The sequence below is a fragment of the Mauremys reevesii genome, linkage group 14 (assembly GCF_016161935.1).
Source record: "Mauremys reevesii isolate NIE-2019 linkage group 14, ASM1616193v1, whole genome shotgun sequence".
Lineage (NCBI taxonomy): Eukaryota > Metazoa > Chordata > Testudines > Geoemydidae > Mauremys > Mauremys reevesii.
The window spans coordinates 17,832,571-17,904,253 of NC_052636.1; the positions used below are offsets into that span (position 1 = coordinate 17,832,571).

General features: G+C 50.6%; 1 non-coding gene across 1 annotated transcript; it reads left to right on the forward strand.

Moving 5' to 3' along the window:
- Positions 1 to 36,341: 36,341 nt before the first annotated feature.
- Positions 36,342 to 36,414, forward strand: TRNAV-AAC. Its single transcript has one exon. It is a non-coding gene; the product is annotated as a tRNA-Val (tRNA).
- Positions 36,415 to 71,683: the final 35,269 nt, after the last annotated feature.

The following is a 71,683-nucleotide window of genomic DNA, read 5'->3' on the forward strand; positions in this document are numbered from 1 at the left end:
TGGGAGCTAGAGAGGACAGAGGCCCAGCTCCAGAACTGCTCCCCCTGCCCACAGCCCCCAAGCTGTGCTAGAGTTGCCCTGACTTTCCAATCTGCAGATCAGTCCGGGTGTCCCCAGCCCATGCACCCACCACATACAAACTTTGTCACAACAAACATCCCAGGATTGGGAAAGACCATCTGGGGCTGGCTGCAGTCTCCCGTTGCTGCTGTGAGGGGAATGGGGTGGTCCCTCATAGAGGATACAAACATACCCAGGGGCAGAAGGGAAATTTAGTTTCTTTCAGGGGTTTGAAATGTTTGGTTTAGAGTCCTGAGCTCTGTCTTCCTGTTTGTCTCCTCCTGCCACTTTCAGATCTCTTGGAGAGACAAGGTGGGGGAGGTAATTTTTTTAGAACCAATTAAAAATACCTCTTTGCTATCCTGGGACCAACATGGGTACAACAACTTTCCCTCTGTACCCCCTCCCCATCTCACCTCCCCCTTAGCTGAGACTGTCCCATGTGATAGGAAAATAAGGGTTCAGTCCTGTCACTGGATTGGGTCTTGCCAGCACTAACGGGAGTGAAAGCCTGTGTGCATTAATGACAGCAGCAGCTCTGGGACTCGACACATAGGGAGAAGAGATGGGAGTGAGCAGGTTGTGTTTGTGCCAGGTGTGAGTTACTCATGTGGGAATTCTGCACCGCTGCGTACGCACAGAATTCACGTCCAGCGCAGAATTTCTTTTTTTTGGCTTGAAGAAGATACTGCCTTTCACCCACCAGAGGCCCCTGTGGCACCAGAACAGGCAGCAGCCAGCTGGATTCATCTTGGTGGTAATTTGTTCCCCGAGCTATACCCCAAATGGGAGGAGAGTTAGTGGGTGCAACTGGGGAGAGCCCTGAGACATGGCTGCCACTGGGGGTGGGGACAGGGGACAGGTTGGTCATTCTCTCCTCGCAAGAGGGTGTGGAAAGGGCACAGGAGGAGCAACTGTCCCCTATGGAGACTGCCTAGCCCCAGGTTATCCAGTCCCAGACGCTTCTTCCCCCGCCATACCCCAAACCTCTTCACCCCTCCAACCATCAGTTGCCAGGCTTCCCTCGCTGCGAGCCCTTCCTGCCTGCAGAGACCCTCTGAGCCAGTCGTGTGTCAGGGCTCAGCCCTCTGGCTGTGTCCTCAGGGCACTTTCTTCCTCTCTCGGGGCACCGTGCCACAGGCGCCCCACAAAGCTACATTACTCAGGCTTTGGCTTCAGCCCCGGGTGGTGGGGCTCAGGGCCCTGGACTTCAGCCCCATGCGCTGGGACTGCAGCTTTCCGCCCTGGGCTTCAGTGAGTCTAATGCTGCCCTTGCTTGGCCCCTGCCCTGAAACCTGCTAGCGGCCCCCAGCGGGCCCAGGATCCCTAGTTGAGAACCACTGCCTTACCCCACGAATCACAGCAATGTTCAGGTTACTGCCAGTCATAGAATCCTAGAATATCAGGGTTGGAAGGAACCTCAGGAGGTATCTAGTCCAACCCCCTGCTCAAAGCAGGACTGTTGCCGGCCCAGATGGCCCGAGGGAGGCAACAGCGGGGTTCGTTGCCCGGTGTGCGTCGCACTAATTAACACACCAGGATGGAGAAGCAAACCAAGTTTATTTGAGCCCAAATAAGGTGCAAGGGAGAAATAGCAATCTCAAATCCTACACACCCACACGCAGGCGGGGTCCCAGCATTTATACCCCCTTGTTTTTCTTTATCTGTACTTTTCCACTGTGTGGGGGCTACTTTCTCCTGCATATAACTTTAATTACAGCATCTGCTTTCCGCCTATCTTATCTAGTATTGGCTGCATTTAGTACCAACTGGCCTTGCAGCTGCTAGCAGTCAGCACATAGCACAAGAGGTTACAAAAGTTTAGTAAGGCTAACAGCAGCACTTCACATAGAGGTACTTTGGTTCACATAGGCCCAGAGCCATTCTCCTGAGTTATCTATGCCTAGTGACACCAACAGGACCAATCCTCAACTAAATCATCCCAGCCAGGGCTTTATCAAGCCTGACCTCATGCCAAAGGACCAGTCACTTACTGAGGTCAATTGAATCTTAGATCTCACAGCAAAGACAACACTTGTAGCCAGTCCTGTCATAACCTGTATTAAGACTTATTTAAAAGGAAAGGAGAGTTGTTTACAAAGTTAAAGCAGGTAATCCTATAGATGCAGACGAGTTGCAGTCTTAGATTTCAAAGGTTATAGACGCTTCTATAATAAGCAAGCTCTGCATATTCTTTAGGACTAACCCCGGCTAAGCAGCTGGGGATCTCGTGCTTATGCCTAGAAACTTTGCCCCCCCAGAGTCCAAGCAACATACAGATCATCAGTTCCTTCTGTGTGGGGGTTTTCATCCCCTTCCTGCCATGTGCTCTGAGCTGGAAACTCAGCTACTGGGAAGTCAAGAGCACAACAACAGTCTTTTGTCATCTTTAACGTCCCATAATAGTCTATCTGGTGTGGATAGACCTTTCCTGCCAGGCAGGGTGTAATGCATTCGGTTGCCAATCAGCACTTCACTTAGGTAAAGTCTCTCTCCTGTCTGGTGATTTACAGAGCCACAGAGGCTCCCAATGCAACTAGTCAGATGTTAACCCAGGCAGCAACTCACAAGCATTCAATAAAGTGTAAACACATTCTTATAATCCTAATACCTAATACTAACACAGGTGAGTCAGACTGATTCCAGCAATGCGTTTGTCCCTGTTCAGTGAAGACATGGGGGCTTTTGCAAGAGCTAACACCTCATCTGGCAGTGTCACAGGCAGGCTGGGCAGGGATGGTGTCCCTAGCCTCTGTTTGCCAGAAGCTGGGAATGGGTGACGGGGTGGATCACTTGATGATTCCCTGTTTTGGTCATTCCCTCTGAAGCACCTGGCATTGGCCACTGAGCTAGATGGACCATTGGTCTGACGCAGTGGGCAGCTCTTATGTTCACAGTCTGTATGAGGAGTATCTACTCATTGGGACTCGCTGGGGAGCCACAGAAAGGAGCAAGATGTGCTGAGGCAAGAAGGCCCAGTCTCAGCGCCCCCGGGGTCACGCTTCCCAAAGGCTAAAACTAGGCCCAGCCCATGAAGGGGGCACTGCCAGGAGAGACTGGATAAAGGCTGGAGCATCGAACAACTTAGTTACCCTGAGAGAGCTGCCTTGGGGACAGTGACAGGGAGAATCCCCCAAAGTGACTCCTTTGATTGTGCTCTTCTCTGGCCTTTGGTTCTTAGAATTATAGAACTGGAAGGGACCTCGAGAGGTCATCTAGGCCAGTCCCCTGCACTCAAGGCAGGACTCAGTATTATCTAGACAATCCCTGACAGGTGTTTGTCCAGCCTGCTCTTAAATATCCCCAGTGATGGAGATTCCACAACCTCCCGAGACAATTTATTCCAGTGCTTAACCACTCTGACAGTTTGGAAGTTTTTTTCCTAATCTCCATCCTAAACCGCCCTTGCTGTAATTTAAGTCCATTGCTTCTTGTCCTATCCTCAGAGGTTAAGAAGAACAATTTTTCTCTGGCATGTTTGTAACAACCTTTTATGTACTTGAAAACTGTGATCATCCCCTCTGAGTCTTCCCCAGTTTTTTTCAATCTTCCCTCATAGGTCTTGTTTTCTAGACCTTTAATCAGTTTTGTTGCTCTTCTCTGGACTGTCTCCAATTTGTCCACATCTTTCCTGAAATGTGACACCCAGAACTGGACACACTACTCCAGTTGAGGCCTAATCAATGCGGAGTAGAGCAGAAGAATTTCTTCTTGTGTCTTGTTTACAATACTCCTGCTAATACATCCCAAAATGATACTTGCTTTTTTTGCAACATTGTTGACTCATATTTAACTTGTGATCCACTAGGACCCCCAGATCCCTTTCCACAGCGCTCCTTCCTAGGCAGTTATTTCCCATTTTGTATGTGTGCAACTGACTGTTCCTACCTAAATGAAGTACTTTGGATTTGTCCTTATTGAATTTCATCCTATTTACTTCAGACCATTTCTCCAGTTTGTCCAGATGATTTTGAATTTCAGTTCTATCCTCCAAAGTACTTGCAACCCCTCCCAGTTTGGTATCACCCGTAAACTTGATAAGTGTAAGACAGCGATTCTACTGCTGGGAGGGTTTCACCATGTCTCAGAGGGTTATACCCTGGTGGGACGCGGCTAGGCCTGTACTGGGATACGGTCACTCTGTGCTTCACAGTGTGGCAGAACCTAGAATGTCCATTAGCAGGGGAAAATGCTGGGGAATCAGCTTGTGGAATGGACAAAGCCCCGTCTGAATTCTTACACCTTGCCCTTTTCACCCCAGCAGGCTACAGAATAACGTCCATGGTTTGCTCCAGATCATCCCGTCCTCTCTGGGGGAAGGAAATGGCTGCAATGGAGCTGGCTCAGGTAAGGGATTCTCAGGGAGCTGGTGGTGGGTTCTGCTTGGAGGGAGAAAGGGAGGGGACAGAATGTGACAAACCTGCCGAGTCTTGTGTACTCTAGGGTGTGATGGGTTGTCACCCCGGGGTGCAGTCTGGGGGGCTTCTGGGAACCGCTGTGCCCTCTAACCCTCAAGCTGGGCTGGCCCTTCTCACACGGCTTTGCTGGAGATTCAGCCTTGTTATCACCCAGTAGGACAGCAGGTGGCACAATGCATCCAACTAAGCTACTTGAGTGCTTTACCTGAGCCACTCAAGGACAGATAGAAGAGAACAGCCAATTTCCCAGCGATATGTGTTAGCAAACAGATCAAAGCAGATTACTTAGCAAGTAACCAAAAACTCAAACCAAGCTTAACATATTGGATGGATAGAATTTGAATTAGCAGTTTCTCACCCTGACTGATGATACAAGCAGTCCCAAAGTTTCCATACACAAGATAGAAATCCCTTTGCCCTGGGACCAGCACATCCCCCAGTTCAGTCTTTGTTCCTCAGGTGCTTCCAGGAGTTCTCTTGTGTGGAGAATGAGACCAAGAGATGATGACACCCCCCCCACCTTATGTAGCTTTTCCATATGGCAGGAACCATTTGTTCCAAACTCAGTTCCCAGTCCAGTTTATGGAAAAATACAGGTACCAAAATGAAGTTAATTGTCATGTGGTCTGGTCACATGCCCTAGAGTGCCCTGCTGAGTCATAGTAGCCATGACTCATAGGCTGGCTGAAACATTCACAGGAACGCTAAGCGATTCCACAGTCCATTGTCTTTGTTGATGAGCCATCAGCACTGTCTGGCTTCTTCATTGTTCTACCTGAAAGGCTTGTTGTGGGTGTTACCCAGAGTAAGCACATTTGAAAGACAGATACAGAGTCAATATCCATAACTTCAGATACAAACATGATCCATGCACAAAAGTAGGATAATCATATTCAGCAAATCATAAACTTTTCCAGTGACACTGCACGACTCATCTTGTACAAAATGCCTCATAATTATGTCCTAATCATATTATAATTCTGCCACTATGTTGAATATGGGGGTGTAGTGTGAGATAGGGCCTAATTTTAAGGCACAGGAGTTGGGAATGGAACTTCCCGTCTTTGTGGAACAGGAAATAACCCTCCAGTCAGGGCTGGGAAACTTTCCCAGACTCCCGGTGCTGAAACCTGAACCTACTGACACTGCATTAGTTCCCCCACCCCCAATCTTTGTGGCAACTACAAACTTTATCAGTGATGATTTTATATTTTCTTCTAGGTCATTGATAAGAATGTTAAATAGCACAGGGCTAAGATCCAATCCTTCCGGGAAACCGCTAGAAAGAAATCCATTCCACCATGGTTCCCTATTTACAATCCCAGTTTTTAATCTATTTAATGTATGCCGTGTGTATTTTGTACCTTTCTAGTCAAAATATTGTGCTGAACCAACTGATATGCCTACGTATATTACATCAGTACTGTTAGCTGCAACCAAACTTTTGATCTCATCCAATAAGGATATCCAGTTAGTTTGATAGGATCTATTGTGTCTACACCTTTTTAATTGGTACTAATCATATTACCCTCCTTTAATTCTTTATTAATGAAATCCAGTATCGGCTGCTCCATTCTCTTGCCCAGTATCGATTTCAGACTAACACTCTTGTAATTAGCTGCATCATCTCTTTTATAGTTTTTAAATATTGGCACAGCATTAGCTTTATTCCAGTCTTCTGGAATTTCCCAAGTGTTCCAAGTCCTAATTAAAATCAACATTAACAGTCCACCATGCTCCTCCAGCAGGTCTTTCAGAACTCTAGTTATCTGGACTCACTGATTTAAACACATCTAACCTTTAATAGCTGCTGTTTAATGTCCTCGTGAGTTATTGTTGGAATGGAAAGACTGTCAGCGTCAACATCTTATGATATGAGTTACATCATCTGTTTTCTCCAAATCCAGGAGAGAAATATTTATTGAATAGTTTTACCTCTTCTGCATGATTGTTGATAATTCTGCCATTTCCATCTAGTAATGTACCACTACCACTGTTAGGATTAATTTTGTACTTCTTAAAACTTCCTTCTTATTTTCATTGGTTGATCATTGATTTCTGATAACTTCCCTTAACAATTTTCTACAATTCTGACCGTCTAACTTATAGTCTTTACTATTGACTTCCCCTTTCTTCCATATATTTTATTTAAAGAGTGTTGGGATTCCTACCAGGGAGCTACCAGCAGGGTCCAGAGACAGCTCCATCTCCTGTATTAAGCTCTGGCTAGTAGCTATATGATAAATGTGAAGACTCTGCCTCCGTCTGTCAACTGGGAGACACAAAGGTTCTCTCTTTCTACCCTCTGATGCCACCTGGCTGCTCTAAGCAAGGTGGGGTGGGACTCTGTTCACATGTGCCTCCCGGAGCTTCCATTTACCTGGTGCTGCTGTTCCGTGAATAGTGGGGTTGTGAGTGGGGCAGCAGGTACTGAGTGTTGGACTCTTTCTCTTTCAGGGGCCGGTGACCTTCGAGGAGGTGGCTGTGCATTTCACCAGGGAGGAATGGGCTCTGCTGGACCCTGTTCAGAGAGCCCTCTACTGGGATGTCATGCAGGAGAACTATGAGACGGTGACCTCGCTGGGTAAGCAGTCCTGTCCCCTGGGTTATTAGAAGCTGTGGGGTCTCTGAAGAACCTGAGTAGTAATAACTTTATACCTTTATTCTTCATACAAGTTTTGACAAGTTTCCTTGCCCCCCCTTTTTTTTGCCTTATCTCCCACCCACTAGTATCATTTTTGGACATGTGCCTTTTTGGTGCCGTCAGTCATTTTAAAATTGCATTGAATGTATCCTTTTGGCTACATTAGCAACTACATTAGTAACTGCAGCTTTCATGCCTTTTCCTCATTTTAATAGGAAAATATGCCTCCTGTAAATTCTAAATTAAATAAATAGGTGTGTGATTCATTCATGGCTTGTGTGGCAGTCAGATGAGCTCCTCTTTTGATAGGAGAGCACATAATGTTGCCATTCAGGTGAAGGGAGAACAGAGCTGTGGTAGAGGAGCAGAAGGGGGGGAGTACATAATTCTAGGGTGCCAGGACATGGGGTGTGTGTGTGCAGGGTTAGAGCTAAGAATCAGCAGAGAGGGAGGAGGTTGTGAGAGACGCGGAGGTAAAACAATATGCTCCCATGGTGCTGGGTGGTGGTGACGGCTGAGAGTAATGGGAAGACGGGTCGGGGCGTGGGGGGGAAGGGCACCCTGGATGTGGGCTGGGTGGGTCAGTGGGCAGGAGGAGAGGTTTGGGGATCTAGAGCTGTGGGGGATCCCAGACCTTTAACCCTGAATCCCTACCCAAACCTCAGGTAAATCCCAGGCTTCAGCATAACCACTCTCACAAAGCCTCAGCTTAATATAAGGCCCTGAACTGTAGCGCTTAGGCTATGTTTACACTACGCGGTCTGTCGACCTGCGCTGCGCAACTCAGCTACATGAATGACATAGCTTGAGTGGACGTAGCTTAGGTCGAGTTACAGCAGTGTGTGCACTGAGGGGGTACAGGAGACCTTCAGGGTAGAGTCTGGAGCAGAGAACTGGAGAGCGACTTGCAGTCGCTCTGCAGTTGATTTGGCAGGTCTTTACTAGACCCGATAAATCAACCACGGCTAGATCGATCTCAGAGTGTCAATCCCGGCTGTAGTGTCGACCTGCCCTTAATAACCCATTTATCTGTGTTCACCTCCTTGCCCCTCCACGCATGGTCCAAGCTAATAAGCGATTCTCTGATCATGACATGTTACGTCTAGCGAGTATGAAATTGCCCACAAGACGTGAGACTGGGTCATAGATCGTAAAATCAGGTCGGGGTCAAGAAGAGTGAGAGTTTGGAGAGAGTCTTGTCCCCCCTCTCCCCATCTGCAGCAGCCACAAGCTGTCTTCCTCCAGGCTCCTTGGATCTCTGAGCCTGTCCCTCCTGAGGTTGCGTGGCCCAGTTCTTGTTTCTGACCTTCTCCTTTTCGGGAAGAATTAGAGGCTGTTGCTCCTGAATGTTAGTGTGTAATTCCCCAGCCTTCTCCTCCCACTGGGGGAGTTTAATTCTCCCTCCCATTACCCCTGAGTCACTAGATTTCCTAATTCCCCAAAATGTGCTTTTGCGATGTCACAGTTCTGGGGTAGCGAAGCCTTTGACCTGCCTCCATGGTCTGCTCACGGAATGGCCCGTCAGGTATCAGGCCTCCAGCCAGCCCCTCTCTATGGGCAGGGACCCACCTGCCTCTCCTGTTTGACCAGGGTGTGAGGATTGCAGCTTGTCCTCCACTGTGTTCACTGGACTAACGGCCAGTTCCTGTGCTTTGCTTTCTCTCCAGGGGCTGTGAGCAGTGTGTGTGTGTCTGAGACAGAGGTGGGACTTTTGATGATACTTGTATGATGCCAATACACACCTCAGTTTCCTGCTGTGATTGGTATTGCTATGATTCTAAAGAGCAGGAGACGTGAGGTGTTTTGTCACGTAGATGTCATGGGGTGATATGAATGGGTCATTAAGGACTGGCTGGGAGTAACCTACATCAATGGAATACCCGACAGAGACAAGGGAATGATTGTCACCCAGGGGGCCTGGGGTCTTCGGTGGCGTATCCCCCTTACCCACTCTGACACCGCAGAGCCTTGCCTGTGTCCCCGTTCCCTGTTCCTGTTCCCCCTCCTGTTTGACTCAGTTTATATAGTAATATGCTCAGCTGTACCTTTGCTTAACCAATCATTGTACTGAAATTTAACTAACCAATCCTAACACATTGAAACATAATTCTCTAACCAATTGTATCCCACCACCCTCATTAACTTACACCTAGCAAAATTAATTATACAGCAGATAGAAACAATTAGAGAACCAGACTGATTAACATTGTAAAAGTGGTGGCCATAAAGATAAAACAATACAGAAATGAGGGTTTCACAACCACAACCATTGAGAAGTGATTTCTTGCCAGACAGGCTGCTGTCAAACTAAGTTTTCATTAACCATCTTAAGATCTGTTTCTTTATCTGGTGGTGATGGGCACTATCAGGACAGGATCATCTTCCTAACAGCCCAGTAGCACCTTATTTCAGTGTGACTGGTTTGGGATGTGAGGATGTGACACTTCGCTTCCCAGCTGATGGCTGTCCCTGCTGCTTAGCCAAAGGCCTTAGCCTAAGAACAAGGCCTCAGATGATCCTAGTGCGAGAAGGCCCAGACACAGGCAGACTGAGATTTTGATTCTTTGTTTTTATACCCCTGTGTAGCAGGCTGGTCCCTTTCTCCTGCCCTGAAGGATTAAAAACAGCCCTGGGAGGGGGCTGTGGCTGGAGAAAGCAGCCTTTAGGCTGAGGTGATTGGGGGAAGTGGCTGCAGCTGGGGCCATGCCCCAGACAGACTCAGCTGGCCCTAGAAAGACAGACAAGCCAGGGGCAGACAAGAGTCTCCCTCTGCCTGTAGAGGAAGAAGGGCCTGGCTGCAGGGAGCTGGACACAGGGTACCTGAGTGGAGCAGGGCTGGGGAAAGGCAGAGAAGCTGGGGAGCTCCTGCCTGGAAAGCCCCAGGCTGCGGCCTAGCACAAAGCCAACAGGTACTGGGGGTTGCAGAGGCAGCCTAGGGGTAGGCAAAGGCAGCAGGTCCAAACCCCTTTGCCTGTGGTGAGTGGCTGACACTGCAGCCTGCCCCAGTGAACGGGGGCTAGATGGAGACTAGGCAGTAACTGAGGCAAAGTGGGGATAGTGGCTTGGGGGTTCCCCTGGGAGGGGAGACCCAGATTGGTCGGGTTCTGCCAGTGGATAGCACCCCAAATAAAGGGACACCGGGTCCAGGGAGGGGCAGGGGGGCCAGAGGACAGGTGGATCACCGGCCTGCAGAAGGCGCTCCAGAGCTAGAATGAGCTAATTCCCAGGAGTCACCAGCAGAAGGCACCGCAGGGGTGAGTCTGCTCATCTACACCCTGTAACTAGCTAAGTGATAAAAATACACCTAACAGTGGGTTCTACCCCTTCCCCCATTCTGTGTCTGTCTTGCGTATTTAGATTGTAAATTCTTCAGGGCATGGCCCAGCTACTGTTCTGGGTTTGTACTTGTACTAGCACAATGGGGACCCACTGTTAGTTGGTCCTTAGGCACTAAGGTAATGAATATGATTTATTATAATAACTCTCCTGCCTCTTGGAGCCAAGGAAGCTGGCCTTGGGATGTTACTGCTTAAAAATGAGCTGGGGGTTAAAACCATAGAATATTCTTTGTGACAAGTATCCCACAAATTCCACTGACCTCCCTTGTTTTCTTTGCCTGCAGTAAGGTTTCCAAATTCCAAACCTGATGTGATCTTGCAGCTGGAACGAGGGGAAGAGCCGTGGGTCCCAGACCTCCAGGGCTCTGAGAAAGAAGTGCTTCCAAGAGCTGCCTGCCCAGGTGAAGAATTGGTTAAACCAACTCAACAACTGTGTGGGAATGCAGGAAACATTTGGGATGCCCTACAAAGACCCTATGAGCTCTCCAAGTTCAGGATTGTTCCCTGCAGATGTGGAATCATTATGGCAGATGTCACTCATGGCTTCCCTCCTATTCTGACTGACAACTGGCAGCAGGTCCCTCCTGATCTCTCTTCCCCTGAGTTGTTTACGAAGTTAAAGCAGGTAATCCTATAGATGCAGACGAGTTGCAGTCTTAGATTTCAAAGGCAATAGAAGCTTCTGTAATAAGCAAGCTCTATATCTTCCTTAGGACTAACCCCGGCTAATCAGCTGGGGATCTCTTCCTGATGCGTAAAAACTTTGCCCCCCAGAGTCCAAGCAGCATACAGATAATCAGTTCCTTCTGTGTGGGGTTTTCATCCCCTTCCTGCCATGTGCTCTGAGCTGCCAGCTCAGCTAATGGGAAATCAAGAGCACAACAACAGCCTTGTGTCTTCTTTAACGTCCCATAATAGTCTCTCTGGTGTGGATGGACCTTTCCTGCCAGGCAGGGTGTAATGCATTCTGTTGCCAATCAACACTTCACCTAGGTAAAGTCTCTCTCCTGTCTGGTGATTTACAGAGCCACAGAGACTCACAATGGAGCTAGTCAGATGTTAACTCAGGCAGCAACTCACAAGCATTTAACGAAGTCTAAACATGTTCTTATAATCCTAATACCTGTTTTAACAATACTAACACAGGTGAGTCAGACTCATTCCACTGTGCGTTTGTCCATGTTCAGTTAAGACATAGAGGCTTGTGTAAGAGCTAACACCTCATCTGCCAGTGTCACAGGCAGGCTGGGCAGGGATGGTGTCTCTAGCCTCTGTTTGCCAGAAGCTGGGAATGGTTGACGGGATGGATCACTTGATGGTTACCTGTTCTGTTCTTTCCCTCTGAAGCACCTGGCATTAGCCACTGAGCCAGATGGACCATTGCTCTGATGCAGTGGGCCCTTCTTATGTTCACAGTCTCTATCAGGAGTATCTACTCATTTGGACTCACTGGGGAGCCACAGAAAGAAACAAGATGTGCTGAGGCAAGAAGGCCCCGTCTCAGAGCCCCTGGGGTCACGCTTCCCAAAGGCTAAAACTAGGCCCAGCCCATGAAAGGGGCACTCCCAGGAGAGACTCTACAAAGGCTAAAGCTTCAAACAACTTAGTTAACCTGAAAGAGCTGCCTTGGGGACAGTGACAGGGAGAATCTCCCAGAGTGACTCCTTTGATTCTGCTCTTCACTGGCCTTTGGTTCATAGAATCATAGAACTGGAAGGGACTTTGGAAGGTCACCTAGGCCAGTCCCCTGCACTCAAGGCAGGACTCAGTATTATCTAGACCATCCCTGAGGTGTTTGTCCAGCCTCCTCTTAAAAATCCCCAATGATGGAGATTCCACAACTTCCCTACGCTATTTGTTCTGGAGTTTAACCACTCTGACAGGAAGTTTCTTCCTAATCTCCATCCTAAATTGCCCTTGCTGCAATTTAAGGCCATTACTACTTCTCCTATCCTCAGAGGTTAAGAACAATTTTTTCTTCCACATCCCTGTAACAACCTTTTATGTACTTGAAAACTATTATAATGTCCTCTCTACTCCAGACTAAACAAACCCAATTTTTTCAATCTATCCTCATAGGTCATGTTTTCTAGACCTTTAATCATTTTTGTTGTTCTTCTCTGGACTTTCTCCAATTTGTCCACATCTTTCCTCATATGTGGCACCCACAAATGGACACAGTTCTCCAGTTGTGGCCTAATCCGCACAAAGTGGAGTGGAAGAATTACTGCTTGTGTCTTGCTTACAGTACTCCCTCAAATACATTCCAGAATGATGTTTGCCCGTTTGCACTGTTGACTTATACTTAGCTTGTGATCCACTATGGCCCCCAGCTCCCTTTCCGCAGTGCTCCTTCCTGGGCAGGAATTTCCCATTTTGTACGTGTGCACCTGATTGTTCTTTCCTAAATGAAGCACTTTGCATTTGTCCTAATTGAATTTCATCCTATTTACTTCAGGCCTTTTCTCCAGATCATTTTGAATTTTAATCATAGAATATCAGGGTTGGAAGGGACCATAGGAGGTATCTAGTCCAATCCCCTGCTCAAAGCAGGACAAATCCCCAGGCAGATTTTTTCCCCAAATCCCTAAATGGCCCCCTCAAGGATTGAACTCACAGCCTTGGGTTTAGCAGGCCGATGCTCAAACCACTGAGCTCTCCCTCCCTGGTCTATCCTCTAAAGCACTTGAAACCCCTCCCAGCTTGGTATTGTCTGCAAACTTGGTAAGTATAACAGAGGATGTTACTGGGAGGGTTTCACCGTGTCTCAGAGGGTTACACCATGGTGGGAGGGGGCTAGGCCTGTACTGGAATAAGGTCACTCTGTGCTTCACAGTGTGGCAGAACCTAGAGTGTCCATTAACAGGGAAAAATCCGGGGGGAATCAGCATGTGGAATGGACAAAAGCCCCCTCTGCATTCTCTCACATTGCCCTTCTCGTCCTGGCAGGCTACAGATTAACGTCCACGTTTTGCTCCAGATCATTTCATCCTCCCAAAGGGAAGGAAATGGCTGCAATGGAGCTGGCTCAGGTAAGGGATTATCAGGGAGCTGGTGGTGGGTTCTGCTTGGAGGAGAGGAGCAGTAAATGCATAGGAGGATAGGAGCTGCTGGAGGTGGTGGGAGGCAGGAAATATCTCAGGTGGAGAAAGGGAGGGGACAGGATGTGACAAATCTGCTGAAACTTATGTAATTTAGGGTGTGATGGGTTGTCACCCCGGGGTGCAGTCTGGGATGGTTCTGGGAACCGCTGCGCCCTCTAACCCTCAAGCTGGGCTGGGCCTTCTCACACTGCTTTGCTGGAGATTCAGCCAGCCTCTCCAGGGCCTGTTATCACCCAACACGACAGCAGGTGGCGCCATGCATCCAACTAAGCTGCCTGAGTGCTTTACCTAAGCCGCTCAAGGACAGATAGACAACAACAGCCAATTTCCCAGCTCCCCACCTTGCACACCTGCTGTAGTATAAATTTAGAATTATACCATCTTATAGTGCACAGGGATCTGGATAATGTAAGCTCATTAATATAGTTCGCCTTCCCCTCGATATGGGAAAGATGTGCACAACAAGCCTCTGCTAACCAAGCTCAGCTTTTTCCCAAACACTTCATTCAAAATGCACTGATTAAGATAAAGCATAAAACAAGTTTATTAATGGCAGAAAGGTAGATTTTAAGTAATTATTGTTAGAACAAAAAAGGAGCCGGTTGATCCAGAGGCGGATATGAATACAGGCTTCTTTATTGTGTTACTTGTGTTCCCCTTGACCCAACTATCGAGTAAGAACTGGATTAGTTACATCACATGCCTTTTATCTAAGTTTGTATGTAAACACCTACATCCGTTACAACACCTCAAAACCCCTCATTAAGTAGTAAACACTCATACAATTAGTATACCCACCCCTGTCCACTGTCACAGTATTACACATATCATAGAGGCATTTTTACCTTGAAAATACCGTTCTTTGCAATAACGTGTTGCCACAAATTTCCCTAAACAGCAGTTCTCGGGGTATGGAGGAAGGGTCAATGAGCAGTTCTCGGGGAGGGAGGAAGGGGCCATAAGCCAGGGCTTGTTTATGTAGCTGGGAAAGGAAGGGAGGGGGAGATAACATTTCTTTTACTTTCTTTCACACAAAGGACATTTATTCCAGGAACTACATTTCTTATGCAGCTGCATCAATGTCAATTATTACAAGCAACAGAGAGAGGAAAAATATGGCAACTTATTTGTTAAGCAAAGAATTCCTGCCTGCTTATGCCTTTGTCCCCAATGCATGTCAGCACATTAGCAGCTTCCCAGCTGTTTTACTGAACCCTAACGTATCCCAACAATTCTAAGTGTTAGCAAACAGATCAAAGCCGATTACTTAGCAGATAACCAAAAACTCAAACTAAGCCTAACATACTAGATGGATAGAATTTGAATTAGCAATTTCTCACCCTGACTGATGCTACAAGCAGTCCCCCAAGTTTCCATACACAAGCTAGAAATCCCTTTACCCTGGGACCAGCACTTCCCCCAGTTCAGTCTTTGTTCCTCAGGTGTTTCCAGGAGTTCTCTTGTGCGGGGAATGAGGCCAAGAGATGATGTCACACGCCACCTTATGTAGCTTTTCCATATGGCGGGAACCATTTGTTCCAAACTCAGTTCCCAGTCCAGTTTGTGGAAAAATACAGGTACCAAAATGGAGTTCATTGTCATGTGGTCTAGTCACATGTCCTAGCGTGTCCTGCTGAGTCATAGTAGCCATGACTCATAGGCTGGCTGAAACATTCACAGGAAGGCTAAGCTCTTCCACGGTCCATTGTCTTTGTTGATGAGCCATCAGCTCTGTCTGGCTTCTTCATTGTTGTACCTGAAAGGCTCGTTGTGGGTGTTACCCAGAGTAAGCACATTTGAAATACAGCTACAGAGTCAATATCCATAACTTCAAATACAAACATGATCCATGCACACAAATAGGATAATAATATTCAGCACATGACGCATCTTGCACAAAATGCATCATAATTATGTCCTAATCATATTATAACCATACCACTATGCTGAATATGGGGTGTAGTGTCAGATAGGGCCTAATTTCAAGGCATGGAATTTGGGAATGGAACTTCTCCTCTTTGTGGAACAGGAAATAACCCTCCCAGACTCCCAGTGCTGTAGCCTGAATCTACTGCCACTTCATTAGTTACCACCACCCGCAATCTTTGTGATACTGCAAACTTTATCCGTGATGATTTTATATTCTGTTCTAGGTCATTGATAAGAATGTTAAATAGCACACGGGCAAAAAGCAATCCTTGTGGGAACCCGCTAGAAATAAATCCACTTGACCATGGTTCCCCATTTACAATCCCAGTTTTTAATCTATTTAATGTATGCTGTGTTTATTTTGTATCATTCTAGTTTTTTAGTCAAAATATTGTGCTGAATCAAGTCATATGCCTTACAGAAGTCTAGATATATTACATCAATACTATTAGCTGCAACCAAACTTTTGATCTCATCTAATAAGGATATCCAGTTAGTTTGATAGGATCTATTTTCTCTAAACCTTTGTTAATAGGTGCTAATTATATTGCCTTCCTTTAATTCTTTATTAACGAAATCCAGTATCGACTGCTCCATTATTTTGCTCAGTATTGATATCAGACTGACTCTCTTGTAATTAGCTGGGTCATCTCTTTTACACTTTTTAGTATTGGCACAGCATTAGCTTAATTCCAGTCTTCTGGAATTTCCCAGTGTTCCAAGTCCTAATTACAATCAACATTAATAGTCCACCACGCTCCTCCACCAGGTCTTTAAAAACTCTTGGATACAAGTTATCTGGACCTGCTTATTTAAACATGTCTAACTGTAATAGCTGCTGTTTAATGTCCTTGTGAGTTCTTGTTGGAATGGAAGGAGTGTCGTCGTCAACATCTTATGATACGAGTACAGCATCTGTTTTTCTCCAAATCCAGGAGAGAAAACTTATTGAACACTTTTACCTCTTCTGCATTATTTTTGATAATTCTGCCATTTCCGTCTAGTAATTTATCACTACCATTGTTAGGATTAATATACTTTTCAAAACTTCCTTCTTATTTTCATTGATTGGTCATTGATTTCTGATAGCTTCCTGTGACGTGGCAGTTCTGGCAGGACCCAACTGAGAGTGCCAATTCAGGACCACTTGCTCAAACAGGGCAGTCACAGCCCTAGGTTGGGGTTTTTCCACCTCTAAGGCAAACCAAACCAGCCAGACAAAAGGACTTCGGTTTCACCCACTGGCTAACCACAAGTCACACGAGCAATTTCCTTAGACATTCCAGTCTCCCAGTATCACCACCAGTGCCACACGTCCCGGGGAGGAATGGTTATGAAAACCAACACCCCAATAAAAGAAAAAGGTTCTTTCGATTAAAAAGAATCAAGCCCCAGACCCAGGTCAATATACACATCAGATCTTACCCACAAATCACGCTGTTGCCAATCCTTTAGAATCTAAAATCTAAAGATTTATTCATAAAAGGAAAAAGGTAGAGGTGAGAGCTAGAATTGGTTAAATTGAATCAATTACATACAGTAATGGCAAAGTTCTTAGTTCAGGCTTGTAGCAGTGATGGCATAAACTGCAGGTTCAAATCAAGTCTCTGGAGAACATCCCCCGCTGGGATGGGTCATCAGTCCCTTGTGTAGAGCTTCAGCATGTAGCAAAGTCCCTCCAGAGGTAGAAGCAGGATTGAAGAAAAGATGGAGATGAGGCATCAGCCTTATATAGGCTTTTCCAGGTGTAAGAACCTCTTTGTCCTTACTGTGGAAAATTACAGCAAAATGGAGTCTGGGGTCACATGGGCCAGTCCTGCATACTTTGCTGAGTCACAAGGCGTGTCTGCCTTCTCTCCATGGGTCAATTGTGTAGCTGATGGTCCTTAATGGGCCATCAAGCAGGCTAGGCAGAGCTAACACCAGCTTGTCTGTGATGTCTCCCAGAAGCACAGCACCAGCTTGAAATACAGACAGGATAGAGCCAATACTCATAACTTCAACTACAAAATGATACATACATACAGACAGCATAATCATAACCAGCAACCCATAACCTGGTCTTAGACACCTCATATGATCCCCTTTACATCAGATTTGTTGCCACTACAGGACCTTGGTTGCAACCCATGTTCTATATGGTCCCAATTTATATCAATAATGTCACACTTCCCTTACCAATTTTCTACAATTCTGACCTTCTAACTCAGGGTGAGCAACCTTTCAGAAGTCTTCATTTATTCACTCTAATTTAAGGTTTTGAGTGCCAGTAATACATTTTAAGATTTTTAGAAGATCTTTCTCTGTCTATAATATATAACTAAACTATTGTTGTATGTAAAGTAAATAAGGCTTTTAAAATGTTTAAGAAACTTCATTTAAAATTAAATTAAAATGCAGAGCCCCCTGGACTGGTGGCCAGGACCCGGGCATTGTGAGTGCCACTGAAAATCAGCTTGCGTGCTGTCTTCAGCACCCATGCCATAGGTTGCCTACCCCTGTTCTAACTAATATTCTTTACTACTGACTTCCCTTTCCAAATAAAATATAAGAAAGAAGTGTTTCCTACCAGGGAGCCATTAGTAGGGTCCAGAGCCAGCCCCATCTCCTATATCAAGCTCTGGCTATTAGCTATGTGATAAATGTGATGACCCTGCCTCCGTCTGTCAGCTGGGAGACACAAAGGTTCTCTCTTTCCACCCTCTGATGCCGCCTGTCTGTTCTAGGCAAGGTTGGGTGGGACTCTGTTAACATGTGCCTCCCGGGCTTCCATTTACCTGGTGCTGCTGTTCCGTGAATAGTGGGGTTATGAGTGGGGCAGCAGGTACTGAGTGTTGGACACTTGCTCTTTCAGGGGCCGGTGACCTTCGAGGATGTGGCTCTGTATTTCACCAAGGGGGAATGGGCTCTGCTGGACCCTGTTCAGAGAGCCCTCTACAGGGATGTCATGCAGGAGAACTATGAGACGGTGACCTCACTGGGTAAGGAGTCCTGTCCCCTGGGTTATTAGAAGCTGTGGGGTCTCTGAAGAACCTGAGTAGTAATAACTTTATACCTTTATTCGTCATACAAGTTTTGACAAGTTTCCTTGCCCCCCCTTTTTTTGCCTTATCTCCCACCCACTAGTATCATTTTTGGACATGTGCCTTTTTGGTGCTGTCAGTCATTTTAAAATTGCATTGAATGTATCCTTATTGAATACATTCATAACTACATTAATCACTGTAGCTTTCATGCCTTTTCCTCATTTTAAGAGGAAAATATGCTGCCTGTAGAATTCTAAATTGAGTAAATAGGTGTCTGACTCATGCATGGCTTGTGTGACAGTCAGATGAGCTCTTTTAGGAGAGCGTGTAATGTTGCCGTTCAGGATCCCATGGCTGAAGGGATAAGCGAGCCGTGGGAGGGACGGAGACGGGGTAGTAGATATGCCAGGACATGGGGCGGGTGTGTGCAGGGTTAGAGCTAAGAAGCAGCAGGGAGGTAGGAGGTTGTGAGAGACGAGGAGAAAATACAAGAAGCTCCCAAGGCGCCGGGAGGTGGTGCGGCTGAGAGTAATGGGAAGAAGCGGAGGAGTGTGGGGAAGGGCACCCAGGAAGTGGGGTGGGTGGGTCAGTGGGAGGGAGGAGAGGTTTGGGGTCTGGAGCTGGGGGGGATCCCAGACCTTTAACCCCAAATCCCTACCAAAGCCTTGTTGCTTTAGAGCCTCCACTCCAGTTTTATTTCTGTTCAGTTTCACTTTATTATACATATTTTTCCCCAAATATTATTATTTTAACTCTTGACCTCCCTCTCCCACTCATTACCCCCCTCCTCACATAACCTCCCCATCTCCTATGCACAGCGACCCGGCCACCGATCCTGAGTCCTTGCTGCATCCTCCTCCCAGAGCAGGGCCCCTACCCAGGCACAAATGGGCACTTCGTCGATGATGTCACAGGGTGGTATAGTCTGTACAATTTTTACACCTATAAGATTACATATTCAAGCCCTTCACACCAGTCGGGCTTATCTCTATACGCCGATACAGTCTGTTCCCTTCCCAGCTCTGATGCAGAGCCTGGCCTGTGTCCCTGTTCCCGTTCTCCCCCTAACCAACATTCAACAGTCATGGGGCCTCATCTGGAGCACTGTGTCCAGTTTTGGGCCCAACACTATAAGCAGGATGTGGAAATATTGGAAAGCATCCAGCGGGGGGCAACAAAAATGGTTAGGGACTGGAACACATGACTTCTGAGGAGAGGCTGAGGGAACTGGGATTGTTTAGTCTGCAGAAGAGAAGAATGAGGGGGGATTTGACAGCTGCTTTCAACTACCTGAAAGGGGGCTTCAAAGAGGATGGATCTAGGGTAGGTCTTCACTACCCGCCGGATCGGCGGGTAGCAATCGATTTCTCGGAGTTCGATATATCGCGTCTCATATTGAACTCGAGCGCTCCTGTCGACTCGGAACTCCACCACCGCGAACGGCGGTGGCGGAGTCGGGGGAGCTGCGGACATCGATCCAGCGGCGTGAGGACGGGTAAGTAATTCGAACTAAGGTATTCGACTTCAGCTACGGTATTCACGTGGCTGAAGTTGCGTCTGCTAGATCGAACTCCCCCCGCCGTTTTGACCAGGCCTAGACTGTTCTCAGTGGTAGCAGATGACAGAACAAAGAGTAATGATTTCAAGTTGCAATGGGGGAGGTTTAGGTTGGATATTAGGAAACACTATTTCACTAGGAGGGTGGTGAAGCCCTGGGATAAGTTCCCCACAGAGGTGGTGGAATCTCCTTCCTTAGAGGTTTTTAAGGTCAGGCTTGACAAAGCCTTGGCTGGGATGATTTAGTTGGGGATTGATCCTGCTTTGAGCAGGGGTGGGACTAGATACCTCCTGAGGTCCCTTCCAACCCTGATATTCTATTATTCCAATTTCCTTCCTCCCTCCTGTTTGACCCCATTTATAGAGTAATATTCTCAGCTATACCTTAACCAATAATTGTGCTGAAATTTAACTAACCAATTCTAACATATTGTGACATAATTCTCTAACCCAGGCGTCGGCCACCTTTCAGAAGTGGTGTGCGGAGTCTTCATTTATTCACTCTAATTTAAGATTTCATGTGCCAATAATACATTTTAACGTTTTTAGAAAGTCTCTTTCTATAAGTCTATAATACATAATTGAACTATTGTATGTAAAGTCAGTAAGGTTTTAAAATGTTTAAGAAGCTTCATTTAAAATTAATTAAAAATGCAGAGCCTTCTGGACCGGTGGCCAGGACCTGGGCAGTGTGAGTGCCACTGAAAATCAGCTCGTGTGCCGCCATAGGTTGCCTACTCCTGCTCTAACCAATTATAAACCACTACCCTAATTAAGTTACACCTGGCAACATTAATTATACAGGCGAGAGAAACAATTAGAGAACCAGACTGATTAACAATGTAAAAGTGGTGGCCATAAAGATAAAGCAATACAGAAATGAGGGTTTCACAACCACAACCATTGATAAGTGATTTCTTGCCAGACAGAATGCTATCAAATTAAGGTTTCTTTAACCATCTTAAGATCCAGACAGGATTGTCTTCCTAACAGCCCAGTAGCACCTTATTTCAGTGTGACTGGTTTGGGATGTGAGGATGTGACCCTTCGCTTCCCAGCTTATGGCTGCCCCTGCTGCTTAGCCAAAGGCCTTAGCCTAAGAACAAGGCCTCAGCCTATCCTAGTGAGAGAAGGCCCAGACAGAGGCAGACTGTGATTTTGATTCTTTGTTTTCATACTCCTGTAACTAGCTAAGTGATAAAAATACCCTAAGTTCTTAAAATATAGGCTTTGCAGGCAGGCCTGAATATCGCCGTTCTAACAGGGTCTACCCCTTCCCCCATGCTGTGTCTGTCTTGTGTATTTAGACTGTAAATTCTTCAGAGCATGGGCCATCTACTATTCTGCATTTGTACTGTGCCTAGCACAACAGAGACACACTGTTAGTTGGTCCTTAGGCACTCAGGTAATGCATATGATTAATAATAATAATAATTCTCCTGCCACTTGGAGCCAAGGAAGCTGGTCTTGGGATGTTACTGCTTAAAAATGATCTGAGCTTAAAACCATGGACTATTCTTTGTGACAAGTATCCCACAAATTCCACTGACCTTCCTGGTTTTCTTTGCCTGGCATAGGGTTTCTAAATTCCAAACCTGATGTGGTCTCACAGCTGGAACGAGGGGAAGAGCCGTGGGTCCCGGACCTCCAGGGTTCTGAGAAAGAAGTGCTCCCGAGAGCTGCCTGCAGAGGTGAGGGCTTGGTTAAAGCAAGTCAAAAACTGTCCGTGAATACAAGAAACATTTGGGATGCCCTACAAAGACCCTGTGAGCTCTCCAAGTTCAGGATTGTTCCCTGCAGATGTGGAATAATTAGGCAGATGTCACTCATGGCTTCCCACGTATCCTGACTAACAACTGTCAGCAGATCCCTACCTGATCCCACTTTCCCCTGCATGTTCTGGTGAAATGTAGACCAAAACTGATCCCTTCCTCTCTCCTCTGGGGAAAATCAGCTCCTGATAGGTTTGATCTCTCCTGCACATATTTTGGTTTGTTCATCCCTTTTAAAATTCCTGTCTCTGAGATTTCCTTTCTCTCAGGCACAGGGAGTGACCTATGTCTGGATTCTCTCTGTCTCCCATCAGGTGATAGGATGGTGCGTGAGAATGAGATGCAGAAACCCCAGCAGGAAGATGCTGAGCAAGGAGCACCACATGGGACGTTATCAGGAAGACCCAAAGGGAATGTTTCCAGGAGTTGTGCACTCCGAGAAAAAGTAAAAGCCTCTGAGACTCAGCAGAGGCCAGAGGAGAACTTCAGTAGCCTCTCAGACCTTATTACACATGAGAGAATCAACTTTGAAGAGACGCCCTACACATGCTCTGAGTGCGGGAAAAGCTTCAGTCACCGCTCTGGCCTCATCAGACATCAGAGAATCCACACAGGGAAGCTGCCCTACACGTGCACTGAGTGCGGGAAAAGCTTCAATTGGTGCTCAAACCTTATCATACATCAGAGAATCCACACAGGAGAGAAGCCCTACACATGCTCTGAGTGCGGGAAAAGCTTCAGGCACGGCTCTGCCCTTATCACACATCAGAGAATCCACACAGGAGAGAAGCCCTACACATGCTTTGAGTGCGGGAAAAGCTTCAGTCACCGCTCTGCCCTTATCACACATCAGCGAATCCACACAGGAGAGACGCCCTACACATGCGCTGAGTGCGGGAAAAGCTTCAGTCAGCTCTCACACCTTATCAGACATCAGAGAACCCACACAGGAGAGACGCCCTACCTGTGCGCTGAGTGCGGGAAAAGCTTCGGTCGGCGCTCAAACCTTATCAGACATCAGAGAATCCACACATGAGAGATCCCCTACACATGCTCTGAGTGCGGGTAAAGTTTCACTGAGCACTCAGACTTTGTCAGACATCGTAGAATCCACAGTGGAGAGAGACCCTATACATGCTCTGCATTTGGGAAAAGCTTCAATCAGATGTCATTCCCTATTAGAGATCAGAAAATCCAAATGGGAGAGAACTGTAAGAAATGCCTTTATTAGGGCTTCTCAAAGATTTGTTTTAAAAAAAATCACATTTGCTAATTCCAATATAGTGATCTTTGCACCATCTTCACTGTGGTCTCTCAGCTCTGCCGGATGAGTTGCCTGCTTCTGACTTTTGCAGTTCACCCTTCTTTGGGATCAGTCCTGTGATCTTTTCTATCAGCTCCTTTCCTTTTGACTTGTAGGAGCGTGTGTCCCTCCAGCCAGGAATTTCATCAGCTCCAGGTGCGGGAGAGAGGGTTGATGCCAATAAGCTACCCTGAGGCAAAAGTTACCTGTGCCTTACATCCACTAGGACTGTACATGGAATTGGGTGCTCAAGTTAGTGATTTTGGTGTAAAAAGACAATTATAGTTGTAGAGCAGAAGCAGCCCAGGGAGTGAACCTAACAGACAATGATCAAGTGATCTCTCTCCTGCCATCCATCTCCACTCTCTGACAAACAGAGGCTAGGGACACCATTCCTTACCCATCCTTGCTAATAGCCATTAATGGACTTAACCTCCATGAATTTATCCAGTTTTCTTTTAAACCCTGTTATAGTCCTAGCCTTCACAACCTCCTCAGGCAAGGAGTTCCACAAGTTGACTGTGCGCTGCGTGAAGAAGAACTTCCATTTATTTGTTTTAAACCTGCTGCCTATTAATTTCATTTGGTGGCCCCTAGTTTTTGTATTATGGGAGTAAGTAAATAACTTTTCCTTATCTACTTTCTCCACATCACTCGTAATTTTATATACCTCTATCACAGGCCTGCACAACATGCGGCCCGCGGAGCCTCACTGTGCGGCCCGCCGGGAGATTCTAAATTCCCCCGGCGCTCTGCGGGCAGTCCAGAGCCCTTTGAATTTCAGCCCCTGGCCGCTGATTGCCCCCTCCCCAGACCCCTGCCCCAATTGCCCCCCAGGACCCACACCCCCTATCTAAGCACCACTGGTCCTTGTCCCCTGTGTCCCCCCTCCCGCTACCCCTGCCCCATCTAAGCCTCCCTTCGCCTTGTCCCCAACTGCCCCCTCCTAAGACCCCACCCAACTTCCCCCCAGGACCCCACCCCCTACCTGTCCCCTTATAAACCTCCTGGATTCCCATGCCTATCCTATTGCTGCCTGTCCCCTGAGTGCCCCTCCGAACCTCTGCCCCATCCAACCCCCCGTGCTCCTTGTCCCTTGACTACCCCCCCAGAACCCCCTACCCCTTCTCCAAACCACTTACTGTGCGACTCAGATCAGCGTGTCTGGCTCCATGCAGCTCCAGACAGTTGCTGCCATGCTCCCCCATGGAGCCCCCCCATCCCCAGCACCTGCTTTCCAGATTTGAACACCTCAAAATTCAGGAGTGCTCAAGCTCGGTTTGGGCAGCTGTTACTTCATTTCTCCCAAATCAAATATACTGATCCACTGTAACTTGCTGTAGAAAAAGTAGGATAAAATTGAGCAAGAAATGCTTATTAGGACTGGAATTGCTATTTTCAACAGCCATTGCCTTTTTGTTTGTTTGAAAGGAAGACAGTGATATTGCATTGGCAAATTCCCCATAGAAAGAAAGAGTGGAACAAAAGAATAATAAACGCACCTAAACTTTTCCTCATTTATGGAGGACAGTCTTATAATATGCACCCAGATCTCCTCCAATCACACAAGCTGAAAATTGTTCCACTTTACTGCAGCTCTGTAACCATATGGGAACCAATCCTGTCTGTGTTCTATGCACATCCAAAATTCCTGCTGAATGACCCACCCTGGGAGCGAGTTACCAGTGACCCAGGGCTGGGGCAGCAGGAGGTGGGGGCACTGGTGCGGGGGCGCCCTGGGCTGGGGCAGCTGGGTGCTGGGAGGGCACTGGTGGGGAAGAAAGGGGGAAGCCCAGCGCTGGGGTGGCAGGGTGTGTGTGTGGGTGGGAGGAGAGCCCAGGACTGGGGCAGCAGGAGGGTACGGGGGGAGCCCAGGGCTGGGAAGGGGGACAGCCACAATTTTTTTTGCTTGGGGCAGCAAAAACCTAGAGCCGGCCCTGCCGGGTTCCCCAGCCGCCGGACCCGGCCCTTTAATTTGACCCTGAGGGCTCCCAGCCACCTCTTTAGCTGGGAGCCCTGGTTGATTTAAAATAAAGCATCACCTCCCCACTCCAACCTTTTTTGGCCCACAGCTGTTTTGGTGGGGCGGCGCTGGGGAAGGAGGGTTTGTTTCTGCAGGGCTGGACGGCCCTGGGGCGGGGTGATTCCTCGGGCCGGGAGATTTCAGCCCTCAGCTGTTTTCTTTGGAGGAATGTGGCCCTTGCCGCTTTATGAGTTGTGCAGGCCTGATTTATTGTGTCTCTGTTCTCTCCTTCTTCTCCCCCCAGTTCCTCATCTCTAATGTCTCTGCCTTTCTCCTCTTGCTCCCTCTCCCCTGCCCTTTCCAGGAACTCACACTCTACAGCATTTAGGACAAGCCAGAGCTCCCATGTTCTGCACATGAGCCTGTGTCAGAGGACGTGTGACCCCAGTCAGAACCAGTCACCAGATCAATATGACCCTTTATGGGCGACTTCTCTGCCTGCTCTGCAATTTACATCTCTCCTCCTCCCCCCAACCCGGGTGGGTACAGCTCTGACTGAGAGTCCTCACAGGAGACATTTCAGCCCAAAGACAAATTTGCTGAGAAGTGAAGAGCCCCCTTCCTCTCCCCCAAATCCCCAGAACTCTAGAGTCACCCCCATGGCATCAGCACAGGGAGCCCAGTGAAATGGGGTTACAGAATACAAGGGGGAGGGAGCAGGGGAGAGAGGTGACAGGGAATCTCTCGCTCTCCTTCTCTCTTAGACTCTTTCCTTCCAGGAGCTGCAGTCACAGCAGGGAGGGGTTTGTCTCTTTATTAGGGATCCCTTTGTGTCACGGAGGCTGCACAAGTCATAGATTCTGTGGCTTCTGCAGTGGCCACTGTGGCTGACTCCGTGGCTGCCCCAGCAGCTGGCCTGGGGACAGCCTGAGCAGTGGTTCCAAGGGTGGCAGGAGCAGCCACAGCTCAGTGGCTCCTGGCACCTGTCCCGGGGTGGCCGGAGCAGGGCTGGCCTCTGGGGCTCCCCTCACCTGGCAGCATCTGGCGTGGCAGTGGGTCCCTGGGGCTTCTCCCCCAGTACATGGTGCTACAGGCCCCCTGCACTCCCTGCACCCACAGCTGGTGCCACGGACCCCCTGGGCCTCCTTCCCCACGATTCAGTGAGGGGTATTTATGGTATAAGTCATGGCCGGGTCATGGGCAATGAGCTTTTGGGTTTTGCCCATGATCTGTCCATGACATTTACTAAAAATACCCGTGATTAAATCTTCGCCTTCCTCATTATTGATCAAATAAGTCGAAACGCCTCCACCTGCAAATGGATTTAGCCCGGGACCCTCAGAGTCAGCAGCTGTTACGCCCCCACGGAGCTCTCTGGTCAGGTGTCCTAGCGCTGGAAGCCTCCTGTTTAGATCCTAAAATAACGTTTTTGCACCGGGGGGCTGAAATTTTGGACCGGACATTGTAGCTCCACCGTTATTTTACTGAATTGCTTCAAAACAGCAAGTCAAGAAAGTCTCCTAAGTGCCAGGCTCTCTGCCAAGGAAACAGCTGCCCCTGCTCTCCAGGAGTCTGTGCGTTCCACACAGCAACGCACACACCTGCTCCGCACTGAAGGGGGGTCAGACAGTGACAGGGCTGGTAACACAAATACTTCAGACTATTAACTCCAGGTCCCTTCCTTTCTTTAACCCAGGATGTGCCAGTCACCTGGTAACCATGGTGTTATCTTCACCTTAAAATACCGCTCAGGACATTTTCAGTGAGCCCTGCACCCCATGCCCTGCCTGCAGCCAGCCCCTGTCTGCAGCCAGCCCCGCACGCCCCGGCTCCAGCCAAACCCTGCTGCACCCCCCTGCCCTGCCTCCAGCCAGCCCCGCACCCCCTGCCCAGCCTGCAGCCAGCGCTGCAACCATTCCCAGCCCGCAGCCTGCCCCGGCCTGCAGCCAGCCCCGCACCCCATGCCCTGCCTGCAGCCAGCCCCTGTCTGGGGCCAGCCCTGCACCCCCTGCCCTGCCCGCAGCCAGCTCTGCAAACCTGCCCTGCCCGCAGCCAGCCCCTGTCTGCAGCCAGCTCTGCACCCCCTGCCCTGCCTGCAGCCAACCCCTGCCTGCAGCCAGCTCTGCACCCCCCTGCCCTGCCTGCAGCCAGCCCCTGTCTGGGGCCAGCCCTGCACCCCCTGCCCTGCCTGCAGCCAGCCCCTGTCTGCGGCCAGCCGCACCCCTGCCCTGCCTCTGGCCAGCCCCGTACCCCTGCCCTGGCCGCAGCCAGCCCTGCACCCCTGCCCGCAGCCAGCCCCTGTCTGCAGCCAGCTCTGCACCCCCTGCCCTGCCTGCAGCTAGCCCCGTCTGCTGCCAGCCCCACACCCCCTGCCCTGCCTGGTGCCAGCCCCGCACCCCCTGCCCTGCCCGCAGCCAGCCCCTGTCTCTAGCCAACCGCGCATGCCCCGGCTCCAGCCAACCCTGCTGCATCCCCTGCCTGCCTGCAGCCAGCCCCACACCCCTGCCCTGCCGCAGCCAGCCCCTGTCTGCAGCCAGCCCCGCACCCCTGCCCTGCCCGCAGCCAGCCCCTGTCTGCAGCCAGCCCCGCACCCCCTGCCCTGCCCGCAGCCAGCCCCTGTCTGCAGCCAGCCCCGCCCCCCTGCCCTGCCCGCAGCCAGCCCATCTGCAGCCAGCCCCGCACCCCGCAGCCAGCCCCGCACCCCCTGCCCTGCCCGCAGCCAGCCCCTGTCTGCAGCCAGCCCCACACCCCACACCCTGCCCACAGCCAGCCCCTGTCTGCAGCCAGCCCCGCACCCCTGCCCTGCCCGCAGCCAGCCCCTGTCTGCAGCCAGCCCCGCACCCCACACCCTGCCCGCAGCCAGCCCGCACCCCTGCCCTGCCCGCAGCCAGCCCGTCTGCAGCCAGCCCCACCCCCCTGCCCTGCCCACAGCCAGCCCCTGCTTCCGGCCAGCCCCGCACCCCACGCCCTGCCTGCAGCCCTGCACCCTCTGCCCTGCCCGCACCAGCCACATCCTCCCTGCCCTGCCTGCAGCCAGCTCTACACCCCCTGCCCACAGCCAGCCCCTTCCACACCCCCTGCCCTGTCTCCAGCCAACTCCTGCCACACCCCCTGCCACTCACCCCTGCCAGAAGCCAGCCAGCCCCACACACCCCTGTCTCCAGCCAGCCCCGCACCCCTTGCCCTGCCTGCAGCCAGACCCTACCTCCAGCCAGCTCCTGCCCTGCCTGCAGCCAGCCCCATGGCCACTGGTGCCCTGCAGTTCCCAGGGCAGTAACCCTGCACACCTGCTTCAGTGAGGGGGGCAGGGGCAGCTGGGACCCCACATGTGCACACTCGAGGGTGACCAGACAGCAAGTGTGAAAAATCAGGACAGGGAGGGGGGGGTAATAGGATCCTAGATAAGAAACAGACCCCAAAATTGGGACAGCTGGTCACCCTAGCACACCCCCAGGACTCCTGAGTTCCATTGCTGGGTTTCCTATTTGTTCCACTGCTGGTTTTTTTCCTTTTCCTGGGGGACTCTGGGCAAGTTGCTCCCACCCCTCTAGGGCTCTGTCCCCAGCAGGCAAATGGGGATTTCGTACCTTCCCACTATTGGAAAGTGCTGGGAGAATCCCCCAGCCAAAGCTGCTCTGACAGTGCTAAGCAGCATCTGACCATTCAAGGTCGGAGCGCACTGCCCAGGAGGAGTGTCTGGCTCTGGGATTTCACTTCAGCCCAGTCTAGAGAGAGAGGCCCAGCCATGGGGTTTGGCTCAAGAAGACCAAGTCTCCAATTTGTTACGGGTGTTTTGAATTCCAGTCCTGAGCTCCAAAGTGCTTGGTGTCAGTTGCACATTTTGGAAGCTGCTCTCCACTCCATTTTCCAAATCATTCATGAAACTATTGAATAGTACCGGACCCCAGACTGATCCCTGCCGCACCCACTAGGTGCCCCCTCTCCGTTGGGCAGCCAAACCTGGAGAAGGGCCCTTGGAGTCTGGGCTTTCAACCAGCTCTGCACCCACATGACACTGATTGCATCTAGACCGCATTTCCCTGGTTTGCTTGTGAGAATGTCCTGCGGGACTGTGTCAAAAGCCTTAGTAACCCCGAGATAGATCCCATCTACTGTTTACCCACCTCCACTAGGCCCGAAACCCTGCCAAAGAAGGAAAGAGGCTGGGTTTGGAATGATTTGTTCTTGACAAATCCATGCTCCCTCGTCCTAAGAACCAAATTATCCTGTAGGTGCTGCTGGAAAACTGAGTGTTTAAGAATGTATTCCAGGATCTCTCTAGCTATGGAAGTGAGGCTGGCTAGTCTGTAAGTCCCATGGGGTCTCTTTGTTTCCCTTTGAAAGATAGGTCCTGTCTTGTTCATGGATGGGAAGATGTTCTTTTTCAGGGATCTCAGACAAGAACTGGGGCACAACACATGGTTTGTTAAGGCCACAAAAATGGAGGCAGGAACCTCTTCTCTCCTGCTGGCAAAGAACCCCAGGTACCTAAAAGACAGGGACTCACATCCCTGAATGAGCTTTAAAAAAAAAGCAGTGGTTAAAAAGTTTGGCCCCAACCATTTCTTGTTTCCATAGACTAGACATTTTAGCAAACTTTAGAATTCCTTGGTGCAAACACCAAGAAACTCCCCTTTCTCCTTCACAGAGGGCTTTAACGCCCCTTCTCTCACTCAGGCTCACGACTGCCGAGAGTTCGAGAACTGTCCCTGTTCCCATTGGACAGATGGGGAGGAGCCTGAGGCACAGAGAAGGGAAGTGACCTACCCAAGGGCCAGCAAGGCAGTGGCAGAGCCAGAAAGAGAAGCCACCAGTCCTTACTCCTGTTCTAACAAACAGCAAACCCCCAGAGGCAGGGATGGAGCCCAGGAATCGAGATGGTGGGGAAATTTCATTGAAACCGTTTGTCAGAAAATCCCATTCAGACTAAATCAGTTTGTTTCTCGAAATCATAACAAGTGGGATGAAAGTTCTTTGCAAAAATATTTTGTTGCAAAACAAAAGCATCTCCTGTTTGTCACAGTGCGTTAAATTGTCTCGTCACACACAAAGAGGAGACACTTCGATCTCAAACATTAGATAAGATGCTTCAGTCTGAGCTAAGTCGTTGCTGCTCTTAACAATTTCAAAATTAAAAAAAACCAAATCAAATAGAGTATTTCAGCTATTCTATTATGTCATAATCTGCTCTGAGTAAATGTGATAGGACACCTCATATTATGTACTACTCCTAGTGACACTCTCCAATGGATCCCCATCCTCCACCCACCGTGAGGTAGGTAGGAGCGGATCATTATTATCCCTCCTTGAAAGAGGGAGAAGCTACATGTGAGAAAGAAGAATTGACTTGTCTGAGGTCACACAGCCAGTCAGTGGCAGAGTTGGGAATAGGACCCAAGAGCTCTGATTTTCAAACTAACCATCGGATCTTGAATTTCAGACATTGAATGACCTGAATAAAGTGCTCTCAGATGAGCTCCAGACCAACAACAGTGCACAGGAATTATTCAGCAAGTATTTGAGGAGAACTGCAATGTTAGAGAGAATCATGAACTGCTCAGAGACCATTAATGCAGAGAAGCAGCAAAATTCATCAAACACAGAACTGGTTCTGACTTATTTCCTTGGTCTTAAAAGAGAACAACAAGGACCTGAGTCTCCTCCCTGTCAATAACCCCCTGCTCAGCCAATCAGGGTAGAGACTGAGGACGGGAGGCTGAGGGTTCTCACCAGAGAGCCCAAAGGATGGCCCAGCTCACTGGTGGGGATCAAATAAAATTCAGAATAAAATTCGGCCTCCTTAAGCTTGTGTTTTCCATGCCTAGAATTCAACTGTCACCAGATGGATCAGACTGAACAGGTTTCAAACCTCCAGGAGGCTCTTACCTTCTAAACAGGGATGGCTGTTTTCTAGTAAAATCACTAAAAGGGAAGGAGAAAACTCAAAAGAGGTTCCTCCTGGTGCTCACGTCCGTGAACCCGAATACTCTCTCAGTCCTCAAAGAGAGACCTGGAGAAGGAGACTTGCTGAAGCAAAGCCACAGGGTCTCTGAGGTTTCCCTGGCTCCTCGCCCCGTCCTGCCTGGCTGATGTCAGCATCTCTCTGTGAGGTCACCACCTCCCCACCACCTTGGACCAATAGTCTGAGGTCCTGCAAAAGGCCTTTGTGATGTCACTGCCCCACCCCTCCCTTGCTGTGCCAATGTCCTGCCCCTGGCCAGGCACTTTGCAGGTTTGAGCTACTCCCTGTGGATCACCCCACTCAAGGAGCGTTCGTTCTAGGCAGCAAGCCGGCTAGACAGGGAAACATCAGACGCTGCTCCCAAAACACTCAGTTTTTCAGAAATGAGTCAACTTTATGGCCAGAAGAGACCATTAGACCATCTAATCTGACCCCCTGCATATCACAGGCCTCCTGTATGACACAAGAGCTACTTTTGGGGCAAACACATTCCAGAAAGGCATCTAGTCTTCATGAAATGACATCAGGAGATGGAGAATCCACCACTTTCCTTGGTAGCTTGTTCCTGTGGTGAATCATCCTCGCTGTTGAATTTTTGTGCCTTAGTTGTAATATGAATTTGTCTCTTTTCACCTTCCAGCAATTGGCTCTTGTTAGGCCTTTCTCTGCTCGATTCAAGAGCCCTTTAATACCCAATCTTATCTCTCCATTAAGGCACTTCAACACTTCAGTGAAGTCACCTTTCAATCTTTTTTGATAAGCTAAACAGGTTGAGCTCTTTCAATAGCTCCCTAGAAGGTATTTTTTCCAGTCCTCAGAACATTAGGTGGCTCTTTGCTGCCCCAGCTCCAATTTCACAACATCTTTTTCAAACGAGGACACCAAAACTGGAGGCAGTATCCCAGTATCAGTCTCACTGATGCCGTGTCACCTCCTGTGACGTTATTGACATAATCTGTAACTGTATAGCTCACCGTTGCGACCACTGTTCTATATTTGCAGCCAATATTACAGAGAAGTGGTCGTGTAAGGGGTCTATGGAGAGGTTCTGATTGGCTGATTATAATGATGCTATCTCTAGATGTGTATCGTTTTTTTGTAGTTGACATTATGAATATTAGCTCTATGCTGCCTGTATTTCAAACTTGTGCTCTGCTTCAGGGAATGATACCTTTGTTTAATTGATGAAAACATAAACTAGACACTTAGAGGATTGGAACTGATTTCAGCTGATGGACAGGTTTGCTAGGTTTTTATGCATTTGGACAGCAAAATGTTGAGTGTTCACATTCATTTCAAGCATCCTCGTATGGTGGAGCTCCTAAACATAATGGAGAATGAAAATGTTTTTCTTTTCTTTAAGAGGGCACCTGGGTTTGAACAAAAGACCACTTGATTTGCAATCAAACACTTTACCACTGAGCTATACCCCCATTACAACAGGAGTATGGAATCGTGATCTCCAGGACTTTGAAGGACAGACCCTGCTTCATCGAGCTCCTTTGCCATTCCCAGACCACAGGTGGTTTTAAAAATGGGGTTTGATTAAACTTCTTAAATGTGGTAAACACCACAGCTTGCACCCCCACTGCTATAGCTTCTCCCCATGACAGAGCTGCCACCTCCTGGGGAAGTGGATTGACTACACCAACAGGAAAACTCCCCCCCCCTCCCTCAGCATGCAGCAGTGGTTCTCAAGCTGTGGGTCAGGACCGCAAAGTGGGTCGTGACCCTGTTTTAATGGGGTCACCAGGGCTGGCATTAGACTTGTTGGGTCCTGGGGCTGAAGCCAAAAGTCTGAGCCCCCCCACCCAGGGCTGAATCCCTCAGGCTTTGGTTTTGCCCTCCCCCCACTGGGGCTCAGTCTTTGGCACTCCCCCCCCCGAGTGGAGGGGCTTGGTCCCTCTTTCCAGGGCTACGTATTAAGTTATCTTGACAGGAGAAGGTTGCAGTGAAAGGATGTTTGAGAAACCCTGGCATAGAGCATCTCCATTACTGAGCTGCAGCAGCATAGACTCACTGTTTGAAATATTGACCTGGCCTTAGCCTCTGAATATGTCTAGGCTTGGCTCCCTCTGGCACTGTTGTGATCTGACCCTGAAAGTACAGCCATGGAGACACCACACACCAGCCTTGCCTAGTTGGCAAGGATCAAACTTTCACAGAAAGGCACCCATGGTTTTCTATCCCAGCTCCCTAAGGCCTCAGCCACAACCACTTAACACAGAGGCCTTTCTACACTCTGGTTCTGTTCTCACTGAAGGGTCATTACAAATTGTTTGCTCAGACCAGCTTCCCCAGCACACTCACTGCTGTGCAGCTCTGTATGTGTGGCCATGGCTGAACAGCCAGAGTTCCTGCCCATTTCCCTACCGGCTGGAGCATGATGAGGGAGTGTTTGTGGTTAATGATGTTGCTGTAAATTGTTCATTCCCTGCCCTGGAAATTCAGACAGTCCCTTTTCCCGTTGTATTGCCAGCACCTCTGTGAGTCCAATAACAGAGGCAGGTTTTCTCTGGGCATTGAGATTTTTGAGAGCATTGGTGGCTCCTTTCTTTCCTCACCCTGGAGTAAACTCAGCTTTTTATTCCATCCTTGATGACTCATGGAATAACAGCAGTAGCATGAAGAGGAGAGTGAATATCTCACTGCCAGGGGGAAGGTGGACGCATTCCCTCTGTCTGACCATTGCCATTGCAGGAAAGAAGGTTTCAGTGGAATCGAATGCCCTGGCTCAGACAATAGACACAGGGAGGTTTTGCTGTTCATGGATCTGTGCAAAGGAAATTGTGTGTCTGTGTGAAAATGAGGAGGGATATGAAATGCCCACGTGGTGGTGCCTAAGGCAAAAGGGAACCCTAGAGGATTAGAATAGGATAAGTTCTCAAGCAACATGTTTCTTACTTTGCCCATCTGTTAGTTTTGATGATTATCGATGGAAAGATTTTGCCATTGGGTTGTGTTTTTACACAGAAATTGACATTTACCAACAAATACGTAATTCTTCCAAGTGTGCTGGTGGTGAGTTTAGAGGGACACACTCACTCCTCCCACCCCCCATGCCAGGCCTGTGCTCTCCAGAATGTCAACTTCCCATAGAGCTGGGATCCTTCCCTCATCTCCCCCCAGGACCACTGCCCCACCCCCACTTCTGGGGTCCCCTTCCAACACTGTCCAACTCCCCTGCTGGCAGGATCCCTTCCCATTCCTTTCATTTCCTGCCTCCCCTCTGAGCAAAAGCTCTGCATTGTTCCCACACTGGGAATTGAACCCAGGCCACCTGGGTGAAAAACCAGGAATCCAAATCATGAGATCATACGGGACTTGTATAATCAATAGCACATTTACACATTCACACCTAATAATTCAAAGTAGCCATTCAAAAAACCTTCAAAAACAGACTTCAAAGAGAAATTGCAGAGTTACAATTGATTTGCAAACTTAACACCATTAATTTGAGCTTGAATAAGGACTGGGAGTAGCTGGCTCACGACAAAAGCAATTTTCCCTCTCTTGGTATTGACACCTCCCCATCAATTATGGGGAGAAGACCACATCCACCCTGACTGAATTAGCCTTCAACATTGGTTCTCCCCTTGTACGGTGACTCCCGTCACTTCATGTTCCAATGTATATTTATGCCTCTATCTGCAATTTTCACTCCATGCATCTGAAGAAGTGGGCTTTTTACCCACGAACGCTTATGCCCAAATAAATCTGTTAGTCCTTAAGGTGCCACCGGACTCCTCATTCCTTTTAATACTAAGCTGATCTTAACCCTTTCAGTACCCTTGCAAACTCAGATGCTTCTCACCACAGGCTGGCTGGTGGCTTTTCAGCCAGGCTCTCCCCTTTCATCAGCGCTTCAGTTGCTTGGTGTGGGGGTGTCTGTAGATGTAGGTGACAGAGAGAGATAAAGCCTAGCAAATGTCTCTCCTTTTATCATGTCCTTTCTTCCCTCATGGCTTTGCCCCTCCTCCCCCCTTCAGAGTCAGGTGAGCATCACTGCGTCTCTCCAAGCAAGTCTGAGCAATTCCCCTGGGGTGTCCTCATGCAGGTGAGTCATTGCATTGTAGCTCCCTTGCTGAACGATGGCTGTTGATGGGTTGTTTGACACCCTGTCCGGGTGTTGGTTATTTTCCTTGCTGTTGCCACTAGGGAGCTAATATTTGGCTGACTCCCCCACCTTGCAGCACAGTGACAACCACACTGCACAATTCTCATGACTTCATATGCATGAGTGGTCTACATCTATGGGTAAAGAAGTGACTTTCAGCCGATCATATCCTTTCCCTGATACCTTACAAGTCATGCTCTATATGTAAGATCACGATGATTATGGGGGTTACAGCCACTCCCCGAAAGGTATAGAATGTCACACTGAGATTCTATGTTCATTTGTTCTGTAACAGCATTACAGAGATCCAATGACTGACCAATGGCATTTCCAAGTGCTAAAATAGCAAGCGGTGTTGGTCTCTCATTGGCCATCAGTGACTGAAGATGTGGTTTAATGAGCTGGAGCTTCAAGGCGAGGGTGGCTCTGTCCACTGCCTTCCGTTGCGCTGCTGGGCCCCAAGTCCCTGGTGGCCAATATGTGACGCTGGGAGAAGAGAATGGGGTGGCAAGTGGTGGCAGGACTTTTGCCACCAGGGTCTAGCTGCCCAACTTCCTCCTGGTATTGCTGGCTCCCCGTTGCCTTCAGGTAACCCAGGAACTAAGGCAGGAATAGGGCGAGGAAGCAAGTAAAGCCGAGCAAGGAAGGCAAAAGTGAATCTTGTCTGCATGGGCCGCTCGCAATGACGTCCTTTTTCTGTGCCACAGCTGACAACAACATCCCAGACAGAAAAGCAGGAGGCCAAAAAGAAACTGAGCAGCTGCTGAAGTAGCTCAGTTGGGAGCGTGCTAGACTAACACGCTCGTCTATCCCCCTTTGTGCACGGGTGGGATGTTTTCTGAAAGTGCAGCAGTGCCTTTAACTGCCACGAGTCCCTCATTTCAGGCTATGCAGCAGGAAAAGACAGCATGGGCTTCTGCACCGAGTTGGCCCACCTGACCTTTCATTCTTCTCTTGCTCTTTGTCAGCAAGGGGAAGAAAAAGAAGCTCTCCCTCAAGCTGGAGTCACAAGGGCGACGTAAGGACGACTTCCTGAGTGCCCGCTCCAGCCCTCTGCTCTGCCAGCTGACCTATTGAAGGGCTGTCACCACTTTCTCCAGGTTTGTCCATCAGTCTGTGCAAGGGTGAGCAACAGCCAAGCAGATGGAGTTTCTGTAGTATAGTGGTTATTGCATTTGCCTAACACGCAAAAGGTCCCTGGTTCAAAACCAGGCAGAAACATGCTGGCTTCCTTTTCCCAGATCCCCTTGCTGTTCAGGAAGACGCTCCTCCTTCTCCTATTGGTCTGTCCCTGGGATAACTCCAACCCCTGCATGACAGAGGGTGCTGACAGCAGTGGAGAAAGCACCTTGGCGTCAGGCTGGAGAACCTAGAGGAGTGCGGCGTGTCACCTTTTGGAGGCTTGTGGCTTGGCCTCCTCTGCCCTGGGAGGTTGGCCGGTGGAGGCCGGCTCTTCCTGCTGGCCTCCTCTGCGTGACTTGCCAAAGGAGGAAGTGAGGCAGGAATGGGGGAAAAGAGGAAAGTCGAGCTGAGAAAGGCAGGGCAGAAAGTAAAGACCTCATTGCAACTAAACGGGGTTAGTAGAGCATCACCATTCGTTCTGCAAAGCCGGGGGAGGTGCGGTTGGCTGCTGGGAGGCAGAATCCTGTGCCTGCCTCTTGGCTTCCCAGGGGTGGCTCCTTACAGCCCAGGAGAAGCGGGGTTTTGGGGGGAAGGAAAAGCAGCAATGGCGAGGCTGAGTGGGCTCCTTTCTGGCCGACATGGTGGGTCTGGGAGTTGCCTGTAAGACATAAGTGGACTTGATGGAGTGAAAACCGCTGCTCCATTCTGGCTGATCTGGGGGAGCCATTAATGACTTGGGAGTGGGGGCAGGGCACTGGCTGTGAGCAAAGTCTTCTTCTTCTCTCCTGCCATGGGGAGCCCGGCCTTAAGCCTGCCCAGCATGCACTGCAGCTCGAGCATTAAGCCTTCCTGTGGCATAACCTAACTACAGCCTAGTGTAATAAGGTGTAAAGTTTAGATTGTGAATTTATCTTTAATTTCCATGGTAACTTACTTTGATCTTTTATGCCTACCACTTATAATCCTTAAAACTCCATCTTTCTGTAGTTAATAAATCTGTTTTATGAAACTGGTGTATTTTGCTTGAAGTTCTTGGGAAATCTTAACTCCATTACAAGCCTGGTTCATGTACTATTCACAGTGAGGGAGGGGTGGACCCTGCGTAATAAACTCACTATTGTGTCATACAGGAGGCCTGTGATATGCAGGGGGTCAGATTAGATGCTCTAATGGTCTCTTCTGGCCATAAAGTTGACTAATTTCTGAAAAACCGAGTGTAGCATTGGGAGCAGCGTCTGATGTTTTCCTGTCTAGCCGGCTTGCTGCCTAGAACGAACGCTCCTTGAGTGGGGTGATCCCCAGGGAGTAGCTCAAACCTCCAAAGTGCCTGGCCGGGGCAGGACATTAGCCCAGCAAGGGAGGGGTGTGGCAGTGACATCACAAAGGCCTTTTGCAGGACCTCAGACTATTGGTCCAAGGTGGTGGGGAGGTGATGACCTCACAGAGAGATGCTGACATCAGCCAGGCAGGACAGGGGCGAGGGGCCAGGGAAACCTCAGAGACCCCTGTGGCTTTGCTTCAGCAAGTCTCCTTCTCCAGGTCTCTCTCTGAGGACTGAGAGAGTATTCGGGTTCACGGACGTGAGCACCAGGAGGAACCTCTTTCGAGTTTTCTCCTTCCCTTGTAGTGATTTTACTAGAAAACAGCCGTCCCTGTTTAGAAGGTAAGAGCCTCCTCGAGGTTTGAAACCTGTTCAGTCTGATCCATCTGGTGACAGTTGAATTCTGGGCATGGAAAACTCAAGCTTAAGGAGGCAGAATTTTATTGCGCATCTGGGATTCTGTCCCTTAGAATCACTGGGGACATTGGGGTTTGTCCTTTTTGTTTAATCTTTTCCTCCATCCATCCCTCCCTCCTTTCTCTTTGTCTTTTGCTTCTTTTGTCCTTTCTCCTGTTCCCCTCCCAAAAGCAGGAGAGAGAGAGAGAGAGAGAGAGAGAGAGAGAGGAGGGCTCTGCAGCTCCCACTGTGGGAGGTCCACCCAAAAATGTGGGGCTGAAATAGAGCTCGGCCAGTGATCCCCACCAATGACCTGGGCCATCCTTTGGGATCTCTGGTGAGAACCCTCAGCCTCCCGTCCTCAGTCTCTACCGTGATTGGCTGAGCAGGGGGTTATTGACAGGGAGGAGACTCAGGTCCTTGTTGTTCTCTTTCAAGACCAAGGAAATAAGTCAGAACCAGTTCTATGTTTGATGAATTTTGCTGCTTCTCTGCATTAATTGTCTCTGAGCAGTTCATGATTCTCTCTAACCTTGCAGTTCTCCTCAAATACTTCCTGAATAATTACTGTCACTGTTGTTGGTCTGGAGCTCATCTGAGAGCACTTTATTCAGGTCATTCAGTGTCTGAAATTCAAGATCCGAGGGTTGGTTTGAAAATCAGGGCTCTTGGGTCCTATTCCCAACTCTGCCACTGACTGGCTGTGTGACCTCAGACAACTCAATTCTCCTTTCTCAGCCTCAGCTTCTCCCTTTTTCAAGTAGGGATAATAATGATCCGCTCCTACCTACTTCACAGTGCGTGGAAGCAGGGTCGGCTCTAGGTTTTTTGCCGCCCTAAGCAAAAAAAAATTTTGGCTGCCCTCATCCCAGCCCTGGGCTCCCCATCACACCCTCCTGCTGCCCGAGCCCTGGGCTCCCCCCAACCTGCACCCGCTGCCGCCACAGCTCTGGGCCTCCCCACACCTGCATCCCCCTGCCACCCCACCCCTGGGCTCTTCCCCCCCCAACCCACACCCCCTGCCATTCCAGTCCTGGGCTCCCCCCCACATCCTGTGCTGCCCCAGATCTGGGCTCTCCCCTTCCCCCCCACCAATGCTCCCGAACCCACACACACCCTGCCACCCCAGGCCTGGGTGCTCCCTCCCACCTGCACCCTCCTTCCATCCCAGCCCTGGGTCACTGGTAACTCGCTCCCAGGATGGGTCATTCAGCAGGAATTTTGGATGTGCACAGAACACAGACAGGATTGGTTCTCATATGGTTACAGAACTGCAGTAAAATGGAACAATTTTCAGCTTGTGTGATTGGAGGATACCTGGATGCATATTATAAGACTGTCCTCCATAAATGACGAAAAGTTGAGGTGCCTTTATTATTCTTCATTTCTATAGGGAATTTGCCAGTGCAATATCGCTGTCTTCCTTTCAAACAAACAAAACTAGAAAAAATGGCAATGGCTGTTGAAAATAACAATTCCAGTCCTAATAACCCCTGGGAAGCATTTCTTGCTCAATTTTATCCTACTTTTTCTACAGCAAATGACAGTGGATCAGCGTATTTGATTTGGGAGAAATGAAGTAACAGCTGCCCAAATTGAGCTTGAGCACTCCTGAATTTTGAGGTGTTCAGATCTGGAAGGCTGGTGCTAGATTCTCTTTCTGAACATTAGCTAAATCTGGAAAGGAAAAGTCAATTTCTGCTTCCATGACTCAGAAGCGGAAATCCTCCTACGTGCCTGGTGCTGTATCTAGATGTAAGTGGGGGAATGGTCCTGCTATTGTGGGGAACTTTCCTGGCTTCTGCACTACCCCGGAGAAGTGGGCTGGCAAAAGGATCTGAGTCCTCACTCCCACTTCCTTTACCCAGAGGCCTCCCTGCCCTTGAGGACTCCCCTTCCACTCTCCTGTCTGGCAGAGTCCTCGTAACCCCAACAAGGCTGGGCCCAGGATTCCTGGGGGGCTGAACCCCCCAACCCTGCTGTGGTCACCCAGGACAGGGGCTAGGGTGTCCCTCTCTTTGCACTGCGCCCCTCCCTGACCCACTGATCACATCATACAATTTAAAGCAAATACAAGTTATTTAATTAACAATAAAATTTAAAAATAAGAAAAAATGGGAAAGGTTAAAGGAAAACACATCACCCGCTCTGAGGCGGGGACCATCACAAAAAGTGTCTCTGGACATCAGGGCACTTCACAGTCTGTTCCTTGTAGGTCCCAGGCCGCCTCCTCAGGCCCTGGCTGTGCTGCAGGGATGCTGCAGGTTGGACACTTGCTCTGGCGGTGGCCACACACTCTCAGGCTCTGGGTGGCAGGACCCTTCTCCCCAGCATCACCCCTGCCCTGTCAGGGTTACGATCCCCCTCCAAGTCTGGCCTGCAAGGCCTCTTGGCTGAGGCGTCTCCCTGTGCTGGGCCCACTGCCCAGGGTCCCCCTCGCTCTCCCCATCTGCTCACCGCACCCAGCTCCGGCCTGCTCCAACTCCACTCTGCCTCAGCATGGCTGCTGCTGCTGCTCTGCCTTCAGCTCCCTGGGCTGCTTGTCTGGCCTCTCTGGCTCCAGTTGTTACAGCTCTGCTCCCAGGGCAGGGCTGCTCTCTCTGGGCTGTGCTCTGGCTTTGGGGCTGCAGCTCTGCTACCATCAGCTCAGCTTGGGTCCCCTGCTCTCTCCTTAGCTCGGCCCCACTCCATGTGACTCAGACAATTCCAGCTCACAGGGAGGACGGGACCCCCCTGGCCTCCTGACTCCTTGAATAGCCTGCCCGCCCTGTCAATCAGGCTGACCTGGAGCATTGGCCTCTCCACATTGTTCCTGGGGACTGTCAGTCTCAGGCTCCTGATTTCCCATCGACCCCTCCCTTTTTAGTGCTGGGAGCTAGCAACCAAACACCCCACTGAATGTTAGTAAGGGGGCTACAGTCCCCTTACATAAAGCATCTAAATCCCCTGGGCACAGCTCGCCAGGGCACAGCTTGGGAGCTGCACTGGGAATCCATCCTGCAGGAAATCCCTTCCCCCCCCCTCTGCTAGCTTGTGTTTTGTTACAGCCCTGGAGATAATCCCGCTGCCTGCACGTGTTCCGCAGAGAACAGAGGAGCAAATTCTCTCCCTGTTCCCCCTTCCACAGCCATTAAAGGAAGGAATAAACCCCCAGCAGCGCCCTGCCCCACGGAGTCCCCCTGTGTAAGGAGAGAGATGTGCAGTGACTAGGGCTCCAGCTCAGCGTCACCAGGTTTATATAACTTTTGGTGATGCCCAGAACTGGTCCAAGTCCTGCCCGTCCTTCCTCGCCCCCCCTGAAAGCGCTGGGGGGGAGTTTGTGTACATGAGGTGCAGGCTCTGGGATGGGCAGGGGGTTGGGGTGCAGGGGAGGCGGGGGGTGGACCCTGGGAGGGAGTTTGGATGTGGGCTCTGGGCTGGGGCAGGGAGTTGGGGGGCAGTGGTGGGCTCTGGGAGGGAGTTTGGGTGTGGGCAGGGTGTGGGATCTGGGCTGTGGCAGAGGGTAGGGGTGTGGCACCTATCTTGGGCAGCTCCCAAAAGTGACCCACACCCCCATCTGGCAGCAACTCCTACATGGAGGAGGCCCGGGGGGCGTGGGTCTCCTGGCACCACTGCCCGCTGGCACCACCCCTGCAGCTCCCATTGCCGCAGTTCCAATGGCAGAGTTGGCACTTGGGGTGGGGGCAGCATGCGAGAGACACACCCCACGGGGGCTGCAGGGATGTGCCAGATGCTTCTGGGAGTGGTGCGCCGTGCGGAGCGAGGGTGGGCAGGAATCCACTTTAGTCCCGCTGTGCTGCCGGTAGTGGTGGCAGGAGCCCCCGGGCCCTTTCAAATCACCCGGGGCCAGCTGCTCAGGCTTTCTGACTTCCTGATGGGGAAGCAAAGGGAAGGCACATGTGCCCCTCATGAGCAGTTCTGGGGAGTCTTTTTGGGGCTCCTGAAGTAGGCAGCAGAGAGGTGCAGCCCCACCACCAAGTCTGTTTCACTGGAGGAGAGTGGGGGCTGCAGGGTGATCTCCCACCTCCGTGCATCCAGCAGCCTGTGCTCCCCCCTGCAGTGCTGGAGCCTCCACATTTATTTATTGACTAATAAAATTTGCAGAATTTTAAAATATTGTGCACAGAATTTTTTTGGTGCAGAATCTCCTCAGGAGTGAGACTGACTCAGGGAACCTCCTTGGGTTGTCACTGCTTGGTGAACCACTCAGCCACCACACCAATGCACAGAGAGTGCCAAGCCCCACTGCTATGTGGGGCTGGGGGCTGGGGTCGGGTCATACACATTCAGACTGTGCGCTCCCCCCGCTACAAACCGCTGCTGATTTCCCAGTTAGGACATTAGCTGTTACCGATAAGGTTTGTCTGTGTTGTTGTTTTTTTTTATCTCATTGTTAGGTGTAAGAAGTATAAATTGTTTAATAGGTTCAATTAGTTGGTTAATAAGATGTTTATGAGGTAAATCACTGGCTTTAAAATAAGATCCAATCTGGAGCATATGAACTATTGACCCCTGGACTCCATCTCTGAGAGGGGACTTGTTTACCATCAGGGGACAGGCTCAAACCAGTCCAAACCGTTTTTTCCCGCCCAAACCAGCCCTCAGCGTTCCATCTCCTCAGCACTTTTCCCGCCACAGAAGTGATATAAGGACGTGCTCAGTGCCTGCGCGGGGCCGCCCCCCCCCAGCGACGGCCCGTCCACGGTCGGGTCTTCCCAGTGCTCCCGAGCCGGAGAGTGACGAGCCCCCTGGGTCCCGCCGTGAGACTGAGGAACAGGAGGCCTGTCACCCCCATTCCTGCCGTCCTGCATCCCTGGTGTCCAGCCTCCCACGGAGCCCCCGGGGAGTGAGAGACCCCGGGGGGGGGGGCACTGGGGCTGGGCAGGAAAGTGACTCTGCCCTGGGAACCTGGGAGAAGCCTCAGAGCTGCCTCAGCCCCAGTGGGATTTGGGGCAGAGACTGGGGCCTGGCAGGGGATCCCCTGTGGTGTGGGGAGATGGGGGTGTCAGGCAGGGAGGGGAGAAGCTGGAGTTGGGTGGGGAAGGTCAGTGGGACGCGGGGGGGGGGTTGAACTGTCTCTGGGCAGCCAGGAAATTCCCGGGGGAGGGGAGTGGCGGGTGGGCGAAGGGGGGAGGGGGGTTAATTGGATCCTGTCCCTGTTTGTGCCACTTGCCTCTCACCCCCGATACAAATTCTCTCCAGTTCTGCCCCTTTTCTCGCTCAGTGTCTCACACGGGGCTATAAAATCTGGGGCGATTCCCCCTTTCCCCTCCAATGATCAGCTCTCCCATCCCCCCTGATTACCCCCGTTCTCCCCATGAGTCTCAAACATCAGTTTAAAATCTTCTCTAGTGAGGGGCATTTTCCCACCCATTTGATCTGCAGCAATTTGTCCTTGTTTAGGTGGGAAATTGTTGCCGTGAGTCATTCCCCAGCACATGGCTGCCCCTGGAGTGGGGGTGGGATGGCTCAGTGGTTGGAGCACTGGCCTGCTAAACCCAGGGCTGGGAGCTGACTCCTTGCGGGGCCATTTGGGGATTTAGTTGGGGTTGGTCCTGCTTTGAGCAGGGGTTGGACTAGACACCTCCTGAGGTCCCTTCCAACCCTGATATTCTAGGAGATGCCGGGTCTCTGCCAGGGCAGGGAAGGGAGGCGCACGTGTCCCCCGTGGGGACTGCCCAGACCCCCGTTTCCCACTCCCAGTTGCTTCCCCCTAACTACCAACACAGTAACCCCAACCATCAGTTGCCAGTCACCCACCCGTCCCCACTGCTGCCCCCTTCCTTTATCCAGGGACCTTCCAGCTCCCCTCCCTTGCCCTTTTAATCAGCTCCTCAAAGGGCTCCTGCTGCCCATGGCAATGGTGGGGTGGGGAACCATCACTTTGTGTTTATGTATTGGACAGTCGTATAAAATCCAGTCCAACAGTCCCCATTTTCATAAAATCATAGAATCATAGAATCTCAGGGTTGGAAGGGACCTCAGGATGTCATCTAGTCCAACCCCCTGCTCAAAGCAGGACCAAACCCAACTAAATCATCCCAGCCAGGGCTTTGTCAAGCCTGACCTTAAAAATCTCTAAGGAAGGAGATTCCACCACCTCCCTAGGTAACCCATTCCAGTGCTTCACCACCCTACTAGTGAAAAAGTTTTTCCTAATGTCCAACCTAAACCTCCCCCTCTGCAACTTGAGACCATTACTCCTTGTTCTGTCATCTTCTACCACTAGTTCGTTAACAGCAATATAAAATCCCCTCAGATCTTGGTGTTTTTCTCTCATGTTATCAAATACGCAGTTTGTGACACATTTTCTGTGCAAATCTCAAAGGTTCATATAAAATACCTAAACATTTGTCCCACTGCTCTCTAGTTGTCTATTTCTAATTGAATATGCCCTGAGATTTTCCCCTGTCTCTCTAATTATAAAATACCAAGAAAATCTCAGGTTTACACCTTTGCTCAGATTCTTGAACCTGGATATAAAATGTTTGCAAATGTTGCCCATTTCCTCTTTATTCATTTATCAGATATTCATGTGAAACACTCAGATTTTACCTCCTATCAACAACTGATATAAAATCCCTCTGATTTTCCACTTTCCTCTCTATAATTTGCAAAGTGGATCCAAAATGTCTCAGATTGGGAACTCTTTCATTTCTGAACATTGTTCTCAAAGCTCAGGTTTTGCCTCTTTCTATGTCATTATCAAATGTCAGTTAAAAATCCTCTGGGGTTTGAGGCTGTTCCCCGTGTTTCTAAATCCCAGCAACTTCTTCCTTCGAGGGAACCTGTTACCCTGAGTTCTTCTCCATCCTGGATGTTGTAGGGGGTTAAATTGCCAGAGATCATCTTTCCCGTCTCCTTTATGAATCATTTGTTCCCTCCTTTACCTCTGTTAAAATGTTTGCCGAAGAAAGAGACCAGCCACATATTTAATACCCATCAAAGCCAGAGGCCTCCCCCTGTTTGAGGGATCAGTGCTTCCCAGCTATTAATGGGAGAGTTGGCTGGACCCTTTTCTTTTCTTCAGCTGGCACGAGATGAGGAGGTCACTCTGAGTGCAGTGTGGGTCCAGAAGTATCCCAAACCCCATGACAAATGGCCTCTGTGAGGGGTTGCTTCCCGCAGTGCTAAGATGCAGCCACCTCTGGGGTGGATCCATGGTGGCCATTATTTGCTAGTGACAGGCATGGACATTTCTTACCTATTTTGTCCCTCCAGGCCTTCCATACTCCTGTTCAAGAGACATCCCCCAGGGCTCCCTCTGCCTGTGTGACTGGCCAGCAGGGGGCGGTGGTCACTTTCTATCCACTTCTCAGGCACTGTGAGGTAACAGTGTTGCTGGGTGGGGGTGGGGCTGTGTGGGGAGATAGCAGCTGAAGGGGGATTGGGGTGGGGGAGGCCTCTGGGTGGCTGGGCAGGGGGTACCCTAGTGAGGTTGGTGGGTTCTGGAGATTTGGGGTTTCAGGGGGTGGGTGTGATGTGCCCAGCCCTGAGGCTGTGGGTCCTGGAGGTGGGTATCGCTGGGGGCCTGGTGGCTGCAGAACAGCCGGGGTGGGCGTCTCTTGGGGAGGCGGGACAGGGGGTTAGAGGGAGCCTGGTGCTGTGCCAGGGGCTCTGTCTGGGCTTCCCCCGCAGACTCCTGGGATCGCTGCCGTGCCCAGTGCACAGAGTGTGTGTGGGAGAATCCCCGGCGCTAGGCCAGGGGGTGCCCCTGTAAAGCATCAGGGGATCCCACAGGGGGGAGACGGGGGTGCCAGGCAAAGGGCAGGGCAGATCCTGCTGGCGGGCGGGGGATCCAGGGCAGGCAGTGAGGACTGAGTTCCCAGTGGGGGTCCCTTTGGGGGGTCTCTGGCTGTTGGGGTCTCTTGGTGGGGGGAACCCTTTGGGATTCCCAGCCTGGCAGTGACGGTCTGGTGGGGGTTCTCTGGCCGGTGGGGCTCTGAGGGGTATCTGAGGTTCCTGGCCAGGGACTCTGGGGCTGGGTCCCAGGGAATATCTGGGGGCTGACTGGGTCTCTGGGAGCTGCTCCTCTCTTCTTCTCTCTGATTAGCTTATGCCAGTATCCTGGCTCCAAGCACTGCCCGACATTCCCCGGCCAGGCCCAGTCACTGTGATAACTTTCTAGCCACTTATCAAACACTGTGAGGTGAAATCACAGATTTTTGCTCTTCTCCCCTCTTGAAAACTGCAGGAACTTCCAGTTCCATTGTCCTAGATTGTCCAGTCCATTGTCCAGTCCTTGTCCTGGATCTGGGGGATGAGGAAGGTGGAGGGGGGTCAGCACTGCCGCACAATGGTCTCTTCCACAGCATTCTGGACTCAGTCTTTCTGAACTCTGGTTTCATTGAGACCATTGTTAATCCAGAGTCACTGTATGGAAAGACAAGGAGTGACTCTGGATGGACAGTGGGGCAAATGAGATCAGCAATTCTCCCTGTGAGGAGGGGCTCTCGTTAGCTGCTCTCCCCAGAGAGCTAAAGGAGGGAAGCTGCTCAAACGCTCTGTCCCTCTCTGCTCAGGATATTGGGGTTCAGCTTCCTGGGTCAGACGCTGCAGCCTCCATTGTGATCTGGGAGATCAGGCTTAGCAGCTGCTGCTCCCCCAGTGGGGTTCTGTGCTGGGAAGTGACCTTAATTAAAGCTGCTTCTCTGCCTGGCCCAGGGGATGACTTTCTCCAGCTGGTCCTAGCCCCCTAGGGCAGCCCTGGGCCCTGTTAATACTAAATTCTGAGGCAGAGTCTCCAGGTAACTGAAAGACCTCAGGGAAAGTGCTGGGGTCTGGCAAGAAAGTGACTCTGCACAAACAGCCCCTCCTCATTTCTCCTCCCAGTAGCAATTGCCAGGAGAAAATCCAGCCATGGGAGAGCAAAGCCCCCAGGAATGGGACTGTCCCAGCCAGAGGGGCAGGGAGAGAGGACAGGGGAAGGAGAGTCTGAAACGGGCAGTGGGATAAATGAGGTGGGGGAGAGATTTCCAGCTCTCTAGTCCACCCAGAGACATGTATTGCTGCATCCCTGTACAGAACCACTTACCAGTGAACAAAACAAGGATCAGACAGAGGAAAAGCCAGTTCCTGACTCCATATTCCCCCTACTGGGGTGTGGCTGCCATGGGGTCAGTGTCCAAGGGAATCCCCCACAGTGACTCCTTTGGTTCTGCTCTTTTCTAGCCTTGTGTTCAGAGACTTTGTTACAGGGTGAGGGGAGGGAGAAGGGAGGTTATAAATGTCTCTGTGGGCTTAGCCTGGCAGGAGGGGCCAGATCTACTTTGTAATAAACAGATTGAGCATTTCCCAGCATGGCAGAATCTAGGGTGTCTGTCTGCAGGGAAAGGGCCTGGGGGAATTCTGATGTGAAATTAACTAAAACCGGTTGTGAGACCCCCACAACTGCCCTTCTCCCCCAGACAGGCTGCAGAATGGCATCCATGTTTTGCTCCAGCTCATCCCAGCCTGGCATGGGACAGGGAAGAGAAATGGCTGCAGTGGAGCCAACTCAGGTAGAGATTATCGGGGGGTTGCTGGTGGGTTTCTGCTGGAGGAGAGGGAGAGCAAATACACCGGAGATGGGAAGGTTTGCACAGTCTGGTTTGGAGGTTGGAGGGGGCAGGAAATTCACAGCATGGGGAAAGGAGGAGGCCAGGGTGTAGCAATCCTGCTGGGAGTTATTTAATAAGTGGCCTAGATTCTAGGAACAGACCCAGGAGGTTGGGAGGTGGAAATGCCCTAATTTGTGAAGAAAGAAAATAGCCCACCTACATGGAGCTAGTCAAACTGACCAGACTCCCAGTGCTGGAGCCTGACCTCACTAACCAGCGGCTGCTGTGAGATATGAAGGGGGCACACATGAGTCAGGCTTATTGGAGCTGCCTCTCCCTTCATATCCCGCTCCTCACAATGAGGAGGGTATTGGGCTTCCTACCAGGAGCTCTCCTGACCCTGCTAGGGCTCCATCTCCTGTATCAGTCGGTGGCTAATAGGTGTGTGATGGATCTGCTGGGAGAGACAAGGGCTCTCTCTTTGTCCTCTCACCCTGGTATTTGCTGGATACGCTGAGCGGGGTCGGGGTGGGACTCTGTTGACTGCGATCCACCCAGAGCTTCCATTTGATTCGCTCCTCTCTGCCACAAATAGTGGGGCTTTGAGTGGGGTAGCAGGTCCTGAGTGTTGTATTCTTGCTCTTTCAGGGGCCGGTGACCTTCGAGGAGGTGGCTGTGCATTTCACCAGGGAAGAGTGGGCTCTGCTGGACCCCACTCAGAGAGCCCTCTACTGGGATGTCATGCAGGAGAACTATGAGACTGTGACCTCGCTGGGTAAGGGTTCCTGTCCCTTCGGTTCTTGGAAGGGGAAATGAAGAGTTAAGGTTCACGCCAGCCCCACAATGCCACCTCTACTCTATCCTGTTTCAGCATCACCCCAATATGCCAGTGACACACACACACTACCAGAGACCCACCCCTGCTGCAGAACACTTTGGGAACAGAGCACAGGAGCCGTATCGCACAGTGTCAAATATCTCCTGTTTGCTCAAGTGAAACTGGGGGTTAGGTCTGGCATAACTGTCCCATACCCCTAATCATTTTTGTTGCCCTTTTCTGAACCTTTTCCAATTCCAATATATCTTTTTTTGAGATGGAGCGACAACATCTGCTTGCAGTATTCAAGATGTGGGTGTATCATGGATTTATTTGCTGTTTTTACAATTATGATATATGATATATTCTGTCGTATCTATCCCTTTCTTAATTATTTCCAACATTGTTCGCTTTTTTTCACTGCTGCTGCACACTGAGTGGATGTTTTCAGAGAACAATCCACAGTGACTACAAGATCCATCTCTTGAGTGGAAACAGCTAATTTAGACCCCATCATTCTGTATGTATAGTTGGGATTATGTTTTCCAATGGGCTGCACTATGTGCTATCCTGACATCTAGTACTGCTGAGATCCTGCATTCAGTGATATCCCTGCCCTTCCTGTTCCCTTTCTCCACTGAACCCCACCAGCCCATGCTTCCTGTTCCCAGCTTCCCCAGGACTCTCTCCTGTCTCTGAACCTCTCTGTCAGCAAGAAGCAGTGCCAGGGAGACTTGCCCTCTGTCTGGAGTCTTTGATGTCTGGGACATGGATTTACTTTCTCTGTGTTGTAAGAGGCTCTGTCATAATGAGTGTCTGTGACATTACCTAGAGTACAATCTAGACTGTTAAAAAGCTGTGTTCCCTCAGTTCTCCAACCTGGGGTGCCTTTTCCACTGTTTTACCGCGAGAACAGCCCCTCTTGGCCAATTAACACACAGTCTCCAGCATGTAACTCACTCCCAGCTACACAGTATTGAGTGCTGCTAGACAGCCACTCATGAATTACACCTCAGGAGAAAACCAGCAAATTCTCAAGTGCCCAACTTTCCCCCAGAAATGTGCGTCTTGCACTGTCCAGCATGCTACTGAACAACGCAAGCTCATATGAAGTCTGTCATTTCATCAGTGGAAAATGACATGCACCAGCTTGTTATCCCAAAGGGAGTTTCCAACACACTTTAATCCAAACACACTGGTTAGATAAACAATAAACCAAGATTGTTAACTACCGAAAACTAAAACTAGGCCCAGCCCATGAAAGGGGCACTCCCAGGAGAGACTGTATAAAGGCTGGAACATCAAACAACTTTGTAAACCTGAGACAGCTGCCTTGGGGACAATGACAGGGAGAATCCCCCAAAGTGACTCCTTGGATTCTGCTCTTCTCTGGTCTCTGATTGTTCCTTCCAAAGTAGAGTACTTTGCACTTGTCCCTACTGAATTTTATCCTCTTTCCTTCAGCTCATTTCTCCAATTTGTCCAGATCATTTTGAATTTTAATCCAATCCTCCAAAGCATTTACAACCCCTCCCAGCTTGGTATTGTCCACAAACTTGATAAGTGTAACAGAGAGACTGTTACTGGGAGGGTTTCACCATGTGTCAGAGGGTTACACCCTGGTGGGAGGGCGCTAGACCTGTACTGGGATAAGGTCACTCTGTGCTTCACAGTGTGGCAGAACCTAGAATGTCCATTAGCAGGGGAAAACCTGGGGGGAATCGGCTTGTGGAATGGACAAAAGCCCCGTCTGAATTCTCACACCCTGCCCTTTTCACCCCAGCAGGCTACAGAATAACGTCCATGGTTTGCTCCAGATCATCCCGTCCTCCCAGGGGGAAGGAAATGGCTGCAATGGAGCTGGTTCAGGTAAGGGATTCTCAGGGAGCTGGTGGTGGGTTCTGCTTGGAGGGAGAGAAGCAGTAAATGCATAGGAGGGTGGGAATTGCTAGAGGTGGTGGGAGGCAGAAATATCTCGGGCGGAGAAAGGGAGGGGACAGGATGTGACAAACCTGCTGACACTAGTGTAGTTTAGGGTGTGATGGGTTGTCACCCGCAGGGGGCAGTCTGGGAACCGCTGTGCCCTCTAACCCTCAAGCTGGGCTGGCCCTTCTCACACTGATTTGCTGGAGATTCAGCCAGCCTCTCCAGGCCCTGTTATCATCCAACAGGACAGCAGGTGATGCCATACACCCAACTAAGCTACCTGAGCGCTTTACCTAAGCCACTCAATGACAGATAGAGACAACAGCCAATTTCCCAGCTCCCCAACCTTGCACACTTGCTGTAGGATACATTCAGAATTATACCATCTTATAGTGCACAGGGATCCCTCTAATGTCAGCTCATTAATATAGTTCCCCTTCCCCTCGATCTGGGACAGATGTGCACAGCGAGCTTGTGCTAACCAAGCTGAGATTTTCCCCAGACACTTAACTCAAAATACGCTCGTTAAGATAAAGCATAAAACAAGTTTATTAGCTGCAGAAAGACAGATTAAATGATTATAAGTGATAACAAACAGATCAAAGCAGATTATTTAGCAAATAACCAAAACTCAAACTACGCCTAATATACTAGCTGGATAGAATTTGAATTAGCAGTTTCTCACCCTGACTAATGATACAAGCAGTCCACCAAGTTTCCATACACAAGCTAGAAATCCCTTTACCCTCGGACCAGCACTTCCCCCACTTCAGTTTTTGTTTCTCAGGTGTTTCCAGGAGTTCTCTTGTGTGGGGAATGAGACCAAGAGATGCCGTCACACCCACCTTATGTAGCTTTTCCATATGGCGTGACCCCTTTGTTCCAAACTCAGTTCCCAGTCCAGTTTGTGGAAAAATACAGGTACTAAAATGGAGTTTAGTGTCATGTGGTCTGGTCACAGGCCCTGCTGCGTCATAGTAGCCATGACTCATAGGCTGGCTGAAACATTCAGAGGAAGGCTAAGCTCTTCCACGGTCCATTGTCTTTGTTGATGAGCCATCAGCACTGTCTGGCTTCTTCATTGTTGTACCTGAAAGGCTCGTTGTGAGTGTTACCCAGAGTAAGCACATTTGAAATACAGATACAGAGTCAATATCCATAACTTCAGATACGAACATGATTCATGCACACAACTGGGATAATCATATTCAGCAAATCATAACTTTTCCAGTGTCACCCCACATGATGCATCTTGTACAAAATACATCATAATTATGTCCTAATCATATTATAACCATACCACTATGCTGAATGTGGGGGTGTAGTGTCAGATAGGGCCTAATGTCAAGGCACAGGTGTTGGGAATGGAACTTCCCCTCTTTGTGGAACAGGAAATAACCCTCCAGCCAGGGCTGGGACAACTTCCCAGACTCCCAGTGATGGAGCCTGAATCTACTGGCACTTCATTAGTTACCACCAACCCCAATCGTTGTGGCAACTGCAAACTTTATCAGTGATGATTTTATATTCTCTTCTAGCTCATGGATAAGAATGTTAAATAGCACAGGGCCAAGAACCAGTCCCTGCGGGAACCTGCTAGAAAGAAATCCACTCGACCACGGTTCCCCATTTACTATCACAGTTTTTAATCTATTTAATGTATGCCGTGTTTATTTTGTATCAGTCTAGATTTTTAGTAAAAATATTGTGCTGATCAAGTCATATCTTTACAGAAGTTTAGGTATATTACATCAGTACTATTAGCTGCAACCAAACTTTTGATCTCATCCAATAAGGATATCCCGTTAGTTTGATAGGCTCTATTTTCTCTAAACCTTTGTTAATGGGCACTAATCATATTACCCTTCTTTGATTCTTTATTAATGAATGAAATCCAGTATTGGCTGCTCCATTATCTTCACGAGTATAGATGTCAGACTTCAGGTCTTTTATAAAGCCTTGGATACAAGTTATCCGGACCCGCTGATTTAAACATGTCTGACTTTAATAGCTACTGTTTAATGTCCTCATGACTTCTTGTTGGAATGGAAAGAGTGTCGTTGTCAACATCTTATGATACGAGAACATCATCTGTTTTTCTCCAAATCCAGGAGAGAAATATTTATTGAGGACTTTTACCTCTTCTGCATTATTTTTGATAATTCTGCCATTTCTATCTAGTAAAGTTTGTTCTTAATATACTTTTTAAAACTTCCTTCTTATTGTCATTGATTGGTCATTGATTTCTGATAGCTTTCTTTACCAATTTTCTACAATTCTGACTTTCTAACTTCTGTTCTTTACTATTGACTTCTCCTTTCTTCCATATATTTTATTTGGAGAGTGTTGGGATTCCTACCAGGGAGACACCAGTAGGGTCCAGAGACATCCCCATCTCCTATATCAAGCTCTGGCTAGTAGGTATGTGATAAATGTGAAGACCCTGCCTCCGTCTGTCAGCTGGGAGACACAAAAGTTCTCTCTTTCTACCCTCTGATGCCTCCTGGCTGCTCTAAGCTAGGTGAGGTGGGACTCTGTTAACATTTGCCTCCCGGAGCTTCCATTTACCTGGTGCTGCTGTTCTGTGAATAGTGGGGTTGTGAGTGGGGCAGCAGGTACTGAGTGTTGTATTCTTGCTCTTTCAGGGGATGGTGACCTTCGAGGAGGTGGCTGTGTACTTCACCAGGGAAGAGTGGGCTCTGCTGGACCCGCTCAGAGAGCCCTCTACTGGGATGTCATGCAGGAGAACTATGAGAATGTGACCTCACTGGGTAAGGGTTCCTGTCCCCTCTGTTCTTGGAAGGGGAAATGAAGAGTGAAGGTTCATGCCACACGCACAATGCCACCTCTACTCTGTCCTGTTGCAGCATCACCCCAATATGCCAGTGACACACACACACTACCAGAGACACTCCCCTGCTGCAGAACACTTTGGGAACAGAGCACAGGAGCAGTATCTCACAGTCTCAAATATCTCCTCTTTACTCAAGTAAAACTGGGAGTTAGGTCCAGCATAACAAACAGAAGCTTCCTACCCCCAGCCTTCTCTCAAACCCTGAGCCTTCTCTACCCAAACCAGAATGTGCTTGGGGTGTAACAAGCAGGCGGCTGGAGTCAGAGCTGCTGGTCCAGAGTTACTTATCACACAAACACTCTGTGCGTCCTTGAATGCTGGCTGGGAGTATCCAGACAGGGGAGCTCCAGCAGCAGAACACTGAATCTCACCCAGGATTACAGATGACACAACTCCTCACTGCTCTGGATTGCACCCAGCATGTGAAAATGGCCTAGGTTGGTAGTGACATTTCTTGAGACATGCAGAGTCTTGCTCCCATATCACAGGTGTGATAACAATAACAGGAAAGGCAGAATATTGGAAACTGATTGTTCAGCTTGCTTTTGACCTGCATCATATTTTGCAATATATTCCAAATAAGGAAATTAATGTGCAACGTATGTGTCATTGTTTGGGGTTTTAAGCTTTAAAAGGCTTGTGTGATTTTTAGCTCAGGGGGACAATATTCCAATAGCTGTCGCCCCCTGTGCACTTTTAACCAAGAAAAGAGCCTCAGGCTGAGCTGATTCAAAATCAATCATGTGGTCGTTTTCCACAACAGCTTCAAGAGGTCCCTGTGATGGAATGTAAATGTCTTCTTCACACCTTCCCCCTGCAGGAGAATGACTGTTTGACCAGCTGTTTGCCTGGCTGTCTCTGAGGAACTGCTCTGTGGGTGTTCCCCAGAATTGTAACTTTTTCAGTAATATCATACAGTAAAATCTCATAACTTTACATACAGTGTTACTACACATTTTAACAGGAGGACAATATTCAGTAGATTATGCATTTTCAAATGATACCTCACAAGCCATACTGCGTACAAAATTGATCATAATTTTTTAGAAGAGTGAACACAGGGATATAGACTGACACAGTGTCTGTGTGTGTGTTCCCAGCAGATATGTGGGTATTTCAGTCCCCCATAAGCACAGTGTTCGGCATCTTCAAGGACCTGGGGAACTGGTCTTGGGAATTCACTTGTTTACCAAGTGTGACACTGTATGGAATTGTGAGACACTTTGGTATTAATAATAAAATAATAATATAATCTGATAAACTTGCAATGAATTGTGCTAGATATGCCATGTAAGGTGTCAGTGAAAATGTTATGATTTGCCAAGTATGATAATTTTGTTTCATGATACGTTTGTATCACCCTTGTATTGTGCGTTATAGATATGTAGGGTATATCTGTATTTCCAGACTTGTGCAGTGTTTCTGGGTGACACCCCCAGACATATTGGCATCAACACTGCCTAGCCTGTTTGATGGACCATTCAGGGTCATCATCTGTACAATGAGCCCATTGAAAGGACCAAGGGGATACACCTATTGAGTCAGCAAGACATGCCGGGGTATGCCTATGTAATGAGAACTCCAAGGCTTTTCCATGTCACGTGCTGTGAAGCTTGTGTTTGGGACACAGGAAGTACAGGCCACATGGCAAAAGGAATATAAAGGACAGCAGCATCTCCATTTGTCTTCAATCCCCCTTCCTACTTCTGGAGCAACTTCTCTACAAACTGAACCCTGGAACAAAGGACTGAATTACCCATCCAAGCTATGGATGTATTCCAGACGGACTTTCAAGCCAGCAACTCACCAATACTGCTAAGAACCTGATATATCCATTTTGGAATGTATCTGACTGCTTTCCCATTTAACGTCTTTCTGTCTTTCTTTTGTTTAAACCTTTAGTTTAGATGCTAAAGGATTGGCTGGAAGGATGGAATTTTGGGTAATATCCAAACCTATACTGAGCTGGTGATGTGGCTGACCCTTTGGGGTCAGAGGAACACTTTGTTTATGTGAGCAGAGTTTTTAAATAACCTCTCACTGTACTGGACCTAGTTGCTGATTGGGAGTCAGAGAACAGGGATGCAATAAAGGGGGCTGCGTGATTTCTTTTTTCAGCTTCTCGATAACCCGTGTGGGGGATCAGAAGCACAGTGTGTGACTGGTCAGTGAGTTTAACTTCAGTGTTAACCAGCAGTTTTGGGAGCATCTGCTCTCCCTTTTTCAGCCTGCCCTGATCTTGGCATTTTCAGTGAGAACTGCCCCTGGCCCACCAGGTCACACTAAGCACTGAAATTAAATGAATAGAATGTTTTTTTATGACCAGGTCTTATGAAATCAACTGAACTCCTTTGTTTTCTTTCATCTGAGCAGGGTTTCTAGTTTTCCAGCGTGATGTGATCTCCCAGCTGGAACAAGGGGAAGAGCCATGGGTCCCAGACCTCCAGGGTTCAGAGGAAAGAGAGATCCTGAGATCTCCCTGCACAGGTGAGGAAACATTAAACCACCTCAGAATCTGTAAGTGCCTGAAGGAAACATCTGGGATACCCAACAAAGCCCTTGGGGAGGTCTCTCAGTTCATTATTATCCCTAGCAGGGGTCGTATCCTCAGGGTAAATATAGTTCATGGCTTCCTATAGACCCTAGCAGACACCAGGCAGTAGCTTCCTCCCTTCCCCCTGCGTATTTGGATGGGATGTGAAGGCTGAATTCATCCCCCTCCTCTCTCCTATTTGGGGGAAGAGTTTGGGGGAGTTCAGCTCCTGATTTTTATTTGACCTGTCTTCAGCACTTGTTTTTGTTTGGTCTTCTCCTTTCCATCCCTGTTTGAGGTTTCTGTCTCTATCACAGCAGGTGATGCAATGGCATGTGAGAAAGAGGAGCAGAATTCTCAGTCTGAAAATGTTGAGCCAGTGGGTAAAAACAGAGCATTATCTCAAAGATGGAAAAGGAATGTGTCCAGGAGTCCTGAGCATGGAAAATCCTGGGAGATTCAGCACAGACCAAAAACAGATCAAGGAAACCAGCCAGGGAAGAAAGTGGATAAATTTATTTCCTGTTGGGGAACTCAGAAGGTCCTCATGGAAACCACAACACAGCAGGATATCCTCAGGCGAAAGAGAAAAAATACATGCAGTGAGTGTGGGAAAAACTTCACTCACAGATCATCCCTTTCTGTTCATCAGAGAATCCACACAGGGGAGAGTGCCTTTGAATGCAGTGAGTGTGGGAAAAGCTTCACTAGCTGCTCAGACCTTTCTCAACATAAGAGAATCCAAACAGGGGAGAGGCCCTTTGAATGCCGTGAGTGTGGGAAATGCTTCACTCGCAGCTCAAACCTTTCTCAACATCAGAGAATCCACACAGGGGAGAGGCCCTTTGAATGCCGTGAGTGTGGGAAAACCTTCAATCGCAGTTCGCACCTTATTAGGCATCAAACAATCCACGAGGAGAGAGGCCCTATGAATGCCATGAGTGTGGGAAATGCTTCACTAGCAGCTCAAACCTTTAGATTTAATTTACCCTGGTTCCTCAACTGTTGCTACAGCTTTAGTACCCATCAATCCAAAGACTGAGAGAAATGGAGAGTTCCAACCATTGTCCTTTTACTATCTTATTGTTCCTCTCTCTGTTTTTTGTGCTGGCCTTTCTATTCTATCATTTTCTGCCTTTGTTTAGTTGGTAACAGTTGGTTTCCATCACTCACGTTTGTTTGTTTAAATCTCTATCTGTTGTTAAATAATTTTTTTGCTTGTTCGATAACTGTACTCAGGTGCTGTGTGAGATACAGTAGCAATGGTCCACAGTAAAACTAGTAACCTGGGATACTTGGGGAAGAGAGGATCTGGGATTTCACCGGGTATCTGGTGATCCGGGCTGGACCCCAGAGGAGGACACATTGAAGGAACTCAGGGGTTAGGGTGGCTGCTGAAGCTCAGAGGAGGGTGCTTGAGTTCCAGCAGGCTGGTGAGTTTGGTCACTAACATCCAGCTGCCAAATGCAAAAGTCCCTCTTCCTTGTGGCAGGTGCCAACAAGGAGACTCACAGTCCTCAGCACCCTGAGAAGGGTCACAATGCGTCTCTATGTTGATCCACCTGTCAAATCCACACAGGGAAAGCTCCCGATAGCACAAAACTCTGCCCTATGAAATCATGGAACATGTGCTCTGTGCTCTGTGAAAGCATGTAAAGAATCCAAGCGCTGGAGGACAGGGTTTGGGTCCAGAGTGACCTAGACAAATTGGAGGATTGGGCCAAAAGAAATCTGAGGAGGTTCAACAAGGAGAAGTGCAGAGTCCTGCACTTAGGACGGAAGAATCCTATGCACTGCCACAGACTGAGGACTGACGGAGTGAGGGGGGTTTGATAGCAGCCTTCAAGTACCTGAAAGAGCAGCAGTGTGGGCTTTCTCCTGGCCACTTTTGCTGGGCTGGGCAGGCGTCCTGGAGGCCTTTCTAGAAGAGAACTGGGAATGGAGTTAGAAAAACCAATGTGAAAACCAGAACCTCAGGTTTAGAGTCATTTATTTATAATATTAAATCTTCAATTCTAGTGTCACAGTCAATACAATTGCTTCAGCCTGATAGTTGCCCAAAGGGAAACTTAACGTCTCTCCAAGGGGAGTGGAGAGAAAGCACTTTTCAGAGTCCAAGAGAGACAAGGCGGGTGAGGGTAAGAGCTTGCAGAGGACCAACCTCTGTTGGTAAAAGAGACGAGCTGTGGAGATAACCCAGCACCCGTCTTCAGTTCTGTGTAGCCTGGAAGGTCGTCTCCTCCATAACCAGCAGTTAGAACATAAGAACAGCCACACTGAGTCAGACCAGTTCATCTAGCCCACTCTCCCAAAAGTGGCCAATGCCCGGTGCCCCAGAGGACCCCTGGGACCAACATGGATACACCACCACCACAAACAAGGTTAAAAGTCAATGCACATGGGAGAAGCATCTTGTGTTTCCATGGGCGGTAGGTTTGTAGAAATTTTGGTGGTGCCCAGAACCTGCCCAAACTCCGCCCCCCACCTGCCCAAGGTTCTGGGATGGAGTTTGGGGTGTGGCTGGGGATGAGAGGTTTGGGGTGTGGGAGGGGGCTCAGGGCTATAGCAGAGGGTTGGGGTGTGGGGTGATGGCTGTGTGGTGGGGCTGGGGATGAGGGGTTCATGATGCAGGAGGGGGCTCAGGGTTGGGGCAGACGGTTAGGGTGCAGTGGGATGAGGGCTCTGGCTGGGGCTGGGAATGATGGGTTTGGGGTGTGGGAGAGGCTCAGTGCTAGAGCAAAGGGTAGGGGTGTGGGGGGTGAGGGCTCTGTCTGGGGCTGGGGGGGTGGGGGTGTGGGTGGGGCTCAGGGCGGGGGCAGAGGGTGAGGGTGCGGGGGGATGAGGGCTGTGTCTGGGATGGGGATAAGGTGTTTGGGGTGTGGGAGGGCTCAGGACTAGGGCAGAGGTTGGGGTTCAGGGTGTGTGAGGGCTCTATCTGGGGCTGGAGATGAGGGTTTGTGGTGTTGGAGGGCTCAGGGCTGGGGCAGAGGGTTAGTGTGCAGGGGGATGAGGGCTGTGTCTGGGATGTGGATAAGGTGTTTGGGGTGTGCGAGGGCTCAGGACTAGGGCAGAGGGTTGGGGTTCAGGGGTGTGGGAGGGCTCTATCTGGGGCTGGAGCTGAGGTTTGTGGTGTTGGAGAGGCTCAGGGCTGGGGCAGACGGTTGGGGTGTGCTGGGGGATGAGGACTCTGGCTGGGACTGGGGATGGGAGGTTTGGGGTGTGGGAGGAGCTCAGGGCTGGGGCAGAGGGTTGGGGTGTGCGGGGATGAGGACTCTGGCTGGAACTGGGTATGGGAGGTTTGGGGTGTGGGAGGAGCTCAGGGCTGGGGCAGAGGGTTGGGGTGGGGGGGGGGAATGAAGGCTCTGGCTGGGACTGGGGATGGGAGGGTGGGGGTGTGGGAGGGGCTCAGGCAGAGGTTGAGGATGTGGTGAGGGGTGAAAGCTCTGACTGGGGGTGTGGGCTCTGGGGTGGGGCAGGGCTGGGGATGAGTTTGGGGTGCAGGCAGGCTGCTCCGGGACAAGGGCCAGAAAGGAGGACTCCCCCCAGCCCTTTCCCTGCTGGCAGCAGCAAGCTCTGGGGGAGGAACCCCTCATTCCCCCCCCCAGCAGCACCCTCATCCCGCACCACTGTCGCTGCAGGTGCTCCTAGGGCCCTTCTCAGGTCCAGGAATCTCCCTCGCCTCCCCCATTATGGGTGCTGGGGGGTGCTGCATGCACCTCCTCCCCTGCTGTTGCCCCTGACTGTAGCCTCACTGGGGGTGGGGGATGGGGCTGTCTCCTTGCCCAGCATGGGGCAGGAGTGGTGACTGCAGGGGTGGGGGGGCTGTGATGGTGGAGGGTCCTGCTGGAAAAGGGAAGGGTCTGAGGTGGAAGGGCAGGCTCAGAGTCAGTCTGCCCTGGCAGCAAGTTGGGAAGGGGGGGCACTAGGACCCTGTGGCAGCAGTTGCTGCAGGGAGGCAGCATGGAGCTGCATGGAAGAGGCAGGGATGCTCTGCTCCCTCCGGGGCCCAGGGACATGCATGGGGCCAGCAAGGGGGCCCGTGGGACACTCGGGGGAAGCACGGGGGGTGGCAGGTGGGGCCAGAGGGGAGACCCGGCCCCAAACTTTGGTGGAGCTGGGCCCCAGGGCTCTGAATATTGCTGGTGCTCGGGCACCACGTGGGTATATAACTCGCCGCCCATGTGTGTTTCATTCCTTATGTCCTAGTCCCATCATGTGGCCATTTCCTTTTCTTCCTTTCTGTTAAAAGCTTTGGTGTTTTGCACAGAAACATTATTTCCCCAGGAGAGACCCAGGAGTGGGGGCTGCATTCCAGTACCAAACAGTCACTGGAAGGGGGCAGACAAAGACCTTTAGGACGAGGCGTCCGTCACTGTCAAAAGATCATCTCCCTCCTGCAGGTCACTGGCAGCCTGAATTTGTTCCTTATCCTCCCAGAGTCTGGGGGCTGGAATCAGCACTACCCAGCCCCTCCGTATGTAGCAGGAACAAACACAAACCTGGTCTTTAAAACAAGCTGTTCCCTTCCTTCTCAGGGAAGAGTTTTCTGTAATTGAAGTTGAGCTTCAGTTCCCCTCTCCTAGGGGTGGGGCAGGTGTGGGGCCAGCTCCCAGTGAGATCTGTTTTCACCTTTGCCCCCTTTCAGTCACTCTGGGATGGTAACTCTGCTCCCAGCTGTCAGGCAACTTCCAGCCCATCCACCCTGCTCACTAACTCCATGGTCATGTGTCACCCCATTGCCAGCACACAGAGCCTGCAGGAAAGCTACTCCTGCCAGATGCATTGGTGGTATAGTGGTGTGCGTAGGTGTCTTCTAAGCAATTCATCTGGGTTTGATTCCCAGCCAGTGCAATAATGGCTTTTCTCTTCTGTTGTTTCCTCAGCTGGAAGTGGTTTAATTTCAGTCACATTGTGTTACAATCACATTATCTATAGAATGAGACAATAAATGTGTCAAAGTCCAGCAGGTCATACAGGATGGAGGCACACAAGGGGCTGGAATGTGTCACCTGAGAAAGACAGAACCCTTGGAAACCTGCATCTCCCATTCCTTGGCCTTGCGTGTTATGATTCCAGCTGTGTGAGCTGTTTGTAGGATGTTCCTGCATGAAGTTTTGAGTCAGTTATTGCTCCTGCAGATTCCTTTGCTGTTACAATTATAATGACATGAACAAAAGGGAGGCACAATAAACATAACCCCCAAGTTGCAATACAGGTGGGGAAAGGGACGATCACGGTTAAGCCAAACACGTCAAAATAAAAATTAATACTAAAAAAGGGGAGGGGGGAAGAGATCAGGTATGTGGAGATACCCTTGATATTTCAACGCACATTGTTAGAATCAAAGTTCAGACTTGACACTGGAAAACCTGCAACTACCTGTCTCTCTGAACACCTGTGATGAGCAAGATGGAGTTGGGACACCTGTTCTGCTTCAATCATTTATTGTCTCTCTGTTCTCTCCTTCTTCGCCCCCCAATTCCTCGTCTCCAATGTCTCTGCCTTTCTCCTCTTGCTCCCTCTCCCCTGCCCTTTCCAGGAACTCACACTCTACAGCATTTAGGACAAGCCAGAGCTCTCATGTTCTGCACATGAGCCTGTGTCAGAGGACGTGTGACCCCGGTCAGAACCAGTCACCAGATCAATATGACCCTTTATGGGCGACTTCTCTGCCTGCTCTGCAATTTACATCTCCCCTCTCCTCCCCCCCCCCCCGCAAACAGGGTGGGGTACAGCTCTGACTGAGAGGCCTCACAGGAGAAATTTCAGCCAAAAGACAAAATTGTGTGAAATGTTGAGAAATGAAGAGCCTCCCAAATCCCCAGAACTCTAGTGTCACCCCCCATGGCACCAGCACAGGGAACCCAGTGAGATGGGGTTACAGAATACACGGGGGGAGGCAGCAGGGAGAGAGGTGACAGGGAGTCTCTCTCTTTCCTTCTCTCGTCACTTTCTGTTCTTCTCTTTCCTTCCAGGAATTGCAGTCACAGCAGGGAGGGGTTTGTCTCCGTGTCTGTCACGGAGGTGGTGGAAGTGATGGATTCTGTGACTTCCTGCAACCTCCGTGACTTCTGCAGTGGCCACAGTGGCTGACTCCAGGGCCACTCAATCAACTGGCTCCAGGGATCGCCCAAGCAGCGGCCAATGCGGCTGGCCCGGGGACCACTTGTCCAGTGGTCCCGAGGGCAGCAGGAGCAGCCACAGCCTGGTGGCCTCTGGCAGCACTTCTGGGGTGGCCAGAGCAGCAGCTGGCCCCCTGGGGCTCCCCCCTGCCCTAGCAGCAGCTGGAGTGGCAGCGACTCTCAGGGCTTCTCCCCTGGTAGCTGGTGCTCATTATCCATCAATTAAATCAAAACACTTCCCCCTGCAAGTGGATTTAGCCCGGGACCCTCAGAATCAGCAGCTGTTATGCCCCCACTGAGCTCTCTGGTCAGGTGTCCTAGTGCCGGGAGCCTCCGATGTAGATCTTAAAATAGCGTTTTTGCACCAGGGGCGGATGAAATTTTGGACCAGACATTGTAGCTCCACTGTTATTTTACTGAATTGCTTCAAAACAGCAAGTGTAGAAAGTCTCCTAAGTGCCAGGCTCTCTGCCATGGAAACAGCTGCCCCTGCTCTCCAGGAGTCTGTGCGTTCCACCCAGCAATGTACAAACCTGCTCCACACTGAAGGGGGGTCAGACAGTGACGGTAACGCAAATCTTCAGACTATTAACCCAGGTCCCTTTCTTTAACCCAGGACATGCCAGTCACCTGTTAGCCATGGCGTTATCTTCATCTTCAAATACCTCTCAGGACATTTAACAGAGGAGTGATGCCTCCTCCCACGAATGGCTCCCTGTTGAGGCGTTTTACCGAACCTGCCCCTGGAGACTGTCTGGTTTTATACTCTTAGAGCTTTTTCTCTTCAAACCCCTTATCCCAATCACTGGGCCAACCTCCGCATTTCAGAGTTTAGAATTTACTCTCATCACCCTCCTATGGCACTTTCCATGTGACTGAGACAAAGCAAGTGGGGGAAGCTCCGTGGCTAATGAAAACCAACGCTCTGGGTGAGGCCTGAACTCACACCCACAGCTGTATTTCCCCCTGCATGAGCCACTATAGGTGCTTCTTAGACAAATTTGGGCTGTAGGTGGTTATGTGTGTCTGTGCTTCACCACTTTGGCTGCTCTGTGAAAAGCTGATGGTTCAAACAGAAGCTGGTGGGTTTTTGTTTTGTTTTAAGCAATTAGAGTCTAGTACATTTTAACAGGCAGAAAATGTCCTATTCTGGTCTAGCCCCATTTGACTCCTTCTGTCCATCTTCTTCCTTCGCCCTGAGTGTCTTTCCTTCCCCATTGGGGACATGCAGAGATGAACCCCAGTCAGTCTGTGTCACAGAGAGTCTGTATCTCCTAAGGAATGTGGGTGAAGGATTCCAGCTGAATTAACGCCGCTCACCTGGGTTAGAAACATTTGTTTCTTTCGAGCACATAGTGGGAAATGGGACATTAATTCAGACCCAGGAGGCAAGGCAGAGGCTTCATGCTCTTGATCTCCATGAAGGGAGAGAGGATCCCCAGGAAGGAACAGAGCTTCCTTTAGATTCAAGCTGGGTCTCCTGGAAGTTGGAAAAGACCCTTGGTCACTGAGGATCTCATGGGATCGTGCTGCTCCAGAGGCTCGAGAGTCCTGGGTGCAGGGAGGGTGTCACTGCACAGTCTGAAATGGAAGGGAGGACCCTGGAAGGGACGGGGAGGAACAGAAAATGGAGAGGAATGAAACAGAATAAACGCCTCTTCTCTCTCCCATCCCCAACCCAGCAAGAACTTTTATCAGTGGGGAAACTCCCCACCATGAACAGCAGAGACCACAGAGACATTTGCCTCATGCTGAGAAGTAAGGTGACCAATCACCAAGTGTGAAAAATCAGAGACTTTCAACAGATGTATTGGTGGTAGAGTGGTGAGCATAGCAGCTTTCCAAGCAATTGACCTGGGTTCAATTCCCAGCCAATGCAATGATATGATGATTCCTCCACTAGGAATTGGTTTAATTTCAGTCATGTTGTATCAGTTTATCAATGGAATGAGAGAATCAGTGTCTCACATCCCAACAGGTCACTAAACACCCAGTGGAAGAAGAAAGGGGTGGGACTATATAATGAGCAGTTGGAGTCATCCTGGTATTACAATGCTTGGTTTATTTTTTTTTAAATTCCTTTACTTCCCTCTCCCTTTTAGACTCAGAGCCTTTAAGGTCAGAAGGGACCAGTGTGATCATCTTGTCTGACCTGCTGCATCTTGCAGGCCAAAAGACCCCACCCACCCACTCCTGGAATAGACCCGGGAGGGGAGGCAGCTCTGTGCACTGCCCCTACCCCAGGCAGCACATGGAGGCCCTCTGCTCCCCTCCCCCAACGGGTGTGCAGAGATGTGCCAGCAGCACTAAGGTGGCTCCATGCCCACTCTACATCCGTCCCTCCGTGCCGCTCCCAGAAGTGGCTGGCATGTCCCAGCATCCCCTGGGGTGGGTGGAGTGTCTCCACGTGCTGCCCCTGCCCCGAGCACCAACTCTGCAGCTCCCATTGGCCAGGAACTGTAGCCAATGGGAGCTCTGGGGGCAGCGCCTGCAGACAGCAGCACATGGAGATCCCCTGGCTCCACTCATCTAGGAGCTGCTGCCAGAGGGTTGTGTGTACCGGTCACTTTGGGAGCTGCACCACCCCTCCTGCACCCCACCCCCCACCCCCAGCGCAGAGCCCACACCCAAATTTCCTCCCAGAGCTTTGCTTGTCTTCCTTTCACCAGAACCATCCTTCTTCTCCTGGGCTGCAAGTAGCCACCCCTGGGAAGCCAAGAGGCAGGCACAGGATTCTGCAAGGTAAGTGTCCCACAGCGCCGTGATGGACGGTGCGATGAAGGTAAGTCTTCCTGAGGCACAATGAACTGCAATGCAGCGAACCACTGGCCAGGCGGTCGGGGCGAAGGGCATTCACTGGAGGTACAAGCTTGTGAGTGACTCCTGAGCACAGGGCCCCTTCCCCTTTTAAGGACCTGCTCCTCATGGCCTGCGACTAGAGATGACTTGGCTGCATCTGGTGGGTCACACTCTACCTTGGGCAGTGTCCATGCTCTGGGTGTGTGATCACTGCCTAATTAGAGTCCCAGACACCTTGTCTATCTAGGAGCTCTTCTGATCTTCCAGCTGTTCAACCAGCCCCTTCATCCCACAAGCATTGCAGGAGGGAGCGGGAGGGGGAGGGGGAAAGCCACTTCACAGGCATTCAGAGAGGGAGAGGAGACAAAAATGGGAATGGGGGAAGTATAACAGACCTATTGAGCATAGAAATCACTGCTGCTCCTACAACAGCAGGGACAGGCCACTAGGAACTGGGAAAAATTAAGCCATCATGTTTCTGTGTAGTTTTGAACCAGGGACCTTTTGCGGGTTAGGGAAATGTGATAATCACTACACTACAGAAACTCTGTCACAGTGCTCTGCCCCTCCCTTCATAAGAACAGAAGAATGGCCAGACTGGGTCAGACCAAAGGTCCATCCATCCCCATATCCTATCTGCCAACAGTGGCCAATGCCAGGTACCCCAGAGGGACTGAACCTAACAGGTAATGATCAAGTGATCTCTCTCCTGCCATCCATCTCTACCCTCTGACAAACAGAGGCTAGGGACACCATTCCTTACCCAGGCTGCCTATTAGCCATTAATGGACTTCACCTCCATGAATTTATCTGCAAAAAGAACAAAGAGAACATGTGGCACCTTAGAGACTAACAAATGTATTTGAGCATAAGCTTTTGTGGGCTAAAACCCACTTAATCGGATGCATGCAGTTAAAAATACAGTAGGAAATATATATACACACAGAGAACATGAAAAAAATGGGTGTTGCCATACACCCTATAATGAGAGTGATCAGTTAACATGAGCTGTTATCAGCAGGAGAAAAAAACCTGGTGTTGGGAGGGGAAAAGGAGAAAGGACAAAGGAAGCAAGAGATCAAGAGAAATGAGGGAGCGAGGGATGGAGGAAAAGTTGAAACAAAAAGGACAAACCCTAATGTCCCCAGTGATTCTAAGAGACAAAATCCCAGGTGAGGAATAAAATTCTGTCTCCTTAAGCTCGTGTTTTCCATGCCTAGAATTCAACTCTCACCAGATGGATCAGACTGAACAGGTTTCAAACCTCCAGGAGGCTCTTACCTTCTAAACAGGGACGGCTGTTTTCCAGTAAAATCACTGAAAGGGAAGGAGAAAACTCGAAAGAGGTTCCTCCTGGCGCTCACGTCCGTGAACCCGAATACTCCCTCAGTCCTCAAAGAGAGACCTGGAGAAGGAGACTTGCTGAAGCAAAGCCACAGGGTCTCTGAGGTTTCCCTGGCCCCTCGCCCCTGTCCTGCCTGGCTGATGTCAGCATCTCTCTGTGAGGTCACCAGCTCCCCACCACCTCGGACCAATAGGCTGAGGTCCTGCCAAAGGCCTTTGTGATGTCACTGCCACACCCCTCCCTTGCTGGGCTAATATCCTGCCCCTGGCCAGGCACTTTGCAGGTTTGAGCTACTCCCTGTGGATCACCCCACTCAAGGAGCGTTCGTTCTAGGCAGCAAGCCGGCTAGACAGGGAAACATCAGACGCTGCTCCCAGTGCTGCACTCAGTTTTTCAGAAATTAGTCGACTTTATGGCCAGAAGAGACCATTAGAGCATCTAATCTGACCCCCTGCATATCACAGGCCTCCTGTATGACACAAGAGCTACTTTTGGGGCAAACACATTCCAGAAAGGCATCTAGTCTTCATGAAATGACATCAGGAGATGGAGAATCCACCACTTTCCTTGGTAGCTTGTTCCTGTGGTGAATCATCCTCGCTGTTGAATATTTGTGCCTTAGTTGTAATATGAATTTGTCTCTTTTCACATTCCAGCCATTGGGTCTTGTTATGCCTTTCTCTGCTGGATTAAAGAGCCCTTTAATACCCAATCCTTTCTCTCCATTAAGGCACTTCAAGACTTCAATGAAGTCACCTTTCAATCTTCTTTTGATAAGCTTAACAGGTTGAGCTCTTTCAATAGCTCCCTAGAAGGTATTTTTCTCCAGCCCTCAGAACATTTGGTGGCTCTTTGCTGCCCCAACAGAGCAGTTTGCAGGGACCACTGGAGTGGTTCATGGAACGGCTGGTGGAGTGGAGCGGCTCAGACTCCTGCTTGCGAGAGGAAGTATTGCCTCCTAGAGGCGCCCGGGGGTATGTAATTGTCCCAGGTCACTGGGTGGGGGCTCGAGCCAGTTTTGCATTGTGTTATTGAAACAGAACCGCTAGATACTGAACCCGGCCCTTGTTTCTGCCAACTCAGAGGGGCAGAAGGGTTACAGGAATTTATCACACAACCCTCCCTGCTCCCCAGAGCCCCACGGGGAGAAGCTAGGGAAGGGGGAGTCATTCCTCCCCTGCGCTCCCAGAAGAGCTGCTAGGACTCCTTCCTGCCAGCTACTTACCCCTGGATCCATCCTCAGCTCCTGGGATCTTCCTGCTCCAAAGGCTCCAGAGGCCTGGGGTGGGGAGGGCGTCACTGCACCGTCTGACACACAAGGGAGGTTTCTGGAATTGAAGGAAGGAGCAGAAAATGGAGAGGAAAGAAACAGAGAGAAAACGCCTCGTCTCTCCCCTCCCCCTCCCAGCAAGACATGTTACCAAGGACCAGCGTTAGGGGCAATGGTGCCCTGGGCAAAACTTGTACTTTGGCACTTCCCCATCGCCCCTGGACGATCCCCCTCCCCCTTTACCCCCAGCTCCTACACTCCCAACCCTTGCACCTCCCCCACCCCTAACTCTGCCCCCTCCTGTGCCCTAACCCCTACGCTGTGTCCCCTTTGCCCTTAACTCCTGCACCCCCTCCTGTGCCCCCAGCCACTGCCCCCTCCTGCACCCCAACCCCAGCACCCCCTCATGTGCCACCAGCCACTGCCCCTCTCCTGCCCCCTTCACCTCATCCCTGCCCCTCCTGTGCCCCCAGCCACTGCCCCTCTCCTGCACCCCTTCACCCCTAACCCCTGCCCCATCCTGTGCCCCAGCCACTGCCCCTCTCCTGCACCCCTTCACCCCTAACCCCTGCACCCCTCCTGTGCCCCCAGCCAGTGCCCCTCTCCTGCACCCCCTTCACCCCAACCCCTGCGCCCCTCCTGTGCCCCAGCCACTGCCCCTCTCCTGCACCCCTTCACCCCTAACCCCTGCGCCCCTCCTGTGCCACCAGCCACTGCCTCTCCTGCACCCCTTCACCCCAATCCCTGCACCCCCTCCTGTGCCCCCAGCCACTGCCCTCTCCTGCACCCCTTCACCCCTAACCCCTGCGCCCCCTCCTGTGCCTCCAGCCACGGCCCCTCTCCTGCCCCCCATCACCCCCAACCCCTGTGCCCCATCCTGTGCCACCAACCACTGCCCCTCTCCTGCACCCCTTCACCCCTAACCCCTGCGCCCCATCCTGTGCCACCAGCCATTGCCCCTCTCCTGCACCCCTTCACCCCTAACCCCTGCGCCTCCTGCGCCACCAACCACTGCCCTCTCCTGCAGCCCCTTCACCCCTAACCCCTGCACCCTCCTGTGCCACCAGCCACTGCCCCTCTCCTGCACCCCTTCACCCCTAACCCCTGCACCCTCCTGCGCCACAAGCCACTGCCCCTCCGCCCCACTTCACCCCAACCCCTGCGCCCGCTCCTGTGCCACCAGCCATTGCCCCTCTCCTGCACCCCTTCACCCCTAACCCCTGCACCCTCCTGTGCTGCCAGCCACTGCCCTCTCCTGCACCCCTTCACCCCTAACTCCTGCGCCCCTCCTGTGCCACCAGCCACTGCCCCTCTCCTGCACCCCTTCACCCCTAACTCCTGCGCCCCTCCTGTGCCACCAGCCCCTGCCCCTCTCCTGCACCCCCTTCACCCCTAACCCCTGCACCCTCCTGGGCCCCCAGCCACTGCCCCTCCCACCCCACTTCACCCCCAACCCCTGCACCCTCCTGTGCCACCAGCCACTGCCCCTCTCCTGCCCCCTTCACCTCATCCCTGCGCCCCCTCCTGTGCCTCCAGCCACGGCCCCTCTCCTGCACCCCTTCACCCCTAACCCCTGCACCCTCCTGCGCCACAAGCCACTGCCTCTCCTGCACCCCTTCACCCCTAACCCCTGCGCCCTCCTGTGCCACCAGCCACTGCCCCTCTCCTGCACCCCCTTCACCCCTAACCCCTGTGCCCCCTCCTGTGCCACCAGCCACTGCCCCTCTCCTGCACCCCCTTCACCATTAACCCCTGTGCCCCCTCCTGTGCCCCCAGCCACTGCCCCTCTCCTGCACCCCCTTCACCCCTAACCCCTGCACCCCCTCCTGTGCTGCCAGCCACTGCCCCTCTCCTGCACCACCTTCACCCCTAACCCCTGCACCCCCTCCTGTGCTGCCAGCCACTGCCCCTCTCCTGCACCCCTTCACCCCTAACTCCTGCGCCCCTCCTGTGCCACCAGCCACTGCCCCTCTCCTGCACCCCTTCACCCCTAACCCCTGCACCCCCTCCTGGGCCCCAGCCACTGCCCTCCTGCCCCACTTCACCCCAACCCCTGCACCCCTCCTGTGCCACCAGCCACTGCCCTCTCCTGCACCCCTTCACCCCAACCCCTGTTCCCCCTCCTGTGCCACCAGCCACTGCCCCTCTCCTGCACCCCCGTCACCCCAACCCTGTGCCCACTCCTGTGCTACCAGCCACTGCCCCTCTCCTGCACCCCTTCACCCCTAACCCCTGCACCCCTCCTGTGCCACCAGCCACCAAGACACACCCCATAATCCAAAGTGTGTGTGGGGGGGCGGGGCAGGGACCACGCACAGCTCCTGCCATTGAGGGTACATGGGTAGCTGCTTCTGCCCTAGCACCTGGCTCTAGTGTGTAGCCAGAAGCCCTTGTGAGCAGGCGGAGGGATCCTGCTAGCAAAGGGAGCGTTTGATTTTAGAGTCTGATCCAAACAGACCCAGCAGAGAACACAGCAATAGCCCTGCCTCTGCCATCCCAGCACAGGGCCCATAAACAAGAGAGGCAGAGACGTGCTCAATACAGTGCATGGGGTAGAGAGGAGCACAGACCAGGGACGGGGCATGGAAAAACCACAAAGAGGAGAGAAGGAGAAAGGGAGGAAGGAGGAGAAGCCAGGACTGTGTCTCTGGAGGGAAGGCCTGGGGAGGGGCGTTCGGATGCAGCATGTTAATGAGACCCTTGCAAACACAAGGGAAAGAAGCAGGGAAGGGATTGCAGAGGACAAGCCGGGCTACTCACTCAGTCTCCCCTGTGGGGCCCTGTGGCATTGGGTAGCAGGGCCCAGGAAATGAAAATCTCTTAACCACACAGAATTGTTAACTGCTCCCAAATCCTTTTGTGCCACGGCTGCAAGCTTAGAAGAGCTTAAGCTGTGAGCTGCATGGACGGCCTCAAGAAATCTCTTGTGCGGAGCCTCGAGCAGGTTTGCATTGTGTGACCCCGATGAAAAGCCCAGCAGAGAAAGCTTGCAACTGTCCCAGCTCTTTCAGCCGCGTTTGGGGCCTTTAAATCACTCAGGCTGCATCTTCCAACTAAAATGCATTAACAATACAGCTCAGGCAAGCGGGCTGGGGGCCGTGCAGGCTGCCCGGGCCAGCTGATAGCACTTCCTGCTGACGGCTGCTTTTCTATGCTGCAGTTTTGCTGTTGGACAGAGGCCCAGACTTCCTCCCATCTAACCCCCCCCACTGTTCCTTGACTGCCCCAGGCCCCAGAAAGTCCCCCCCGAACCATCCAACCCTCCCCTTGCTCCCTAACTGCCCCCCAGGACTCCTCTTACCACCCGGCAGCTCGAGCCACTGGCTGCCACTGGAGCCAACGTTAAACACGTGCCAGCACACAGCCCCTCCCCCGCAGTGTGCTGAGGCAGTGGTGTGTGTGTGTGTGTGTGTGTGCAAGGGGGGGTCTGGCTGCTGGAGGCCCAATGGGAGCGGCTCAATCAGGCCCCGGCGGCCAATCAACTCTGCGGGGGCGGGGGGAATTCCAGATCTTTCCACCTTATTCCAAATTCCTACTAAGGCGCCATTTTGGGGGAATGTGCTCAGTGGGGGAGTGGCAGCCCCCCCTGCTCCACCCAGCGACACTCCTGCTTGTGGGGGCCCCTGCAAGACCCAGGGCCTGGGGCAAATTGCCCCACTTGCCCCCACCTCTGGGCGTCCCTGCTAGCAGCTCTTCTGGGAGCGCAGGGGAGGAATGACTCCCCCTTCTCTAGCTTCTCCCCGTGGGGCTCTGGGGAGCAGGGAGGGTTGTGTGATAAATTCCATCCAACTCCCGCTTTGATCCAAGCCGAGGGACGTCTCAACTCTTCACGATCCCCTTGGCAGGGCCAAACAAGGGATGTTTTCCACTGCCTAGGAGACCCAGCCAGGGACTCAAGGCCGCCCCAGACTTTCCATTTCTCCCTTCTGGGAAATCAAGTTCAAGTTTTACAAGGAGCTAAAGAAGCCTCAACCCTGCATCTGAATTAATGTCACATTTCTCACTGCCCGACACAAACAAATGTCATTTCAATCCCAGGTGAGTCCACTTCAGTCATTCCTCAGCCCCATTCCTTCCCCCTCCTGCCTTAGCTTAGGGCATTGCGCCACCCTGTGGGCATTTCATGTTCCTCCTCAGTTTCACACAGAGACACAATTTCCTTTGCATGGATCCATGAACAGCAAAACCTCCCTGTGTCTCTTGTCTGAGCCAGGGCATTCGATTCCATTGACACCTTCTCTCCTGCAATGGCAATGGTCAGACAGAGGGACGTGGCCACCTTCAGCCCTGGCAGTGAGATATTCCCTCTCCTCTTTCTTCATGCTGATGTTGTTATTCCATAAAACATGAACCATGGAATAAAAAGCTGAGTTTACTCCAGGGGAGGAAAGAAAGAAGCCACCAACTCCCCAAAAAATCCCAGTGCCCCAGAGAAAAGCTGCCCCT